Below are 72,089 nucleotides of genomic sequence, written 5' to 3' on the forward strand. Positions count from 1 at the left end.
GTCTCTGAATTCTAATGAGACTGCGCACCCAGGAGACAGACAGCCCATCTGAAATTAACTGAGAGAAACTGCCACTTCTGCGGCTTCTTTCAGAGGCACATTTGCATTCTGTCAGCTTCCATTACTAAGGGATGGTGGCCACCAGGAAGGAAAGGAGCCCTCTGCCAGGCGGGTCAGGGCACTGCAAAGCCTGCAGACGGGATGGACACTCAATCAGGCCTGCTCTCCCGGTGACTTCTCTCTTCTCTGCCCTCTCCTCTGTTCTCAGAGGTCAGTGCCTCTGTCTAGAGCCTGTTTGAAGGAGATGCAGACAGCCAGCCCTTCTCATCACCCAAATTTCTTTCCTCTCAGATGCTTCTGGCTCAGCCCTGAAGTGATGACAAATCCTTCCCAAGATCCCTCACAACCTCCATCTCCTGGGCTGCTCTTGTACTGATCTGGCCTTGTGGGACTGAAGTATGGGTCTCAGCCACAGACTGATCTTTCCCTTGTACATCACACACACACACACACACGAAAATATATGTTATTATATTTATTAGCATTATATATATACTATTTATTGGCATTATATATTATATATGATATAATATTTATTAATAAATATACAATAATATTTTCTAAAAGTGAGTCTTAGCTCGGTATGGTGACGAGCACCTATAACCACAGATCTCCCAGGAAGGCAGAAGTGGAAGAATTGCAAGTCTGAGGCCAGCATGGGCTCTATAGGGAGACTTTGTGTTTTATATATAGGCAACCTAAAGACACACCCACATATCTGGTGCAGGAGAATTATCTGTATTCTGTCAATCATGTATTTTAATAAAACGCTGATTGGCCAGGCAAGAAGTAGAGGTGGGGCGATGAGAACAGGAGTATTCCATTAAGAAGGAAGCCATTTCTCCATTCCTGCCCAGATCACTGAAGAAGCAACATGTGAGCTGACAGCTGGAAAAGGTACTGAGCCACATGGTGAACACAGACAAGAATTATGGGTTACCGTAAGATGTAAGAATTAGTTAATAAGAAGACTAAGCTAATGGGCCAATCAGTTTTATAATCTTATGGAGTCCTGTGTGTGGTTCTCTTTGGGGTATGCCAGCTGTGGGGTGTTGGGCAGGACAGAAACCCCAACAAGCTTGCCCCTTGTGTTACACGTATCTGCTTCCTGATGCTGGGACAGGGATTTTTTTCTGTGTTTGGAAGGTCCTTTTATGCCCCTAGTTTAGAGTTTAGATCTTCACCTGGGCCTAACAAAAAGTCTCATGAAAGACAGTCACAAAAAATTACCTGCAAACCCTGAAAGTCCTTGGGGCCTGGGGCTTCTCATGACCTGAGCGGCTTAAGGGTCTTTGTTTGTTTGTTTGTTTGTTTGTTTTAGATGGCTAGAATGGACTGTAGTTCCATAGCATCCACGAGTTGATCAGGGCATTTTTCTCCAGTGTGAAATGAAAAGCCTAGCGTGTGTCAATCTTGGGGACCTGGACAAAGTTCCTTCTCACGGCCTGAAAAGCGCTGCAGAGTCCTCATGGCCAGTGTCCCTCTTCTGTGTCTGGCTGTGGGCTTTGAGACCCTGGAAGGAGCTAGCTGCCACACGGGACAATGAAGGTGCAGAATTCAGCGAGCGAGTGGGGTCAGGTCAGGGCCTGTTGTGTCCAGTGGACAGAGTGTGAGCCATGCTGTGTGAGGTTCAGGACAAAGACATCTGGATCAGGCGCGGGAGCCAAGTGCATTTCAGATCATTTCACTGGACATCCGAATCACTGTTTGCCCCAGCGACCTCTCCTTTCAAGTCTCACGTCAGAAGTATAATACAGGCAGATCATTAAGTCAACCACCAGAGCTAACAGCTGACATTGGCACTAATTGTAATTAAAAATTAGCATAGAAATGTGCTTTTAGGAGATTAAAATTATTGGTGGGTCCTGACCCCCGTGCATCACCCTAAGTGATGGACGACAAATGAGCCCCACATTAAATAAAGTCCGTCTAATAGGCTTCTGAGAGAGAAAAGATGCAGATTCATTGATTTTCCTTTCTCCTTGATTTACAAACACATCTCCTGCATAGATAAACAGCACACACCGGGACTGTTGGTACAGCAGACGTCACACTGCCTTTGAGAGGCCGTATCTCCATCAATTTTCATACAGGGCCTCGACCTCTGGTAACAGCTTTGTACTGTAAGCACTTTCTCTACTCAGCAAATTGCATTACATATTAGAAATATTATCTCCGTGCAGCAAAGTATCAGTTAATGATTAGCAGAGTGGCTAAAATGCATGTCAGGAAGAGGATCTAGATTTCATGGAGCAATTACCACACGGCGCTGTGTTTGCATTCCCGTGCTGGATTTACATGGGGGGTACAGGAGGCTCCTGTCAGAGGCAAAGTGACATGAAGACAGAGGTGTCACGAGGGCATACAACACCTCCAGCTGCATCTTCTCCATTGTCTCCACTAGAGTCCCAAGCTCTGTTGATGGACAGCCTCCTGGGTCAGTCGGAGGCTTCTGGATCCTTTAGGTAGATGGAGGCTCTGGTGGCGTATTGGGTTGGGAGGTAGCATCATGAGACAAATGGCTGGTAGGTTGCATGGAATGGGGATAAAATAGGCATGGCCTTGTGCTCATGTAGTAAATAGAGATGAGAGAGATGCCGAGACCAACGGGGCCCAACAAATAAGGAGCAGGACTGGGCTAGGCATCATGAACAAATGCAAAGCCAAGGGTGCAACAGGCACCATGGGGAAGGATGGCTTGGCTGCTGCCACCAGGCCCTCTCGGAAAGGAGAGCCCATGCCAATGTCCCTAAGGAGATCCTGGAGCAGTGATACAAAAGGTGTGATTCCAGACAGACTCCTGGCCATGGAGCTTTGGGGAATGTCAGGATGGTCAGCTGGGCTGGGGGAGAGAGGATGAAGGGGGAGAGAGTGATGGCAGACTGGAGAAAGGTGCATAAAACCACACTGTAGGGATGCTGGGACCCAAGTGGAGCCACACTGCAGAATCCTATGTCAAAGAGGTCTGGCTAGACCCTGTTTTCCAAGGGCTTTCTGGCTTCTACATGGACCTTAACAGAAACTGGGGTGGAGAGTGGGGCAGTCTGGATGAGGGGGCTGAGGGAGGCACTAAAATCTACACATGTACTGAGGATCACTTAAACTTCAAGGCTTGGGTAGACTAATGGGGAGAGAAAGAATTCAGGGAAACTCCAAGCCCAGGGTGCCGAAGGGCAGCTGCTGAAAGGTGTGGAGGTAAGCAGGTCCTGTTGGGGGTGAGGTGGGGGCAGTCATGATGATAGCCCAGATACCTCTAGAACGTCCTATTTCCCAGTGGAGCCAAGGGAAGGCAATGACTTGTTATGTGCACCACTCTTGATACAAATTTAAGGTCAATTTTTTATGTATATTTCTGCTCTTTATTAAGGTATTGTGTTTGTGCAACTCATTTAAAAATGAAATATATAATTAGAAATACAGGCTAATATATTGTCATCTGTAATAGCCAAGCTTGTAATCATGTTAGTTAGGTTTTCTAGATGTACAGAGATATATTTCAGATGGTAGGTATTCTTCAAATCTTTCAAAGACTAACAGAATATGGCATTTAAAATATTTTAAGAACTTGAGACTTTTCATGATGATGAGACACATCTGCTCCTGGCAGCACCAATCTACTTCAAGAGGATGATGAGCATTGAAAAGGCTCATTATGGAGCTTACTAATCATTTGGGTAAGAAATTGTTTTTGCCTGAACTGCTTGATGATATGCCGTATAAACTGGACATGCAGGAACCACAGAAAAATGGCTGCTGATGTTGCCTAAAGAAGGTGAGACAGTCCTTCAGGGTTCCTGCTTTATGAAAGAGTATGCCAGACAATCTGCAGGACACAGAAGAAAGTGACTGACAAACTGCCAATATAGGCAGAACTGTCTTTGAAATTTCCTTCTTCATGGAAAAGTCTACTAGATACTATGGCCTGTAGGCTGAAGATGGATGCCCCAATGGTACAGAAGTACTTTGGGTGACTGTCCAGGCAGCAAGATGTCTCTGTCAATTTTAGAGTTTTTGGAAGTTACTTACAATGCGCTTCCTGTTAACTTAGGTAATATTATATTCTTCTGTGGTCTTTGATGGAGTCGAAGAATAGATAATTATAATTATAGTTTTCCTTAGTTGAGATAAAATATAAAGTAGATATAAATATTGTAACTGTAATTCTTGCTTGATACCTGTTTTGTAATATATAATTTTACTATGTTAAAGTTAAAACATTCCTTTTTTATTTAGACAGAAAAGGGGAAGTCCCCTCTGTATGCTGTGAATGTGTTTTGTTACCATTGGTTAATAAAGAATCTGCTTTAGGCCTATGGCAGAGCAGAATAGAGCAAGGCGGGAATTCCAAACAGATAGAGAAGAAAAGTAGATGGAATTGAGGAGATACCATGGAACTGCCAAAGGAGACAGACACCCTGGTAAACCACGAGCCTCATGGTACTACATAGAATAACAGAAATGGGTTAATTTAAGATGTAAGAGTTAATTAATAAGAAGCCTAAGATAATAGGCCAAGCAGTGTTGCAATTAATATAGCTTCTGTGTAATTATTTTGGGTCTGGAGGCCAGGAAGCAAGCAAGCAAGTCTCTGCCTACACACTAGTATGTCCTGAGAGTTTTCATTCATTATCAGAGATGTTTCCAGCAGACTAGGTCAGGCAGCAAAAGTCTGCTGATTCTAGAACCACAGGCCAACATCAGGCTCTGTGTCTAGGGTGTGTGTGTGTGTGTGTGTGTGTGTGTGTGTGTGTGTGAGAGAGAGAGAGAGAGAGAGAGAGAGAGAGAGAGAGAGAGAGAGAGAGAGAGTTTGGGAGGTGATCTGTTCCCTGCCATCCCTGGCCAGCCTCCAGAATCCCCAGAGACCATGTGGTTTGATGTCTGGCTTCTCCTCTGTAGTGTACATACTCCCGCAGAAGTGTATACCTTGTACAGCCACCACCTTCCAACTCCCCAGTAACCTGGTACCTACCTGTAAGGTCCTCAGCATTGCTGCATTCCCATTGGTGTACCCGCTCTCAGCCCCATTTCCTGTTCCAGGTACTTCCTCTAGGACAGGACCATCCACCCTGCTCGGAGGCCGCCTGACTCTTCCAGGACCACATCTTGTCTGTAACCTTTGTCCAGGGCCACTCTAGCAGGCAGCAACTGCCCATCTGCTCTCCACTGCTGCCAGGGCAGTGATTACTACTGCAATAGGTTGGGTCCAGGAGGCTGCCTGGGAATGGGGAGCAGGCTTCAGGATCACTAAGACTCATGGGGCGCCTAGGCTTGTCTTGGCTTGGGGATCAGTGGGCAAAACAGGGTGGAGGGGACTCTTTAGGATTATTTCTTGAAGTGAGGTGAGCCAGGATGCCTCTGTACCTGTGGCTGCTACCTCGTGAAAGCCAGGGTTTTTTTTTTTTTTTTTTTTGGCTCAAAGCCTAAATTCTTAGAGATTAATGAACAATGCAATCATATTCCTGAGAATTACCCAATTCCTGAAGTCACAGGAAGAGATGATGATGGGGTCACAGGAGGAAGGTGCCTGCAGGCAGTTTTATTAACCCTTGGTGACCTCTACAATCCCCCGCACCCCTGCCCAGGCCCCTCTGCCACGGGCAGCTGGAATTGGCTGGTTTGGGTGGGGCATCTCAGACAGGGGCTCTAGAAAGATGAGAGGTTCAGGCTCCTTGCTTCTCAGCCTGCTCTGTTAGGCTGTTTGAAGAATATCCGCTGCTGCTTTTTGGTGTCAGAGTGAATTATTTAATGGCGAGTGAAAACCTGCCCTCGGAGTGCCTTTCGGAACACGGAGGAATTAGGATCTTAGATTTGTTTTTCTTAATATCTCTTTGTTTTTCCCGGAGGTGCCCTGAGAGAGCCAGATCTTGGCTCGGTGCAGCTTAAGAAGAGGCAGTCTGGGCTCTGCCTTCATGTCCTCCTGCCCTTCCCACAAGCCACATAGCTCCCCAGAGTCAGTTTAACTCAGCACACATTGGCATTGTTGAGCCTGTGACAATTCATCTGGCGCCTGCCCTCAGGCTGACTTTGGGGACCCCTACAGTTCATCCCATTCCCCACACTTACTCTCCTGCTCCATCAGGCCTCTTCTCCTCCATAGAACTCAAGACTTGGAAGTGAACCCTGGGAGGGGTAGATACTTGTTCTCCATGCTTATCCTCTCACTGCCCCTGGTCTGGCAGCGTCTCAGACTTGGTGCTACCCCATTGCTCTGCAGGTGAGACACCAGCATCCTCCTCCCTACACTTCACACAGAGCTGTTCTGCTCCAGGAGATGCAGTGAGAGCCAGAACCTGGAACCCCGTTACCAACACATCCCAACTCTTCAGAGTACGGGCAGACAGTATTGGCAATCCTGAGATCTCCAGGGCACAGTTGATCTAAGGGGGAAAAATGGAAGTTAAAATAGAAACTGGGACTCCAGTGGGAGCGATGTGAATTCATGTGACCGTCACCTTATGAAAGTGGTTCCCGTTATGAGTGCAATCTTGGCCCAAGAGTTGGTCTTTCTGGGCTTTTAGGCACCCAGGCCTACTTTCTAGGATGGAGAGGGAGAAGGGCTGGTGTGGGGGAGTAGATCCACATCCCAGTCAGGCTTCTGGGCTCCAATAGCTGTCCACCTTCTACTCACTCAACTTTTGCTTTATTCTGAGCCCTTGGACTCCTCTGGGCACAACCCTGGATTTCTCGAGGTGCTGCTTGATGCTCTCAGGCTGAAGTGAGTGAAGGCATTTAACAAGGGAACACAAGTGTGCTGGATCCCAGGACTCCAGGTGTGATGCTGGGAGCTCCAGGGTGTGTGTGTGTGTGTGTGTGTGTGTGTGTGTGTGTGTGTGGTGGCTTGAATAATATGGACTCCATAGGCCCATAGGGATGGCACTATTAGGAGGCATGGTCTTGTTGGAGTAGGTGTGGCTTTGTTGGAGGAGGTATGTCATTGGAGACAGGCTTTGAGGTCTCAGAAGCTTAAACCAGGGTTACTGGTTCACAGTCTCTTTCTGCTGCCTGTGGATCCTGAAACAGAATTCTCAGCTACCTTTCCAGCACCAAGTCTGCCTGCATGCCACCATGTTTCCCACCATGACAATAACAGACTAAACCTCTGAATTGTAAACCAGCCCCAATTAAATGTTTTCCTTTATAAGAGTTGTTGTGGTCATGGTGTCTCTTCACAACAATAGAAACCGTAACTAAGACGGTGTCCATGTATGTCTGTGTGTTTATTTGTATGTATGTGTGGGTATGTGGTGTATGCATATACATATGTATGTTTATGTATATGTGGCATATGCCATGTATGTATTCATGCCTCAGGAGGCCAAAATGAGAGCATCGGACACCCAAGAACCAGAGTTACATGAAGTTATAAGCTGCCAAATGTGGGCGCTGGGAACTGAACCCAGTTCTTCTGTAAGAGTATCAAGTATGCCTAAGAGTTGTGTGTGCCTCACCCACCTGTAGTTAAGATTCAGGAGTAGAATGACTGAGGGATCACTGAGTTACGTTTTTCCCACAAATGCTCCATTTTTTGAGCTCGAATTCCCTGCAGCTCCAGAGAGCCATCCTTGCCACAGGTTATGGCTCCCGTGTCTAGCTCTGCTTTTTGGCTTGATTCCATCTCAGTTTATGTGCCACGACGCTTGTTTCCAAACCACAACTTCTAGTTCCTGTTCCTTTTTTCACAGACAAATCTTTGTACCTAACCGAGAGGTCCCATTGCCTAGTCCTTATTTGTTTGTCTTATCTAGTCCTTTAATTTTGCTACCAGTGCCTTGCATTAATTAACACACGACAGTGGGTTTCACTGTGACATCTTCATGTGTGTGCTTAACATGCTTTAATCCCATCTAAACACTTTTATCCTTTCTTGTCTCTCCTACCCCTGGACAATTTCCCCTCCCTAAGAGACCCCTTCTTCTGACTCATAGTCTGCATATAAGAGAACATGATATTCATTGATCCGGCCTGACGTATTTAACTTAATATAATTTCCAATTCTCCCCGTATTTCTCAAAATGACACCATTTTGTTCTTCCTTATAGCCTAACAAACTCCACTGTGTTGATATGCCACACACTTTGGTACATTTTTCTGGGGGGAGGTGTCTTCTTTTAAACTTTTTATAAGGCTACACCAATAGTAGTTTAGTCTGCCTTAGTGTTTTTCTGTGGTTTATTGCTTCCCATGCTCTCTACCCTTTGATTTTATCCACCCGTCTTGTGAACACTCCCTGTATTAGTTACTTCCTATCACCGTAATAGAACACAAGAGCCAAAGGCAGCTTGTGGAAGAAAGGATTTATTTGGGCTTACCAATCCCAAGGGATGGGAGTCCATTGTGGAAGGCAGCACGGAAGCAAAGTAAAGACGTGGCAACCTCAGCAGGAAGCTGAGAACTCACATCTTCTACCACGAGCACGAAGCAGAGAGAGCAAACCAAAAATGGATCAAGGCTATGATCAAAGACCGCCTGGGCCACATACTTCCTCCGACAAGGCCATACCTCCCAATCCTGCCTAAACAGCATCTTCAAATGGGTACCAAGTGTTGAGATGCCTGAGTGCATGGGGAGGGGGCATTCTTGGACAGACCACCCCACTCTCTGTATTGGAGTCATGTTCTCTTCGGCTGGAGAGCTTCTGGCTTTATGCAAGAAACGCCTGGCTCCATTTCACTTGATACAATTAAGTGTATGCTGAGAATTAATTATAACTTAGCGCAAATGACTTGCCCACTCAGCGTGGCTTTCTTAGTCACTCCTTGCTGCACTTTGGATGGTTATTTTCGTCATTTGTCCCCTTTCCCGTTATCTGGTTCACTATCTCCTGTTCAATGTTGAGTAACACTGCAGCCTTCACTTTGGACGAAGAGGCTCTAACAATGATGGATGCTCTAACACAAATCCCTAAAGAGGTAGGATCTTCAGGCCTTTGGTCTCTCCCCTATAATATACCTGTGTGGTCTTGCACTTAATTCTTATGTTAGATGCCTCAGACATTATCACAACTGTGATATAAAATTGTCACCACCGTCCTCTAAGAGGAAACCCCATTTCTATTTATGTTCTAAATTACTCCCTCCCCGCTCCTCTCCCGTCTCCATCCTCTCGACCACGGTTTTCCAAATCCAAACAGCAGTGACGTTTTAGTCTGAGCCTGTCAAGGCAGGTCCTTGTGCACTTCGGTTCCTCTTGCTCTGACTCCGTGTCGTGCCTGTTCTCGGGAGATAGCATAAGCAGGGAACTCTGTGATCTTCTGTCCCCTTCGGGTGCCACTCCCTGCTCCCTCAGCTCACTGTTTCTCATTCACAATTTTAGAGTAAATTCTTATTTTTTGTTTGTTTTTCCCCTATCTTCTTAATATTTCCCTAGCTCTCTGGCTGTTAGCAGCTCTTATTCTTATATACCTAGGGTTGAATTGTGCTTTCCACAGCTCCTTGTAGTTCAACATACTCCTTCGATCTGAGATTAATATCTTGCAATTAAAATTTTTCTTGTCATTTTCCTTTCATAAAAATGCAAAACATTATCTTTTAGAGATCTTTTAGGACTGAAGAATAAATAAATCTGGCCCCTCAGTCCCTTCTCCTCTCTGCTGGTATCTGACACCCCAGGAGCATTGCACAATTTGGTCACAGTCATTCTACATCTATACCAGCAGCATTCCAGTGATAGGCCTTCATCACCCTGTGTCTGTGTTCACACCAGGACTCACTCCTAGAATGGCGTGTTCTGTGGGTCGGGATGAATGACATAGCCTATGGTGAATTTATTGACCTATAATCCTCTGTGAGACACCTACTCATCTCCCTCTCCTTTTAAGTTCTGTAATAACCAATGTTTTGCCTTTTCTGAAGAATTATTTAATTGCAAATATATAGTTTTTTTTACATTGGCTTCTTTCATTTAGGATATACGGCTAAGGTTCCTCCATGTGTTTCCATGTCTTGGTAGTTTTCTTTGTCCTACTATGAGTAATGTTCCTTTAAATGGATATGCCAGAGTATTTATCTCACACCCAATGATTTAGGGTTGATTCTAAACTTCAGTGAGTATTTATGAAGCTGCTGTCAACATCTGGGTCCAGATGCTGTAGGGACATGAGTTTTCTGTTCATTCGGGGTGTCTGGCAATGGGGTACAGTGTTGGGTTACACAGTGAGAGTCTTTAGTAAAACGAAGAGCTGTCTTTCCATGTGACTGTCCTGTTTCCAGTTCCCACCAGCAGGGAATGAAAGATTGTGTTTCCCCACATCTGGCCCCGTATCCTGCCAGCGCTTTGGATTTGGACAGTTCTCATGGCTGTGCATCTTGTGTGGATCTGTACTTGAGCTGTTTTGTACATGACTGTTTACCACCTTTTCTTCACACTCTGCCTCCGACTCTCACCTCTCTCTCTGCCTCTCTGTCTCTGTCTCTCCCTCCCCCCCTTTCTGAAGACCCCACCTCTCTCTCTCCCGCCACCCTGCACAGACTGGGCTTACTCTGTTGCTCCACCCTTCCGAGCCCAAGTGCCGCTTTTGCCTCAGGTGTCAGGTGACAGGTGTCACTGTGTCTGGATTTTGTAGTGTGAAGTTTCTGCATCATCTTTGTGGTAATAATCTTATTACATGTTTTCTTACTACCGAGCTTGAGAGGCTTTTTTGTTCATTTTGGATCAGAGTCTTTTATCTAACATTTCTTCTTTAAGCCTTTCTCCTAATCTTCTTATTCTCTTTGCGATGTTTTTCACACAATGGGAGTATTATTTTTGGTGACAGCCTATCATGCATTGCTGTTATGGATTGTGCTTCGAACTCTGCACACAAATGGCAATGCGGTCCTTGAAGTTTTCTCCTTGTCATGCTGAGAGTTCTGTTGTTTAACTTGGGGCTATGTTATGCCTTGGTCTCATTTGCAAACCCTGTGACTGGAGTTTGCATATGTTCTATGTGGACATCCAGTTATTCCAACAACAAACAGAATTAACATTTTCTACATGAGCTGGTCTGGGAGACAGTGGTCCCCTCCAAGTCCCCTACCAGACACTGAGGAGCCACAAGGCTTGGACACACTTGTTCCCTATGCAAGTCTCGCAGACCGCTCAAGGAGAAGCAAGAAGCCTCATTCTTGGTCCCACATACTGAGATTTTCCCTTTTGCGTAGTGCATCTAACTCCTTCATGGTGACATGCCCGGGATCACAGTCATGTTCATTTCCCAGTGACATGGGAATCAGGTAGGTAAAACAGAGGTGTGACTGTTTAAAAGTTGGGGAGAAGAGGGCAGAACTGAAAATCATAGTCGTCTCTGAACTAGGTCCCTTTTCCCAACCTAAGTCAATGAGCAAGGAAGACATTAAACTGTGAGCAATGCCAGCCCCCAGAACACAGAATAACCATATTCAAGAAAATCAAAAAGATATATGTGGTATCCTGGAGTGTGGGCTATGTACTAGTATGTGTATGAACAGGGAATATAGCCTTCAGCACACTGTCTATGTGAGCTGTCAAGCTTGGGTCAGGAGCAGAGTGTGGTGGATGGCCCAGGGTGGGTAGTGTGTGTCCTGGGTTGTAGTGACTGCAAGCCCCATCAGAGGGTAGCTCCTCAGCGCAGGCTCTGTGCACCCGAGGGATAGGTTTTCCCTTTCCCCTTGCACTCACATCCTTCTTGCCCTGTGCACAGGTGATATTGGTATTTCTGATGCGGCCCTCGGTCTCAGCCCTTGGGAGTCCAGTCTGCCCAAAGCAACACCGTGGTTGTCTGTCCAAACTTGCAAAACCCACACCCCACAATGCTCCTAATTCCTTAATAAAAGACTGTGCTTATAAAACCCGACAACATCAAAGGAGGATTCTAAGCCATGTACATTAGTTCTTTCATGGGGAATAGCAGGGAATAGCTAATGACAGGCAGGCTCAGTGGAACAGATATTTCATCTAATATCAGTTTCAAGAAAGTCAATTGCTGGGTGATTTCCGCAGATTAAATTATCTTTATTTGGAGGTCACCTCCTACAGCTAGATTAAGAGAGACAGTCACAATACCAATGCCATCAGCGAGGTGGTAATTCACTCCACAAGCAAGGGTGTCCTGCCTCCCTAGCACTCTGAAAGAGAAAGGTTTTAGCAACCCTTCCCAATCTTTATACCTGCATTGAAGGACAGATGTGTACACCATACTGGGACTATGCACATTCATTTAAGCAACTCCTTGGCAGTGTTCAAAACAGTAGCAAGAGAATTGGTGGCTTTTCTCCAGTTGGTGTCCATACCAAGAGTTCAGGGGGCAGGGATGGCAGAGTATTGTGGGTAGTTGAGAAACTGGGGCTCAGGTAGAGGGCCAAGGGCTAGCACCAAAGTCAGCATTGCTGGGGAACTGCATCCTTCCAGACTGAGGCCACATATTTCCTGCTGACACTGCTCTGGCTTGACCAGAGACCCTTGTACAGTGTGGGATCAGCTCCTCCATGTGCTGTGGGGGAGTCAGGGCTTAGCCTTGCTCTTCTACGCTGACTTTGACTTGGCCCATTTTTACTTTCATTAATTTTCCCTGACCCAGAATCTAGTTGGTATAAAGAGTGAGTGGGTGTAGAGTCAGAGGCTGTATCAGGTTTCCCAGTAGCTAGAAACCATAAACTGATTGTTAAAGATGCAGAGTGAAGTCCCTTACCCAACACATAGTCCGATTCCAAAGTCTTGGTTCCTGTGAGGCCACCATCCCTAGCGTGAGACACACACGTTACCACTGTGGTATGTGTGAAGGAGACAAGAAGGCAGATTCTCATGCTTGGACATGGCATTCCTCAGATTCAAAGTGCAGGGAGTCTTTAGCTCCCACAGCTATATTTGGAAAAGTTGGATCAGACCTGATTTAACTCAGTTGTCCTGGTGCGGGGGAGGTTCTATCAAGCCAATAAGGCTATCTAGTTCTATCAAGCCACTGAGACTAACTGCTGTAGCTCCTCCACTTTCCTATGCCTAATTGATTTTTCCACCCCTGACTTCTGTTTCTATCACATTGCCTCCTCATCTCTCCCTATGCAAAGCCCCCATGATTCATGGCATCCCTGGTCAAAGCTCAGCCATCACACATCTCCCAGAAAAAGTGCAGGTGTGCATGGCCTGAGAACAGGTCTTTGGCTGGAGGGGTATCTTAGTTTCTCTCCCAGTGCTGTGGTCAGACACCTCAACAAAATCAACCTAATGAAGAAAGAGTTGATTCTGGACCATAATCCAACACGACAGGGGATTCAAGGTAGAGCCGACTCTTCCCTTCCTGCCCCATTTTTCCTTAGCTGCCCTCACCTGCACGCCTGGCAGAGAAGCAGCCCACCACCGTCTTTATTGTCTTAGGATAAAAATGACACATCCTCCTCCCATGGAGTCCCTGCCGGGCTCTGCTTTTTCCCCAAGTGCAAGTTTACATCTGCTCACATTGGCTTCTGGTTCGGCTCACGTGTGTCTCGTGGCTCCCACGCAGGTCTTGCACAATGCTTGTCCAATGTATTCATGGGCGTTTTGTCTCTTCTGTTGCTGTGTAAATGGGATCTGGCCTCCTATTGTATCTTCTGACGGCTTGAACACATTATCACACTGTCTGTGTGAACAGTGTTCAGCAGGAGCCTTATTCGTGTTTCAAGATTAGATTCCTTAGAAGGCAAAGACCTGGCTCTTTCCTCTTCAAATCCTCCCCATGTGTTGCTGGAAAGTCGTGTCCTTAATAGAGGAAAATGACTTAGGAAGTGGATTATGAATAGAGAGTATGGATCTTGGACAACAGGCTGGTACCTGCTGCTTCTTGGTGTTATAATCCTCGAGCTGAGGATGTAGCCTCCGCACACTGTACTGGAGATGTGAAGATGTGCTTGGCGCATGTTCAACTTTGTGGTGCTGCCTTTGGGGAGCTTGAGGGTAGTTGAACAAGCCAAGAAGGTCCTCAAGAGTTGAGGCATGGGATGGAAGCAGGTTCCTACTCAGTCCATAGTCAGTATCAGGGTTTCTTACCAGGCTGGCTTTGTCGGAATGCCCTTGGGTGATAGCCAATTCTTAGATTCCCCTGAAATGTCCCATGGAAGGATGGACTTGTCACATTCCTGTGTGCCGCTAGTTCAGTGGTTCTCAACCTGGGGGTCATGACCCCTTCAGGAGTAGAATGATCTTTCACAAGAATTGCCTAAGATCATCAGAAAGCACAGGTATTTACATTAAAATTCATAACAGCAATAATGGCAGTTATAAAGTGTCAGTCAAAGTTTTATGGTTGGGGGTTACCACAGCGTGAGGAACTGTATTAACGAGTCACAGCATTAGGGAGACTGGAAACCTCTGCTCTAGCTGATTGTGTGTTTGCTTTGGACTTTAGTGAAGGCCCCACATCTCTGAGGCGAAGGCCACACAGAGGATGAAGAGGAGCCATGGACCAGGAAACGTCTCCTGGAGCTCTCTGGCACAGTTCTGTTCTCAGACATCTGTGATCACCCACCACGAACCCAGGCCTTCTTGTCTCTAGCAGGGGCAGGTTGGCCTCCATCTCCACTATCACCTGGGAGCCACAAAGACAGCAGTAGCAGCAAGTCTGTCAACTGCAGAGTTCCTTTCCATGAATTCCTTCTCCTCTATCACTCTTATATTCCCTCAGGCTCCGGGCAGCTCCTGGACAGAAGTGTCACTCTGTTTGCAAAAGCGGAGGAATTGGGGCCCAATGCAATAACATGGGCCACCTTAGTCATGTGACCAATCACAGTCTCCCAAACAGTGACCCATGTAGCAGCTCATGTTTAAGTCTGGTTCCATGATAAGCTCTCTCCTGTTATTGCACTCAGCTATGTGTGTGTGTGTGTGTGTGTGTGTTGTATGTGTGTGTGTGGGGGTGGTGTGTATGGGTATGTCCACGTGTATATACACAGCAATGAGTTCTCATATACAGACATATATGCTCGTAGCACAGAAGTGTGTGTGTACCACAAGTGCGTGAACATATTGTCATGGACACGTGTGCTTTCGTATGTGTGCATATGTACATATTATCTAGATGTACATTCATGTATGCCAAGTTCTCCATTTCCCAGGCTGAGCTGTGCTGGTCTCCTCAGTCTCTAGATTTCTGGAGGGTCCCCCACTGTGCTCTGGAAGAGGTGGGTGTGGGCCAGACACAGGTATTCTTAATTCCCGAGGAATCTGCTGTCTCCGTAGAGAGTTGGTGTATACAGTCAGATGGTGCAGTTTGGCAAATCTTCCAAGAGCCTGGCTTCAGCAACGCAATCAGGCAATCGTATCTCATGTAGGATTGTCTGTTGGGGAAGGGAGTGTTATTGGCTTTGTTGGCTCTTGGATGGTCATGGCTCTTCTGGCTTCCTACTGGGGCTGCTCTGGTCATCCCAGGCCTCTTCATGCATCCAAGGATGTGCTAGGAAGGACTTGTGTTCTCCTGGGTATTTATCTGTAAGTACCCAGAATCAGCACACACAAACAGGCTCCACTGCTAGAGCCGAGCGGTGCCCTACTGGAAGATTAGGTTGGACACTTCAAGGTGGGAACACAGCTGAGGAATGGGCCACCTTCAGATCTCACGGCTCTTCATGCAGTCTGTACCAAATCCTCTTCTGCCTTTAGGCTGTTGGAAGCATGCTCCCAACAGGGCATCTACATCTGTTGGTCCTGTGCCATTGCCTGCGCAGCATGGCTGAGTGGGTGATTTGTTCCACTTAACCTACAATGTGCTCAATCCTTTGGCTTCCTATCCAATCCACTCCATCATATATTCTCCGCTTTGCTTCTTTGTTGCAAAGCAAGCCCAGCCAGAAGAGTCCATTCTAGCCCATTTCCTAGAAATTGCCCCAGCTTCCTGAGAAATGGCTGGTGCCTGGGAATTTCATTCATCATCATCCCACCGCTGATGCTGGGCAGCCATGTTTTTCCATTTTATTTTGGGGTTTTTAGGAGGCCCAAGCATTGCTTTCATCTTCTAGTGCCTGCCCTGTGGCCTTGTGTACCTAGGCTATTTATTTCCTCACTCTTGCCTTGACTGTCTTCTACTAAGAGGCCTATGCTCATGTGTCTATGTCTGAAGAAGATTTGTTCAAGAGACTAGTGACAGGGAGTCTCACAAACCTCCACTCCATCTCCAAAGGCAGGGTGGAGCTTCTTGATCATGGCATCCTTCCTATCACAGATTCTTACAGGGAGATGTGCGATGAATGGGTGAAGGATGGACAGATGCATGGATGTGTGGATAGACTGATGGAAGAATGGACCAATTGCTGGATGAGTGGGTGAGAGGATGGATGGATGGACAGATGGATGGATGGATGATATCGGGTGGGTAGAAAGATGAATGGATAGATAGGTAAGTGAGTGAATGGGTAGACAGCTGACTGGATGAATGGACAGACAGGTAGAGGGATGAATGGATGGATTAGGGGGATTAACCAATTGGTAGATGGGTGGGTAGGTGGATGCATGGAGGGATGAATGAATGGAGCCATAAATCATGGCAGAGGGGGAGGTATCTTTGGGACTGTTCTTTACATTCCTGTTCCAGGACTGTCCACCTGCTCATACCCTAAATTAGCACAGCCGGTCCTTGTTGAGGAAGCAGAATATCCAAGGTCAGCCTGCTCCCAAGGAGAGAGAGATGAAAGGGCTGTTTCTGACCCTCTTATCAGTTTGACTAAGCTTCAACAGACTTGCCTGTGCCCACAGACCTCTGAATGAAAGTACATCCCAAAATGAGAGAAAAGTACAAAATTCAGAGCCCCCTTTAGGATCAGTTGAGCATTGGGGGAACATTTGATACCTGACCCATTATGCTGTCTGCTCACTTCATCCCCAGCTGCCCTGTAGAAGCCCTGCCTGTTGTCACACGAACAGAGCATTTCTCTGCTCGGTCTTACTTACCACGCTGGCTGATGTCTGAGCTGGTGCATGGCTACCTCAGCAGCCACTTGAATATCCAGGTGTGAATTTTCTTGATAACCACTCCCCAGACAGTGAGACCCAGAGAGGGTGTTGGTGGGGTCCCCACAGACCTGGGAACATGTAACTTGAAGACAGTAGATACCTCCTGCCTCGAAAGGGTGCAGACAGTTAACAAGTTTGCCTTGAGGGCATTGTTGTGGGCAAGGCTGGATGGGGTGACCATCCTGACAGTCACTGAATGCTGGTGACAAATATGGAGTCAGTTTCTCACAGGCAGGCCCATCATTCTCTGAAGCAGCAGTTGTCGCTGTCTGGTAGAGTCTTGCTAGGCAATATTCAGCCTGTTGGATTCTTTGATCTATTTCCAAATTTCCCAATTTCGTCACTCGTCAGCTTTTCATAACGATCCTTCCTTTCCTAAGGTTGAGCTGAGAGAGAGGCCAATCCGTCTGGTGACTGGGGTCCTGAAAGACCAGGATAGGCACACCTGTCCCCTTCAGCAGGCAGAGAACAGGGAATGGTGCTCAGTCAGGGTGCTAACTCTAGGATGTGCAGACCCTTTGGACTCTTGGGCTACTCTGATTCCAGGTTCAGTTCTTCTAGCCTTTGTCCCCTTTGTGGACATAGGGTGATCTCTCCCTCCTGATCTTTATTCTTGCTATAAATGTGGAGACTTTATAACTCCCACAATTTGGAGATGACTCAGCCTCCTTGACCCTGCCACTCCAGGCTCCTTGATTTTTTAAAATATTTTAATTGTCTTGGGGCCTTCATGTTCTTAGACCAGCTGTACCGTAGTCTTTATTCCTGATATGTACTTGTCATGTTAATGTCTTTGTCATGTGTTCACAGTAGATTCTCCAAGAGACCCTTGCAGGTCCATGATGCCAGGGAAGCTACCTCCTCCCCTCAACACCGGGATGTTTTGAGGACAGCTTCCACAAATAACACACTCTCTTTTTTCTCTCTCCATTTTTTCTTCCTCATTCTACCCTCCTTTTTTCCTTCTGAGTTCCTCCCTCCTTCTTTCTGTCCATCAGGACTAGGGGACTCTACTTAGCATGTGTGACAATCTATTTGAAATATTGGACATGGCTGAAACTATCCATTTCTCAAATTTTAGGACCTAACCTTGCCTATGGAACTGGGGAAGGTAGGCTCCATGAGACACTGGATGTGAGAGAGGTGGCTGCTGTGGTTGGTTTGAAAATTTGGAGCGAGACAGACTGGAGGATGATCTGGTAAAAAAGCTCCCTGTGTAAAAACTCGCCATGTCCATGTATTGTTCTCCCATCCCCCTCTCTCAGGCAGCGCATGTGTTCATTTGTCAGATGCTGACTGGTCACCTGATGAGCCTGGGGCCTAAGACGAGACCAACAGCCTCCCTGCTGTTCCAGTGAAGATCATCAGGAGGGCCCAGCATGAGGACTGCTGTCTGAGTCTCCCAAGACTCCTCGGGCCAACATCCCTCCCTCCACTGCTGGCCTGGAGTGGGGGAGACAGCTGCTCAGTGTTGTCATTCATTTTTATTAAGAGCTTGAGATACACTGAGAGCCATTAGTGCCAGAGGAGAGAGAGCAGTAGGCGGCATTAGGGGAATCTTCCTCTCATGCACTTCCGAGTCCATTTGTCATTGAGAAATGGATGTGTGGATAGTGGGGAAGGAGACATAGCTCATGAGGAGGTGCTCGCTGAGTGCTTTAAAACACCCTCAGAGTGCTGTTGGGCCAGAATAATCCAGACAGCACCAATCTGAGAGCCTGGGGAGTCCAGGGAGGCTCTTCATGGAACTCTTACTGCTGGTGGGCGAAGTCAAGCACAGACAGCATGCTGTGAAGCCACCAGGACCAACTACTGCACTTGTGTTTGATTGAGACCACCTTTATGGGACATACACACACAGGGAGAGACAGAGACAGAGACAGAGAGAGAAACTTGCACATTCATACGCAGACAAAGAGGCATATCCACGCACACACACGTAGATGTAGTACCTGAATACAGCACATAGACACATGAACACACACACACACACACACAGAGAGAAACTGTGACTGCTTAGCTAATTACCTTGAATGTCTATTGATGTGTGGAAAATTTTTGCTGGGAGGGGCTTTGTAGTATCCTACGACAACAGGCAATGTGACTGCCTGCTGCGTACTCATTTTGAGGTCTGGTTGGGAGCCTCTGGCTCCACACACTGCCCTGGTTTTTGTTTAGATTCAAAACCTCATAGGCCATTGACAGGTGTGTCCCTTGGTGCCTTATAATGGAGCTCCTCTGTCACAAAAAAAAACCTGGCACAATGAATGGATGACGGAAGGGGGCTGGTCTATCCCTTTTCCTTCCCTTTTTAAATGTATGTGTAAATATTTTGTCTGCCTTCATGTCTGTGCACCACATTCATGTCTGGTACTCCCAGAGGCCATAAGAGGCATCAGATCCCCTGAAACTGGAGTTGCAGTTGGCTGTAACCTTCCATATGGGTGCTGGGAACAGAACCCAGGTTCTCCAGAAGAGCAGCCAGCGTTGTCTTTAATGGCCGAGCACCTCTCCAGTTCTTGGGTTATCCTTTTGAGACCCAGCCTCAGAGTGACCTCTTCTTTCTTGTTGGAAATAAGTCGACATCTCCTTGCTGCATTCTATGTATTAGAAGCAGGGCCTTGGATTTGTCCATTACTCACAGGCAGAGGACATATCAAGAGCGCAGATCCCAGTGGTAGAGGTCCGAGAAAGCCTTGCAGAAGTGGCTGCAGCCATCACTAAAGATGCTTCTGGCTAGGACAGAACCTGAGTGCCTGTGTCTGTGGTGGGATGCTGTAGCTCCTCACTTTACTACACTTGCAAATGGACTGAGGGTGAGCTGAGCTCAAGGGGTTTTGTTCTGGACTCACCATTGACCTGGAAGCACTGCATGGCACTACTTACAGAGACCCCTCATTCCTCAGGTATTCAGAAATGGAGAGATCTCTTCCCAGGAGTGAAAGAGAGCCAGCAGGAAGGCAATGCTCTGGCAAAGGTGGGAACAGTTCCTTTGTTTTGCATTGTGAGTGTCCAACTTCGAGTGTGAGGGTGTCTGGTGGGGACTCTTGCTTCTGCTGGGTCTAGACGCAGTGCCTGCTACACCAGAGGAGAGGAAGACCAGTTACCATCCTCAGAGATGATAATCCCCTGAGGCCTCAGCGAGGATGGATTTTCATTCCTTTTTATTAACACACAATCTCTTCATCAAAAGTGGATGTCTTGTTGAGTTTCTAGTCTTCAACTACTTATTAAAAATCAGCACTTTGTGAAGCTGAGCTGGAATGAGTGCTGGAAAGATGGCCTTTCACAGGAGCAGTTGGAAGGATGGGTTTCGGTACAACAAGCATCACACAGTCTTCCCGAGCAAAGGAAAGAAAGAGGGGAGCAAGGAGGAAGGAAGGAGGGGCAGAAGACAGATGTGGTAGGACTTACAGACTATAGCATAGCAGATCCGACGAAGTGCTTAGTGCGACAGCAGGAGCTTGGAGTTTGGGGTGGGATCTAGGTTGAGCATGAGAATACCCAAAAGTGCTGCCCCACTTTGACGGTGCTGGCCTCTGAGCCATAGCTATAATCTTGCTGTCTTTGGGGAATCACACTGAGTCCAGGCCTAGACTTAGCCCAACCTGGGTTCCCTAGGCAGGAAGGGTTTAGCCGATTAGAGAGGTAAGGGTTCAGGCTAGTGCCAACGTCATGCAGGTCTGTCATCTATGTATCATGTGTCTGTCATCTGCCATCTGTTTCTATTATCTATCTATCTATCTATCTATCTATCTATCTATCTATCTATCTATCCATCCATTCATTTCTATCACTATCAATCAATCATTGGTCCGTTTTCTATCCGTCCATTTCTTCTATCATCCATATATTTTATTTATCTCCCAATCATTCATCATCTGTTATGTTTATTTGTCCATCAGCTCTCTTCCACAGTCTCCCTAGGTATCTTTTCTGTCAGCCCCCTCTCCTCTACTTATCTTCATACATGGTACAATGCATTCTTGTTATGGCTGCTTGGAGTTATCTTTTAGATTAAGAGAAATAAGAAGGGAATCTTGTCCTTTCATCCTTGCTGCTTTCATCCCTGGCATTTCTTCCCCAGTGTGAGTCAGAGTTCTAACTTACACCATTTTCCTTCTCTACGATGAATTTCTTTTCTTTGTTATTTTATTAGCTCTTTGACAGTAGCAGACGATGGATTTTGGTCGTATTCATTGCTCACCCGTATCCTCATGACCCAACCCTTCCCTCTCAACACATCTCTCTCAGGGCAAGTGCCAGCAAACTCGCCCTTCATTTTTGGTCATCTGAGAATGATGAACAAAAATATTTTTCCACAAAAAAGCTTAGTTGTTGTGTTCACTGATCTTTGAATGCTCTTGCCATCATTTATTTACACTATTTTAAGATTGTGCTAAAATATTAATGGCTTTAAAATTGACCATGCCAACATTTTAAGTGTATCATTCTGTGGCATTGAACATTCACGTAGTGTGGCCATCATCAGGCACCTCCTGAACTTCCCTCTTGCCAAAGCAGAACTCCACACCAGCCAAGCAGTGCCTCACAGAGCCCTGCAATCGCCATTCTGTTTTGAGGCTCTGTGACTCTGACCACTCCACACTCTGTGTAAATCATTCAGCATTTGTCATTTTATAACTGGCTGATGTCGCTACTGTATCTTCCAGGTCCCCTCAGTGCTGTGGTGTAGGAATGTCCACCCTTCTTACAGCTGATTTTCCCTGGCATCTGTAAACCCTGTGCAGTTTTATGCATGTGTCTATTGATGGGTGCTCTGCTGGTGGCCGTGTTTGCACCGTTGTGAAAATAACATTGCCATGAACACGAGTGTGCAGCATTGCTTGGAGACTCGGCTTGTAATCAGTTTGTGTGTAATTCAGAAGTGAAATTTCTAGGTACATGGTAATTAATTCCATTTCTTTTTGAGAGACTGCCGCGCTGTTTGGCACCGTGGCTGCTGAATTTTACCCTCCTATTAGCAGTGAACAAATTCTTCAATGTCCCTGTGTCCTCAATAGCACTTACTGTATTCTGTGTAAGGTGCCATTCTGGTTGGTGTGAGCTGATTGAACATGTAAACTTTTACTGGAGAAACGTCTATTCAAGTCTTTGTCAGTTTCTAATTTTTTGTCTAATTTTATCAGTTCTTTGAGAGTTTTGTATAAGGTGGTTTGATTATGCCCAGCCTCTTCCCAGATTGAAGCTCCCCTTCCCTATCCCGGACTCTTCCCAGGTCCACACTCCCCTCCCCACCCATTTACCTTTCTGTACTTTTCTATTTGGATGGTGGTCGGTCTTTCACTGGAGTGTTATTGCTGAACCAGGGCTATGTTCTTAGAGGAAACTTACCCTTCCTTCCCCACCATCAAACAATAGATGACAGTTCCAGTGCTATGGGTGGGATCTCATGCCCAAATCCTAACCCCATGCTGGGATTTGGTCTGGCTTAAACTACCTCAACTTTTATGCATGCTGTTATAACCATCATAACTCATATGTGCGGCTTCACTGCTGTGGCCAGAAGACACTGTTTTCACCACCTCTGGCTCTTACACACTTTCCACCCTGTATTAGCTGAGGTTCTCTAGGGGACCAGTGGTGTGGGAGAATTATCTGTATTCTGTCAATCATGTATTTTAATAAAACGCTGATTGGCCAGGCAGGAAGTATAGGCGGGTCAACCAGACAGGAAGTAGAGGCGGAGTAATGAGAATAGGATAAGGCTAGGGAGGAGAAAGGTTCCTGAGCCATTCCTGTACAGACCACCGAAGAGGCAGCATGTAACTTGCCCAGCAGAGAAAGGTACAGAGCCATTATGGCTAACATAGATGAGAATAATGGGTTAATATAAGTTATAAGAGTTAACAAGAAGCCTGACCTAATGAGCCAATCAGTTTATAACCTTATGGAGTCTTGTGTGTGATTTTCTTTGTTGGTTGCTGGCTGTTGGGGTACCAGGAGGGACAGAAACCCCAACAAGCCAGCCCTCATGTTACAGACCAGAAAGTCCAAACTCCAATAGTTGTTCAGTCCGCTCAGCTGGATGTCTCATCTGGTCTTCAGTATATGCCAGGAACCCAAAAAAGTAGGCTCTAATGCCAATAAAGGAATGGACTTGCCAGTGAGAGTGAGGGCAGACAGGCAAAGACAGAAAGCTTTCTTATTCCATGTCCTGTAGATAGGCTGCCAGCAGAAGGTGTGGATCTTCCCACCTTAAATGATTTAATTAAGAAAACAATCCTTCAGAGGGATACCAAACCACTTGGGTTTTAGTTAAGTCCAGATGTAGCTAAGTTGAAAAACAAGAATAGCTAGCCCTCTCTCTCTCTCTCTCTCTCTCTCTCTCTCTCTCTCTCTCACACACACACACACACACACACACACACACGCACACCCTCTTCCACAATGACTCCTGAGCCTTGGGAGGAGAGAGTGCGGCATATGTGCTCCATTTAGGGCTGAGCATTCTTCGATCTCTTATTTTCTGGCCAGTTGTGAGTCTTGTGTTAATCGCCATCTACTGTAGATGGAGGCTTAGAAGTCATTAGGAGCCAGTGTAATACTACGGCCACCTAGCAAAACCACAGTGGAAGTCAAGTTGTTTGTTGTTGAGTTTCAGGAATCGTTTGTCTATCAATCCCTTATCAGCGATGTGATTTGCAACCTTCCCCCATCTGTTTTACTCTACTTATATTATGAAGCCTGTTTTTATACTTCATGTTTTCATGAAGTCCAGCTTGTCTCTCCCTTTGTTGCTGATGCCTTTGGTATCCTATTCAAGAGGTCACCACACTCACAAGCCTGAGAAACTTTGGCCCTATATTTTCTTCCAAGAATTGTATAGTTTTAGGTCTTACACTCAGATCCCAGACCCCGTTCTGAATTCATTTTGTATATGTGCAGGTAGAGGTCCCAGTTCATTCTTCTGCTTGTGAAACTCGGTTTTCCCAACATTATTTGCTGTGTTTACCACTTTTACCTTACTGTCTTCTACTTAGTTTTCTTGCCTAACATCTTCAGTTAGCACCCTCCAGTACTGTGCCAAACAGGAGGGTAAAAGCAAGCCTTTTGTTTTGGTGCTGACCTTTGAGACAAGCACTCAATTTTTCAGCGATGAACATATTGTTCTTGGAGGTTTCTCAGATGTAATTTTTATTATGTTGAGATTTCCTTCTAATCTATGTTTGCTGCGTGTCTTTACTGCAGAAGAGGGTCGAATTTCACCAAATCCTGTTTTCTGCAGCGTTTGAGTTGATCACATGACTTTGTTTTCCCTCCATCCTGTTAAGGTGGAACAATACCAGACTGCATTTCAGATTCAGGACCAGCACAGAGCCCAGATACAAATTCCTCTTGGTCAGAGTGCCTGATTATTTTCGCATGCTGCTTGAAGTTGTTGGCTAGTATTTTGTTGTGGATGTTTGCACCTGTAGTCATAAAAATACTTACCTGTCGCTGGATTTTATTCCAGGCCTTTATTTGTTTTATTTCCTAGACCATGCCGGTTCCATAGTATCCATCAGGAAATGTGTGAACAGCAGCATAGAATCCTGACACGTGTTCCCTTCTCACTTTTGAGAGATAGTTTTGAAATCTCCCGGAGACCAAGATTGTGCTGTTAAGCACCATGAACACATCGCTCTCAAACATGGTATGAGAAACACAAGTCAGTGTTGGCTCTTGTTTTCCCCTATTAGCTTCTAATATATAGGAGCAGTGTCTCATTTACCTCAGAATCTCAGGGCCTAATATATGGTATTTGGGACAAGGATTTCAATAAAGGTTTGCTGATTTTAACTGAAAAAAAAAAAAAAAAAGAAAAGAAAAAACAACTCCGAGTTCTTGTTTTCTTCTCTAACTCTTTAAATATTCACCCCAGCCTACTTTCACTTGTGTGGCTTCTGAGGGGAAGCCAGATGTGGTTTTCAACCTTTCCTATAGATAATGTGGTTTACATTCTGAATTCTTTCAAGATTAAAAAAAAAATCTTTGATTGTATGAAGTTAGAGTATGGTGTGCCCAGGTAGAAGGGTTTTCAATATGGGGAGCAGGGATAAGAGTCGGCCTGATGTATTTTAAGATTCTTGGATCTGTGGTTTGGTGCCTGCCACCAGCTCTGGTGAGATTAACACTTGTCACTTCAGACGCTTCGCCTGTCCTTTCTTCTCTCCGCTGCCATTCTCATTGCGTGCGTTTGTGCCTCAACTGTCCTTGAATGGCCTGTTCTGTTATTTAAACCCCAGACCTCTTTCTTCTCGACTTTGAAGGTTTCTACTGAGAGGTCCTCAGGCTTAGAGAGTTTGCCTCAGTGTTTTCACGCAGCTAGTGACCCAGCTAAAGTGGTCTCCATGGCTGTTGCTGCGGTTTTGATTTCTGCCATGTTTTCTACCGGGCTCATACTCCCCTCTCTGCTTACATTGCTTATCTGTTCTTGCGTGTCCCTTCTTCATACTTTGGAACTCACTTAACACATTAGTCACCGCTGCTCCAGGTTCTCAATTCCAACATTCTCCATTTGGCGCCTTCTGATACTTGCTTTGCCATTTCAGATTGGGGATTTACTGTGAGTTCTTTCTCCATAGCCGGCCATGATACACAGAGTAAAGCTAACTTCCATAGCTTGGTTTCTGGTAGTATGAAGGGAAGAAAAGAAAGGAAGAAATGTTTGGTGGGCCCTTGGATCCATTCTTGATCTGTTAGTGAAACCTAGACTCCAGTGTGTGAACACTGCACCTCCTGCAGGTTAATCTTGCTCATCATGAAAAACAGACCAGAGAGGCAATGAGAAGCCGCACATCAAATGGATCAGTCAAAATTAAGCATATCAGCAGTGCTGAATTCTGAGCACAAGAGGAGCAAGAAGAGGCCCATGCATTACTGGTGGGGTTGTAAAAATAGTGCAGCTGTATGGAAGACAGATTCCTTATAAAACCAAATATTCTATCTCCAGGATCTTTTGGTCACATGCCTTGGTATTAACTAAGAGGAGTAGAAAACTGCACATGCGTGTGTGTGTGTGTGTGTGTGTGTGTGTGTGTGTGTGTGTGCATATGCATGCATACACACACACACACACACACACACACAGAGAGAGAGAGAGAGAGAGAGGCGCACACCCAGGAGAGTAGACACTCCACAGCACAGCATATGATCAAACACTACACAGAAAGGAGCGGTGACACCTCCTCAGTCAGAAACACGCGGACGCCACCAAACACCACGTGAGACCATCTGGTGAGCCAGGCTCGCTGGTTGTATTGCAGTTCCGTATCTCAGCTTGGCACTGTTTCCTGCTTATATCTCTAGTTCATGTGTGTCTCCCCTATGAGAACACCAGGCATGATCCAGCATCACCTCGGCAGCCCTGCATCCCAGATTGAGGCGCTCAGAACAGCAAGGGCATCCTCCTCTGGACAGCTCCACACTGGCTGTGACAAGGACAAGGCAGCAGAAAGCACAGCTGCCTACTGGTTGTCAGGATCTGGGTCACCGAGGGCCTGGATGCTTCCCTCTGGGAAGACATTGAAGCACCTGTGAGATGACAGTACACGCTCCCACCAGCCAGGACAAGGCCAGCAGGCAGCAGGCACCACTCAGTTCTCAACAAGCAGCCTTTTTCCTAACCACCAGGAGCTGGAGAGGCTGAGGAGGTGCTGCCTGAGCCTGGCAAACCCACCTCCGAGTCCCAGTCCTGCTGGCAGCTTTAGAAGGAGACGGGCATATGAGGAAGCCACCCAGAAACACCTGTGTGGCATGGGGCCTTGTCTGTCACTGAGAGAGCTCAGGGAATGGGAGATGACAAAGGAGCTCTTCAGTTAGAGAAGAGACAGGCTTAGGCCTGGAACTGCAGCATGCTAGGTTTCCAGTTGAGGTGCTGTTGGCTGTGGCTCAGCCTGGATGGTCCTGGGGTATCCAGAAGGATCCTGGGTTGTCATGAGTATGATTCCTGGGCTGCCTTAAGGAGTCAAGGAGTGTCCTAGTAGGCTCTGAACTGTCTGTAGTGTTCTGGAATATCTTTGACAGTCCTGAGTTCTCAGGCCAGATGTGATTCACAGCAGCTCCAAGTAAATTTGAAGCTCTGAGCAGCCGTGTATCTCTTAATCATTCTGTCCTACCAATAGATGCTAGCCAGATTAACCTTGAGAGTGGATAGTGTGGGCCAGGCTGCTGAGTGATGCCCCCAGAGAACAAACATTGACTCCCCACCCCAGGAAAGAATCAATTATCCACAGGAGTCCATACTGATTTTGCTTCCATGGAAATGGATAGAAAATCCTCAGGTCACTAAATCTTAATATTCCTATCACCTGAAGTCTTTGGGGCCTTTCCCATTGTTACCTGTCTTAAGGTTCCAGGGGTATTTACCTTGTCCTCAATAGACTGCCTGAGGAAAGGTAGACCTTCTGTCAGTGAAGTCCCTGCCCAACAAGGGAACCTGACCCGGTACCAGAAGATCCAATATAGAGCATTTGAAGGGAGAGATGGGCAGACGCCAAGGCAAGAACTCCTCCAACAAACTAAAAACCAACATGAAATCACCAGATCCCAACGACCCTACAATAGAAGGACCTGAACCTCTTAATTCAGAAGAAGTGGAAAAAAGTGCTATTATGAAAGCAATAGAGTCCCTTAAACAGGATATGAATAACTCCCTTAAAGAACTGGATGAGAAATACAACAAAAAGATTGAAGAAATGAGTAAAGAAATGGATGAGAAGTATAACAAAATGTTCGAAGAAATGAGTACATCCGTGAATGATACACTGGGAAACCAAGAAAAATCAATCAAACAGGTAATGGAAACAGTTCAAGAATTGAAAACTGAAATGGAGGCAATGAAGAAAACAAAAAACGAGGGCAGGCTGGATATGGAAAATCTAGGTAAACGAACAGAGACTACAGAATCAAGCATAACCAATAGGATACAAGAGACAGAAGAACGAATCTCAGAGTCTGAAGATACCATAGAGAAAATAAATGCTCTGATCAAAGAAAACAGCAAATCCAACAAATTCTCATCACAAAACATTCAAGAAATTTGGGACACAATAAAAAACCAAATCTAAGAATAATAGGGATTGAAGAAGGAGAAGAACTGCAGATCAAAGGCCCAGAAAATATATTCAACAAAATTATAGAAGAAAACTTTCCCAACCTAAAGAATGATATTCCTATGAAGGTTCAAGAAGCATACAGAACACCGAATAGACTTGATCAAAAGAAAACATCCCCTCGCCATATAATAATCAAAACACAAAACATAAAGATTAAAGAAAGAATATTAAGAGCTGCAAAGGAAAAAGGTCAAGTAACTTATAAAGGTAATCCTGTCAGACTTACACCGGACTTCTCTATGGAAACCATGAAAGCCAGAAGGTCCTGGATAGAGGTACTGCAGAAACTAAGAAACCATGGATGCAAACCCAGACTACTATACCCAGCCAAGCTATCATTCACTATCAATGGAAAAAACAAAATATTCTAGGATAAGAACAAATTTAAACAATTCGTAGCCACAAACCCAGCCTTACAGAAAGTAATAGAAGGAAAATCACAACCCAAGGAATCCAACATTGCCAACACTGCCTACAATAATTCAGGCATCTAGCGACCCTTCACGAGCTTAACTCAAAGAAGGGACACATACAAACTCTATTAAACAAACAAGCAAAAAATAATAATAACCGGAGTCAACAACCACTGGTCATTAATATCAGTTAATATTAATGGACTCAATTCACCTATAAAAAGGCACAGACTAACAGATTGGATAAGAAAACAGGATCCAACATTCTGCTGTTTACAAGAAACACACCTCAACCACAAAGACAGACACCTACTCAGAGTAAAGGGTTGGGAAAAGGTTTTTCAAGCAAACGGACCTAAGAAACAAGCAGGTGTGGTCATTCTAATTTCCAACAAAATTGACTTCAAACTAAAATCAATCAGAAGAGATGGAGACGGACATTTTATACTCATAACAGGAACAATTCATCAGGAGGAAGTCTCAATCCTGAATATCTATGCCCCTAATATAAAGCCTCCTACTTATGTAAAAGAAACACTTCTAGAACTCAAGGCAGTCATCAAACTACAGACACTAATAGTAGGAGATTTCAACACTCCTCTCTCACCAATGGACAGGTCAATCAGACAGAAACCTAACAGAGAAATAAGAGAATTATTAGAGGTATTGAATCAAATGGACTTAACAGACATCTATAGAACATTCTACCCAAATAGGAAAGAATATACCTTCTTCTCTGCAGCTCATGGAACCTTCTCAAAAATTGACCACATACTGGTTAAAAAGTAAACCTCCACAGATACAAAAAAAATTAGTAACCACCTGTGTCTTGTCAGACCACCATGGATTAAAGTTAGAATTCAACAACAGTGCTACCCCCAGGAAACCAACAAACTCATGGAAGTTGAACAGTCAACTACTGAATCACCCCTGGGTCAAGGAAGAAATAGAGAAAGAAATTAAAGTCTTCCTTGAATTTAATGAAAATAAAGACACAACATACTCAAACCTATGGGACACTATGAAAGCAGTGCTAAGAGGAAAGTTCATAGCACTAAGTGCCCAATTAAAGAAAACAGAGAAAGCACACATTGGAGACTTAACAGCACACTTGAAAGCCCTAGAAAAAAAAAGAAGCTGATTCACCCAGGAGGTCAAGAAGACTGGAAATAGTCAAACTGAGGGCTGAAATCAACAAAATAGAAACACAGAAAACAATCCAAAGAATCAATGAATCAAAAAGTTGGTTCTTGGAGAAAATCAACAAGATTGACAAACCCCTATCCAAATTAATCAAACGGCAGAGAGAGAACATGCAAATTAATAAGATCAGAAATGAAAAGGGGGACATAACCACAGACACAGAGGAAATTCAGAGAATCATTAGATCTTACTCCGAAAGTTTATATGCCACAAAGTTGGAAAATGTTAAAGAAATGGACATTTTTTTAGATAAGTACCATATACCAAAGTTGAACCAAGACCAGGTGAACAATCTAAATAGACCTGTCAGTCGTGAAGAATTAGAAGCTGTTATCAAAAATCTCCCCACCAAAAAAAGCCCAGGACCAGATGGTTTCAATGCAGAATTCTACCAGAACTTCCAGGAAGAGCTAATACCTATACTCCTTAATGTATTCCATAATATAGAAACAGAACAATCATTGCCAAACTCTTTTTATGAAGCTACAGTTACCCTGATACCAAAACCACACAAAGACACAACCAAGAAAGAGAATTACAGACCAATCTCACTCATGAACATTGACGCAAAAATACTCAATAAAATACTGGCAAACCGAATCCAAGAATACATTAGAAAAATCATCCATTATGATCAAGTGGGCTTCATCCCAGAGATGCAGGGCTGGTTCAACATACGCAAATCTATCAATGTAATCCATCATATAAATAAACTGAAAGAAAAAACCATATGATCATTTCATTGGATGCTGAAAAAGCATTTGACAAAATTCAACACCCCTTTATGATAAAGGTGTTGGAGAGATTAGGTATACGAGGATCATACCTAAATATAATAAAAGCAATATATAGTAAGCCGACAGCTAACATCAAATTGAATGGAGAGAAACTCAAAGCCATTCCACTAAAATCAGGAACACGACAAGGCTGTCCACTCTCTCCATACCTCTTCAATATAGTGTTTGAAGTTCTAGCAATAACAATTAGACAACATAAGGGGATCAAGGGGATTCGAATTGGAAAGGATGAAGTTAAACTTTCGTTGTTTGCAGACGATATGATAGTGTACATAAGCGACCCCAAAAACTCTACCAAAGAACTCCTACAGTTGATAAACACCTTTAGTAATGTGGCAGGATACAAGATCAACTCCAAAAAATCGGTTGCCCTCTTATACACAAAGGATAAAGAAGCAGAGAGGGAAATCAGAGAAACATCACCTTTCATGATAGCCACAAATAGCATAAAATATCTTGGGGTAACTCTAACCAAGGAAGTGAAAGACCTATTTGACAAGAACTTTAAGTCCTTGAAGAAAGAAATTGAGGAGGATACCAGAAAGTGGAAAGACCTCCCGTGCTCTTGGATTGGGAGAATCAACATAGTAAAAATGGCAATTCTACCAAAAGCAATCTATAGATTCAATGCAATCCCCATCAAAATACCATCAAACTTCTTCAAAGACCTTGAGAGAACAATAATCAAGTTTATATGGAAAAACAAAAAACCCAGGATAGCCAAAACAATCTTATACAATAAAGGAACTTCAGGAGGCATTACCATCCCTGACTTCAAACTCTATTACAGAGCAACAGTATTGAAAACAGCTTGGTATTGGCATAACAACAGAGAAGTTGACCTATGGAAATGAATAGAAGACCCGGGTATTAACCCACAAACTTATGAACACCTGATTTTTGACAAGGGAGCTAAAGGTATACAATGGAAGAAGGAAAGCATCTTTAACAAATGGTGCTGGCATAACTGGATGTCAACCTGTAGAAGAATGAAAATAGATCCATATCTATCACCATGCACAAAACTCAGGTCCAAATGAATTAAAGACATCAACATTAATCCGACCACTTTGAACCTGATAGAAGAGAAAGTGGGAAGTAGTCTACAAGATATAGGCACAGGAGACCACTTCCTAAGCAGAATCCTAGGAGCGCAGACAATAAGAGAAACAATGAATAAATGGGACCTACTGAAACTGAGAAGCTTCTGCAAAGCAAAGGACACTGTCAGTAAGACAAAAAGGCTACCTTCCGACTGGGAGAAGATCTTCACAAACCCCTCATCAGACAAAGATCTGATCTCCAAAATATACAAAGAACTCAAGAAACTAGACACTAAAACTCTAATTAACCCAATTAAAAATGGGGTACAGAACTGAACAGAGAATTCACAACAGATGAACTTCGAATGGCCAAAAGGCACTTAAGGTCATGCTCAACCTCCTTAGTGATTAGGGAAATGAAAATCAAAACAACTTTGAGATATCATCTTACACCTGTCAGAATAGCCAAACTCAAAAAACACCAATAATAGCCTATGCTGGAGAGGATGTGGAATGAGGGGAACAGTCATCCTTTGTTGGTGGGAATGCAAACTTGTGCAGCCACTGTGGAAATCAGTGTGGCGGTTTCTCAGGAAACTGGGAGTCAACCTCCCTCAGGACAAAGCAATTCCACTCTTGGGAATATACCCAAGAGATGCCCTAACATACTACAAAAGCATTTGTTCAACTATGTTCATAGCAGCACTATTTGTAATAGCCAGAACCTGGAAACAACCTAGGTGCCCCTCAATAGAAGAATGGTTAAAAAAGGTGTGGAACATATACACATTAGAGTTTTACTCAGCAGTAAAAAACAATGACATCTTGAATTTTGCATGCAAATGGATGGAAATAGAAAACGCTTTACTGAGTGAGGTAAGCCAGACCCAAAAAGAGGAATATGGTATGTATTCACTCATATGTGGATTCTAACCATAATTAAAGGTCTTTGAGCCTATTATTCGTGATCCTAGAGAAGCTAAATACGAAGGTGAACCTGATGAAAATCATGTAGCTATCCGCCTGGAGATTGGAAATAGGCAAGAGTCCCAGGTAACCTCGGGTGCATGGGGGGCTGGGAGGGTTTTTGGAAGGGGAGAGGGTTAGAGAGAAGGGAGTAGGGGAGGAATGGGGAAAGCTTGGTGGACTGAGATGGGGGGAGGGAGGAAGGATGGATATGGGATCAGGGAAGAATATATTTCAACTAAGGGAGTCATTTTAGGGTTTACAGGAGAGTTGATTATAAATGGAATCCCAGGTCCAAGGAGAGATCCCCAAATTGTTCTCTGGACAGAAGAGAGGGTGCCTGAAACGGCCTAGGCCCATAACCATACTGATGAATATTTTGCTTATCACCATAGAATCTTTATCTGGCGATGGATGGAGATAGAGACAGAGACCCACATCGGAACACTGGACTTAACTCCCTAGGTCCAAACGAGAAGCAGAAGGAAAGAGAATGTGAGCAAAGAAGGCAAGACCTGAGGGAACCTTCATCTGACGATGGATGTCGATACAGACGGAGACCCACATTGGAGCACCGGACTGAGCCCCCCAAGGTCCAAATGAGGAGCAGAAGGATGAAGAAAATGAAAAAGGAAATAAGGACTGCGAGGGATGCGATCACCCACTGATACAAGGGGACAGATCTAATGAGAGTTTACCAAGGCCAGTTGGACTGGGACTGAACGAGGACACAATCCAACCAGATTCTCTGAATGTGGCCAGATTCTCTGAATGTGGCTGGCCCGGAGTCTTTCTGAAAAGCCATTGACAATGACACTGGGACTTGTTTCCTCTGCATATACTGGATTTTGCGGATCCAGTCTGTCTGGACACTCGCCTTCCTGGACCTGGAGGGAGGGGGGAGGAACTTGAACTTCCCACAGGGCAGGAAACCCTGACTTCTCTTAGGGATGGAGAGGGAGGAGGAGAGGGAGTGGGGGGAGTGGGAGGGTGGTGGGAGGAGGGGCGGAAATGGAAACTTTTATAATTTAATAAAATTACTTTCAAAAAAAAAAAAAGAAAGGTAAGCCTGCAAGAATAGAGCCCTGACCTTTTAAGGGTGTAGAAATGTGGCCCTCAGAGGCACCCGTGGCAGCTGACAGTGCTATCTCTTCTCCCTACTACTGTCCACATAGTCCAAGCCCTGCAGGTTATCAACTTCCTATGGACTTACTGAAAAACAAGTTCGCTCTTGGCCAAAAACCTCTAAAACATCACTATATCCTGAGCCTTACAACAGGAACACCTAATGCAGCCACACCTCTTCTAGGGGGTATATAACAAGTTAGGGTTCTATACCACACCCCCTCTTTTTCTATCCCAGTCATGTGAGTCTTTTCACTCAGTGTGAGTATGCCAAGACACACTGTCAGTGATGTTTCTGTGGGAGATGGGTCCCATATCTACCTCAGCCTCTATGGGGCGAATTGGCAAAGGCTGCCTAGAAGTACCCCATAGCTGGTCATATGCCAGTCAGACAAGTGTGATGACTCAGAAATCAACAGGTTCATGCAGACAGCTCCCTGCTCACAGAAACTGCCCAGTGGTTCTGTTTGATCCATCACCAACAGATTCATCCACCCCATCCATTTATTCACCAATCTATCCATCTACCCATCCACTTATCTATCCATCCACCCATCCATCCATCCATCCACCCAACAAACCACTTACTTATCCATCATCCAATCCTCCATTTAACCATCCACCCATTCATACACCCATCTACATCCCCATCTACTTATTCATTCCCTTTTCATGTTTGCTATGGGACTGTTATAGTTTGAATAGGAATGGCCTCCATAGGCTCATATACTTGAATGTTTGGTCATGAGGGAGTATCACTATTTGAAAGAGATTAGGAGGTGTGGCCTTGTGGAGTAGGTGTGACCTTGTTGGAGGAAGTGTATCACTGGGAGGTGGGATTTGGGGTTTCAAAAACTCAAGCCAGGCCCAGTGTATTTTTTTTTTTACTGCTGTCTTTGGATTCAGATATAGAACTCTCAACTACCATGTCTGCCTGCATACCGTCATGCTCCCTGCCATGAAGATAATGGACTAAATTTTTGAAACTGTAAGCAAGCCCCAATTAAATGCTTTTTAAAAATAAAAGTTGCCATGGTCATGGTGCTTCTTCACAGCAATAAAACACTAAGACAGGGACCTTGCTCCATGTTCTATCATTGTTTGGGAGGCTGAGAGACTGCTAGACACAGAAGCGGATGGGGTCTCACCCTCTATTCATTCAATTGCAGAGTCAATGTAATAAATATGTAAACCAGTTACAAAGCACTTCATGAAGATGAAAGCAGAGTTGTTTGAGAAGCCTGGTGGTTGGAGAAGGTTGGGCCTATAGTATATGGGAGCATATTTTGGAAAGATTAGAGGAGACTAAGCAGGGTCTTGCATCACGAAGGAGGCATGGTCCGCTACTCACTCCTCTCATAGTCTTAGGGGAATGTTTCTATGACCCTGGAGCCTGTCCCCTGTGTTTATGAGAGCAGTCAATGTGCCTGCCTTTCATGATTATATGATTTAAGTGGACAGAAGACTTGGATATTCCCATGGGGACCTGGTTTGAGGGCCATAGTTTGACTAGATAAGATGGGTACTACAGATGAGCCTTGAACTCTCTTCAAAAAAGCCATCACCCAGCATGGGCTTGAGGAGGTGCTGTTAGATCCAACTAATCACTTTAGTTGAAACCTTTGCACTTGTCACAGCCTGAATGAGACTTCATGTCCTGGCCTGATCTTCCATTGGTACTTCAAAGTTGTGATAGAGAAAATAAAGTTCAGGCTTCATAGAGGGTCTCTGGCATGTGTATTGGGGACAGTGAACGTGGGTGCCTTCTCTCAGCATCTCTGAGGGATTGATTTCAGGACTTCCTGTAGATAAAATCCAAGGTTGATTAAGATCCTTATTCAAAATTATGTAGTGTTTGCATGAAATTGACACACAGTCCTCCTCAAAGTATAAACCATCTCTAGGTATCTGAACAACTAAAAATTGTAAATGCTGTACAGAGTTATATTGCTTAATGAATGAGGACAAATGAAATATGATTATACTTGTCCCCTATTCAACCCTTTCAAGTGCCCACCATCCCCCCTCAAACTTCATGTCTTTTCCCTTTCTTTCTTTCTTTCTTTCTTTCTTTCTTTCTTTCTTTCTTTCTTTCTTTCTTTCTTTCCTTCCTTCCTTCCTTCCTTCCTTCCCTTCTTCTTCTTCTTCTTCTTCTTCTTCTTCTTCTTCTTCTTCTTCTTCTTCTTCTTCTTCTTCTTCTTCTTCTTCTTCTCCTTCTTTTGATAACCCACTAGGTCCATGGGTATAGGGTCATTCATGGGAAACCAGCTGTGGCCACATCCTCAGTTAAGAATGATTTCCCCTCACCCAGAAAGCTTCAAATATCTGATCTTGGTTAGAATATATCTTGGTTTTAAAGTGATTACCCTACAAGTTTGGGGGCTGTGGTGGTTTGAAAGAAAATGGCCCCCGAAGGAAGTGGCACTATTAACAGGTATGACTTTTATGTAGTAGGTGTGACCTTGTTGGTGGAAGTGTGTCGCTGGGAGCGGGGGCTTCTTCTATGCTCAAGCTACACTCAGTGTGACACAGAGTTGCTTCCTGTTGCCTGTGGCTCTGGATGTAGAACTGTCAGCTCTTTCTCTAGTACCATGTCTACTTGTACACTGCCATGTTTACCTGTTTGATGATAATGGACTAAATTACTTAACTGTAAGCCACTCCCAATTAAATACTTTCTTCTATAAGAGTTGTCATGGCCATGGTGTCCCTTCTCAGCAATAGAAACCCAAACTAAGATAGAGGCTTAAATTTGACACCAGCAACCAATGTTTAAAGAAAAGCTAGGTCCGGTGGTGGAAGATCACAGTCTCAGCACTGAGAATGCCTATACAAGAAGATCCCCAGGACTCATTGGCCAGCCTATTCTACTCCAAGTTCCATGCCACGGAGAGACACTGTTTCAAAGAAACATGGTGGACAGCACCTAAGAAAAGCACTTTAGATTGTTTTTGGTCTCACACATGTCCTTAGTCTCATACATGTACATGTGTGCACCTTCACATACATGAACATACATGCACCCACACACCACAAAACGACACGCACTATGTCCCCATCGTCCCACATACATTCTTGAGGTCAGTGAAATCACCTACCTTCTCTTCAGTGCAGTCTTGTTGGGAGTGGTCTGCTTCAGGTCAGACCCTCCTGAAGAAATGGCTCTTCTGGCTGAGCAGGGCAGGAAGTCCCTTCCCTGTCACCCTAGCAGCCCAGATGGCCAGCGGTACCTTGAAGAGCATGTGGGAGCACTCACTGCTCTGCCTGGTCCTTGACACACTTCCAGAAACAGTGAGAGATTTGGATGTGCAGAGAGACACAGTGTGGCAGTGTGGGAGGTAGGAGATCAGGCTTTGATGTTGTGAAATTCTATCCTCTGGGCATGACTTGGCCTTCTGTCTCCCCGAAATTAGAGCAACTGTATCAACTGAATAGGACCCTCAGGAGAGCCGGACTATTAATATTTCTTCACAGGGATTGGAAGGTCCTGAGCCCCTCATCTGAGATTCCAGCCACTGCTCCCTCCAGTCATCTTTCAGCTACACAAGATCTTGAAGGGTTAGGGTATATGGGAGATGGAAAGCCGACCAGGAGATGAACTCCAGTGATATAATTTTCCTGAGTCATCACCGACTCTGGGGTGGGCCTTTTAGGTGACACAATTTACTTCACCCCCATGTTCCTATATGAAACCCTTGACTCATGCTCCTCCACATAACTCCAATAAACTCTCTGGTTCATCTGCTGGACCAGGATGGAATCATTTATTTAGTCTGTTATTGTCCTCTCTGGGGTGACACAGACTCCCCCAAGGGATGTTATGCAATAGACGTGGTCAGGCCTCTTGTGACCAGGGCACTTGAGTAAGACCAATGCTTCAGGCTCTGGAGGGATGGCTTGTCACCAGAACATGCGGGGGAGGGTTTACAGAGGATTGGATCTGTGACACTAATGAAGGCCAAGTGATTAGGACACCATCCATCTCAATGTAACAGTCATTAGAGCCACGATTACCATAACTGCTATAAGCTCATGATTTATGGAGATTGTAATGATTATTTTTGTAATACTAAGTTAGAGGATTTTTTGGCAGTAGATCAATTTGGAGGGAATTAAAATACAGTTTTTGAGTGAGAAATGTCACTGAATCACAAAACAGGGTTAGTGTGTGTGTGTGTGTGTGTGTGTGTTCATGTGTGTGATCTGTTCTAAGCCCTGATCATGATAGGTAGACTCAGAGACAGCTGTTTGTTGACCCCCTAGACCCTGGAGATGACTATTGTGATCTGGAGGCTCAAGTATGGGATCCCAAAAATGTCCCCAAGGACCACAGGGTACAAAGGCTATCAAACAAGAAAGTATGAAAAATAAGACAAACCTCTGCTCTAAAACTCAGCTGCCTCTGGACCATGAGCTCCTCAAGCTGGAGACACAGAAGACTTCACCACACTTGGTGTGAAATACTAGTCTAAAGACAGCAGTGGGTAGGAATGCAGTACCTCATCTAATAACACCCCCTGCCTCTTCCCAGCAACCTCCTCTCTCAGTGACCCCTTATTCTCCCCAACAACTTCCACTCCCAATGCCGTCTGTGCCCTGCCTGCAGCCTCCAACCCCTCCGGTCCTGCCTCTTTCAGAGGCATCCCAAGTCCCGCTCTCCTTCCTCAGCCTTTGCTTTATCTTCAGGTGACAGTGTGGGTACTCTCTCCTCTCTGACTGCACCATCTTTCCTATGTGACTCAGACTTGGTCCCTGAACAGGGTGACAAAACACCTCAAAGGGAATGTAGGGATCTCTTTGTTCTTGCACACACCACATCCAAGTGATCTCATTCTCATCTGCAGCTTCAAATGTGGAACACAGATGCCCCGTCGTTACACTTCCTGCTTCTACCTACTCTAGTGCCCTAGCTCTCACTGCGTCCATCCTAGCCCAGTGCTCCAGCTCTCACTTGCATCTCTCCATCACTGACACATACTACCAGTGCCTCACTGTGTCTAGTTCAGCATTTCTAAACCTAACTCAGGAGCCCTCTTCTAGCCGGGAACTCATGTCACCATTGTCCTGAGAAGAAACCAGAAACCTCAGAGCCTTTCCTGACACCTCCCAAACCCTGACCCTCTCCAAAGCCATCAACATTGTTTATCCAATTACAGGCATTACAGATATTTCAAAGATTTTAAAGTATCTTCAGATAACATCCTATTCTTTCCAACCTCCTACTAGGAAACTGGGGCCACTGCTCTGAGTTAGAAATGCATACACCTCTTCTTTTCCTGGCCCCCACTCCCTTGAGACTTTGAAGATATATTGCCATGTGTCTGATGTGGCATTCGGATCCCTCTTCATTATGTAGTGTGTGGCTGTGTGCATCTATCTGTGCCTGTCTATCTGTCTGTCTGTCTGTCTGTCTGTCTGTCTATCTATCTATCTATCTTTCTATCTATCTACCTATCCATCCATCCATTTGTCCATCTATCCAGCTATATATAAGGCTTCCCGTATATATAGGGATCTGATGCCCTCTTCTGACCTGCAGACACCAGACACACATAGAGTGCACAAACATACATACATACAATACACTTATATGCCTAATAATGAAATATGTGTGTGTAGTAGTAGTGGTAGTAGCAAAATTTATAGTAGAAAAAATAGAGTGCACAAAGTAATTGCATGAACTTTGATGGAAAAAAACACATGGATTCCTCTTCACCCTAGGAGAAATGGACCCAAGAGAAAAGTGAGATTCAGTGAAATTCCATGATGTACCCAAATTCATATAGATATGAGCAGACAGTCCGAAGTAGAGGAAGACAGAGATATGGATCTAGAAGCTCATGTGCCCTGGTCCATAATCCTGCTAGGTGTGAGGAGCACAGAGGTTTGCTTTCCAAGGCTCCAAACTGATCTAAATGAACATGGATTTAAAGAACAAATAAGTACTATTCAGATGGAGGATACCAGACTGGTCCATTAGAAATAACCTAGGGGGAAGCTAGCTAGAGTCCATATCCCTCCCTAACAATATGGTGACCACTGAGGGTCCACTCCACTCACCAAAGAGTGATTCTAGACAAAGCTACAGGAGGCCACGTGGGCTCAAAGGACAAAACAATGGCCTTTAGAGGAGTCGGGCTGAGAAAGAGTCACGGCACATTGTATCTGATCAGATGGTCCAGAAAGCCAGCCTTTGTGGGAGAGTGGGATCAAAGGGGAAGTAGTCTGTCAATGAGGCGAACTTTGACCTAGAAGGAGAAGGAGAAACAAATGGACTAACATCCCATAAAACATTGGTGAAAGAAATTAAGGAAAATACAGCAAGATGAAATATATTTTGTGATGATGGATTAGGGCAATAAATATCATTGGTGTATCTGTACTTCTAAAAAGTGTGTCCAGATTCAGCACAATCCTTATTAAAATATCAACATCCTTTCCAGAATTATGAAAAATATCCTAAAATTTGCATGGAGCCACACAACACTCTGAATAGAGAAAGCCACCACAAAGAGAAAAAATCAGGGGGCATTGCACTACCCTGGCTATAGTACCCAGTTCTATGGCGATCAAGATGCCATGATATTGGTGTAAGAACAGGCACAGAGCAGAGAGTTGTGGAGTAACTATGCATACCTAAGTCAGCGGATGTTGGTAAAGTATGCATGCATTGGAGGAAGAATCTTTTCCAATGCACAATGCTAGAAAGTTTGGGTGTCTACACACAGAAGAATAAATCTCTCTCTCTCTCTCTCTCTCTCTCTCTCTCTCTCTGTGTGTGTGTGTGTGTGTGTGCATGTGTGTCCATATGCACAAAACAGAGGGTTAGAACAAGGTTCAGGTGCCTTTTCCATTGCGCTCCACTTTATTAATTTTAGATTTATTTATTTGTATGCAAGTTTTGTCTGCATGTGTATCTGTGTATTAGTTGCATGCCTGGTGCCCACAGAGGTCAGAAGAGGGTGTCAGATACTCTGGACTGGAGTTACAGATATCTGTAAGCCCTTCCCATGGGTGCTGGAAATCTAACTGAGGTTCTCTCTCTTTTTTTTTTCTTTTTTTAAAATTTATTTTTTTAAAGCTATCTTCTTTCATTTTACATGATAAATCCATTTCCCACTCCCTCCCCTCCTCCTGTTCCCTTCATCTTCCCCCCTCCACCTTATCCCCCTTCCACTCCCCAGAGAGGATAAGACTTTCCATGGGGAGTCAACAAAGTCTAGCACATTGCTCTGAGGCAGGATCAAGGCCCTTTCCCCACCCCATATTTAGACTGAGCAAGATATCCCTCCAGAGAGAGTGGATTCCAAAAAGCCAGAACAAGCAATAGTGATAAATCCTGGTCTCACTGCCAGTGGCCCCTCAGTCTGCCCCAGCCATATAACTGTCACCCACATTCAGAGGACCTAGTTTGGTCATATGCTGGTTCCCTCTCTATCAGGTCAGAGTTGGAAGGCTTCCATTAGCTCAGGTAAGAGGTTACAGTGGGTAACCCCATCATGTTCCTGACCTCGTCACTTGTATTCTTGTATTCTCACTCCTCCCTCTCTTCAACTGGACTCAGCCCAGTGCTCCGTTGTGGTTCCCTGCATCTGCTTCCATCAGTTGCTGGATGTAGGTTCCATGGTGACATTTAAGACAGTCATCAATCTGATTACAAGACAAGGCCAGTTCAGGCACCCTCTTCACTATAGCTTAGGGTCTTAGCTGGGGGTCATCCTTGTGAATTCCTGGGAATTTCTCTAGAGCCATGTTTCTTGCTAGCCCCATAATGGCTCTCTCAACAAGATATCTCTTTCCTTGTTCTCAGTCATCTCTTTTCTTGTTCTTGGTCTCTGTCCTTGCCCCATCTCTACCATCCCGTTCCCTTGAGGTCCTCTTTAAGAACAAGTGCTCTTAACTGCTGATCCATCTCTCCAGCCCCCTGGATTGTGGTTTGTATTCGCTACAATGTGTTCTATTGCTTGTAGTAAAGATGATGCTGGTTTCATGGAGCAGATTTTCTGGAAGAATTAATCCACATTGACAGTTGTGTCCTTCTTAAATGTTTGGGAAGAGGTGGTAATTTTCCAGTGAATTTGGGCCAGGGTTTTTCTTTGCAGCAATGTCTCTTCTTTTCCTAGCTGGGGGTATTTGCTTCATCTGTCTCCTCATGAGTAACTCTGATGTGCTATTCACTGAGGAGTGTGCCAGTCCTGTGTAAGGTGTCGGATCTACTGGCACAAGTCATTTATACTGTGGCACTACCATCCACTCCGTATTTTTGGTGTCCCTAATGCTTCATCTTTTGTTTCCAGTACGCTAGAGGCAGAAACATCAGAGGAGTAACCAACCATTTCTGATTGGATATAAGTCTCACTGTACAAGATAAAACCCATTCCCGGCACCCTCTAAAAATGCCTGTTTTAAAAACATCTAGCTGCACTTCCCGTGACCTGTGACCCTCCCGGGTATTCTAACGTTGAGGCTGCCATGGCAATGATAGCACCAGCATACTGTCTGTACTACAGTGGGCACCTCCACATGACCCAAGTGGTGTGGCAGGTGTTTGTATTATCAGCTCACACACAGTCAGAGGTACCCTGACTAATAAGTCTTGATAAGTCAAGACACACAGACGGTGAGCTGGCAGTCCCGAAGTTAGCTATCTCTTAGAGATTCTCACCAGTGACCGTTGGCTGGATGTAATGTCACCCCGCAGCTCTTTGAAGAAGCTCCCCAAAACTCTTGTGCTTTTCCTGCCTGAAAAGTAAGCAAGTCTATGTGGCTGTGTTAGAAGTTCTCCAAAAGATCAAATCAGAGCAGCTGGCAACTTCTCCTTGGTCCCCCAGCCCCCAGGCTAGCCCAAGACAAGATGGTCATTCACTGCTGGGTATCCAAGCCACTTCCCTAAAGTAATAGTTCCGTGTGCAGGTGGCTGTGCTTTACATCTGTGTATCTTACACCTGGGTGTGATACTGTGTGCATGTGGACCTGTAGAACTCACCCCTCTTTATGTGCATACTCCTTCCTCCCTCAGCTGTACTCCAGCGCTCTACCGGCCCATCGGGGGGCCAATCCATGCTGGGTTCAAGCAGCTCTCAAAACTGGCAGCGGGGACTGCTGTGTTTGGCTCTTAAAGTGATCCATCCGTCGGTTGTGCCATGCTTTTTAGAGCTTTCCTAATTCTGTCTGAATCCCTGTCCTCTCTCACAGGGCAGAGCCTGGTCTACACCCTCTGCTCTTGGAGTCTGACTTGTACCCTTTGCTGCCCCAGAGTGGTGACACCAGACTTCTCTGTCCACCAACACAGAGCACTGTCCTACCTGGGCCTGACCCAGGTTGGAGTAAAGGGGTGAATGAGCTGCTGAGACAGGTATTGGTAAGAAGTTTAACCCCTGCACAAGAGCCATGGCATCCGCTTTTCCCACAGGTCCAACAATATTAAGATTGGAATCTCAAGAAAGGAAAGTAAGGCCATAAATCACTAAATAAGATAACAAAGTAAATCTAGTCCTGAAAGGATGGCCGTGAACAGTGCTTCCCATGCGGTCTATGCTTTAAGATATGGGGAAGACACCTTCCTAAAAATCGAATAAATCACTTTCGGTTTAATCAGAAACACATAAATGGAATTTATTGCATCCTTGAGAGGCATCTTGTCCAACGCATTGGCTCCCCATGCTGACACTTCAGAAGGGAGGTGGCATTATTCTGGGCTTGTTTATTTGCCTTTAAGTTGGTAGTTTATTAGGTTTCATCTTTAAATATTTGCTGAATGAATGATGTCCTTTCTCTGCTGCTTGTCTCCAGCTACAGGGGTGATTTTGTGCCTTTACGTGTTTGTTTGTTTTGTGCTTAGCATCTTGAACTTTTCTATAAAGGTCCTCTTGTGTCCCCACTCACCACCACTTCTGTGACATCAGAAGGAAAGACCTAGACACAGAAGTCCCCAGAATTCCCACATCAGTCTCCTGTCCCACCCCCTTATTGTGTGCAGTTTTCCAAGAGGAAGGGCTAGACCAGGCACCTCGTTCACTTACCCTTATATAGTGCCTTATATTCTAGAAGTGTTTGCCTTCGTGATACCCAGATACTCAGAACTCGAATGGATAGCTTCTGGACAGTCTCTAGAACTGAATCTGATGCCCTTCAAGGGCTCCGTGTATGCCCCTCCCCGTGGCTGTGTTCTGCCTGCTTTGTGAGCAAGACTTGTGGGACCCATTTTTACCCACAGGAAAGTGGGGCCCCCAGATAACATATAAACCTGTCCCAACAAGGGGCTGGTCTCCAATCCCAAATCCAGGGGTCAGCTTCTGTGTCAACAGTCACAGTGGGCAGTGGGCAGTGGTGTCGCATGGCTACTGAAGGATGCATGAAGCCACTATCATGGCTACTATGGACACAGAACAGCAGAGCAAGGTGGCCATCATCTTTGTGTTTAACTAAGCCAACTGCCAGCCATGCATCGTCCAGCCTCTGCTGCCTCTGCAGTCCAGAGGGCTTCCATGCATTTAGTAAGATGGGTTCTACTCCAACCTCTGAGCTCTACCCATAGTTCCGCTCCTGCTATAGCCCAGGGCTGAGGCTGACTAAAGTCCTCCAGAAACACAGCAACTACGGCCCTGACTCATCTGCTGGAGTCTTGCGTGGACTTCAGGTCTTTTGTTACACCTGCTGGGGGTTGTATGTGAGTGAGGGTCAGTGTGTGTGTAAATGCATATGTGTGTGTGCGTGTGTATGTGTATGTGTGTGTGAATCAATGTGTGTATGTGTGAGCAAAGGTGTGTAAGAAAGTTTATGTGTGTGTGAGAGAGTGTGCGTGCATAAATGTGTATGTATGTGTGAGCATGTGTGTGTGAGCACGCATGTGTGTGTGTGTGTGTGTGTGTGTATGTGTGTGTGTATATGTGTGTGCAAGCACTACTAATGAACCAGAATATACAGGGCCAAGATTCAGTGACCTACAGTGTCACTGTTGAGAGAAAAACAGCCATGTCAACCGTACAAGCCTTGGCATGACTGAAATGCTGGCCTTTGTGGAGACTGAGGGCTAGCTGCTCCGCTCTTTCCTTACAACGCAGAGTCTGAAGCTGCTGAGGGTTACTTTGAGCTCCCAAATGGTACCAGCAGCAGCCACTGGGAGACTCTGCTTCGGGGTGTGAATGTGAACGCCAACACATGAGTGAAGTTGTTGAAAGGACAGGCCTTCAGTGGATGTGGAGGTAGGACCTCACTATCTTGAGCCTGGGCCCAGGGCAGGGGATGGGCTGAGTCATCTGGACCAGCATTTAGCTTCCAGCTTCTCCCTCTATAGAAATCAAGGACCTAAGTTTGGATATGAGTGTCAGTAGGCGAAGTCACAAAGCTTCCTGGTCACTCTGCTGTCCTTCAGTGTTACCCAGCCCTGCATTCTGACCTCTGGATAGATATAACTTGTGGTATCTCACCTACTATGTTGGCATGGACTTACAGCTTGCTACTGACCCACAGAACATGGCCAATAATGCAGTCAAGAGTGGATTGGTCTTGTCCCTATTTCCAATATGAAAAGTCTCAGGCCATGGATTATTCAGTATTAAAGGGGAGTCTTTCTTATTTCAGAGTTTTAGGCCCAGCAGAGGTTCTGCTGACCCTGTCGGGCTGTTTGAATGAGGGACGACGAGTCTCAGGCTCGTGGGACTGTGGTTTGAGCCTGTGCTAAGGTCTCCATGGAGGGGAGAGTTTGGAGATGAGAGAATTCACTCTGTTGAGTTCTGAGGTACCAACAGGAGATCTGGTACCCTGGGCCCAGGCACGTTGTGCATTCTGGCATATGCTGAAAGGTAAGGCAGACCTCATGACCCCAGTATCCACTTTCCACCCAGAGCTGGCTTCTTCCTTTTCTTCTGGCTCATATTACCTTTATCCTTTAGGACAAATTTATATAAAATGGCAGTCTTTGTTTCTTGAGCTTGGTGGGTCATTCTAGAGATTGATGGGCCTCACAGAGTAATGGGGATTTATTGTGCTTGTGCCCAGTGTAAGGGATGTGTGGCTAGGGGTACCAGAGTGCTGTCTTGGCACTCACCCTATACCCTTACACTGTGGCCTGGGATTCTGTGAACTGGTGTGCTCTCTTCCGCTGGCCTTGCAGTCACAATGAATTGTTGTAACCTGCCTGTAGAGGTGGCGGTATGTGGTCTGCCGGAGGTGTGGAGAGGGGTCTGGATGCAGATAGGCAGCCTGTTTGCCCTGTCATTTAATCATTAGATTGCATTTTACTGACACACACACAAGAGCTGTCATAGTACAGCATGCGTACGACACCAGCAGTTCAGATAACTCTTGTTGTACCATTTGCTTCGAGCACATCCTTTGCTTTTGGGTTGATTTCTTCTCACGCTGGCATGCCCCTCCCTGCTGCTAATTGGCCAAGAGTCCTGGCTAATGTTGCCATTAAGAGCCACCATGGAGGGACTAACTTGGAGGAAAATTAAAAGTCATTAAGGACTGTAAAGGTGGCATATCAGTCTCTTGGTGTTTTGAATCTCAAGTGTTATTTGTCAGGTACATTCCACATCAACTGGGTCTTGACAGACAGGGCCAGGGCTGGAAGCAGTAAGATGAGCTGCTCCACAGGGTCTGGCAAGCATAGGAACACCAGAGAGGGGCGGGGGACTTCCAAAGCCTCGATGGCTGTGTATAGGAGTGTGTCACTCTGGGAACTCTGACCATGGCCATAGCAGGAATTTGTTTGCAGTGGTCACAGAAAATACTGGCTCCACCAACCTTGACACTGACTTTGCTGCTAACTCAGGTATATCCAATCACTGAAGAATGTGATTCTAAGCCAGATACAGGGACTCAGGCTTGCCATTTTGGCACTCAAGAGGTTGAGGCAGAAGGACTGGCGTAAGTCTGTGAGTCAGATGCCAGTGTGGGCTACATGGTGAGAAATGAAGGGAGAGGGGAAAGAAAGGAGGGATAAAAGAAGGAAGGAAAGGAGGACAAAAAGAAAGGGAATAGGAAAGGAAACAAAGAGTCATTACTGGATTACTCCCACAGTGGAAGTGAGCAGTGAGCCAGACATGTTGGGAAGTTTGCAAGCTCCACCTAGGCTCATGGTGGAAGAGTCAGGTGCCGGGCAAATCTTTGGTGTGGATAATGCTGCCCTCTCTGGAGACAGGTGCTGTCCCCTAAGTCCATGGCATGTAGTATGCAATACTCCATGATGTTATCCTGATGACAAAGTCACTCAGCATGCATTTCTTTGGATGGACACCTGGCACTGACCCACATGTGTCTTGGTTCTAACCAGATGTTCTACCAGGATAGCAGATGCAAATGGTTGGAGTAGAAGCAGCAACACTGGATTCTAAACAAACATGGTAGAGGTCAAAGAGCAGTTATATGGAAAGGGCCTAGCTCACTGTGGATCCCTCTGTTCAGACTGGTCCTGGCCCTGCCAATCATCTCAGAACAGATGATGGATCTTGCATGCAGTGTAGTACCACTTCTGCATCTCTTTCCTTGGTGCCCATTTGAAGAAAGTTTATAAAGCCTTTCTCCTCTTTGTATATCTCCTCTATGTCTTTGTCCATTTCATTCTCGGCCCCCCACAGCTGTGTGTCCATATTCTCTCCATCGATGAGAATTGAGTTTTGTTTAAAAGAAAAAAAAAATCTTTTCTGCATTTACTACCTTCTTCTTTATTCTGTAATACAGAATAGTAACAGAATCAATTTTTAAATCAAGTTTACATTCCTGAGATTTCCCGAGGAGAGCAAAATCTATGAATGCATGATTCTCTTAAATGAAATGTTTAAGATTTGCATGTCACCTGTGTATACCCTCCTGTGCACTTTAAATCATCCCAGGTTGCTTATCATACCTAATGCAAGGTAAGTGCTGTGGAAATGACGGCTACACTGCTTTGTACATGGTCAGCAGAGAGGCAATTTAGAAAATATATTCAATCCAGGGTTGGTCACTTGGATCTGCAAATATACAGCCAACCAAGGAGAAGGGCTCTGACTATGCCATTCCATGCCTGTGTCGGCATCTGTGCATGGCTGTCTGCCTATAGATTCAATTTTCTCATGATTTGGAAATACTTTCCACTCTGTGCTCATGATGTTTTAAGGCTAACACTGCCTTCATCTCCTCTTATGATGGCTGCAAGGAAGTAAAGCACATGCAGCACACTGTAAAGTCCTTTCCTGTGTCTCCTGAAGGGACTACTCAGGGGGGTGGTGTTTCTTCCTTAAATATTTGGTACGGTTCATCAGTGAGTCCAACTACAGATGGAATTTTATTTGAGGAAACACTTCAAATGATAGGTCCAATGTGTAATCTGATTCTGTTTTGATTCTTTGCTCTAAAGATTTGTTTACTTTTATTTTACATGCATGAGTGTTTTGCTTGCATGTATATCTGTATACCGTGTGCAATTCTGATGCCTGCAGAGGCCAGAAGAGGGCTCAGAATCTCCTAGAATTGGAATTAAAAGATAGTTAGCTGTAAACGTCTGTATGAGTATCGTAACTTAATTCAGGTCCCTCTGCAAGACCATCAAGGGTTCTAACCAATGAGAAAACTCCCCAGACCTTGTGTGTTTATTATTTTAAAAGTTTGACAGTGTGGCCAGGTGGTGGTGGAGCACGCCTTTAATCCCAGCACTTTGGAGGCAGCGACAGGTGGATCAATGTGAGTTCGAAGCCAGGTTGGCTACAAGAACTAGTTCCAAGACAGCCATGGCTGTTAAACAGAGAAACTCTGCCTCAAACAGCAACAACAAAACAACAACAAATTGACAATGTTTCTTTCTTGGACTTTTTCCATTGTTATCATTTATGGACCTGATCTCACTCATCCTTCTTTCAGCCTTTTAATTCCTGTTGTGTCTGTAGTGATGTCATTGTGCTCCTATACTCCCCCCACTGCTTTATGTACCTTTTTCTTCACTTTGTATGTCTGTCTGGAAGTTTACTAATTTGACTGACTACTTTAAAGAATGTCTGCAGCTTTTTGTTTCCAGTGTGACACAAGGATCCAGGAGCTGAACCCCTGAACATCAAAAATATGCCTGAACCTTTTGACAAACATGAGGAAGTTGACTCACAAAGCCCTCTTTTTAGTTAGACAAAAATCTCAGCACACAGAGAACAGTTCTTCCTGGATCTTTCATTCATGTCATAGGTGAGACACTTCTCCCAGTGGGTGTTAAGTTTGGCAGAATTGGAGATCACACTCACATGTAGAGGCTCAGGACAGAAGCGGGAAAATGAGTGGGTAATAGGAGGTGCATTTGAGATGCCAGTGTGAAAGTTGAAAGTGAAGAACTTACTCAGAAGGCAGAGGCAGGCAGATCTCTGTGAGTTCGAGGCCAGCCTGGTATATAAGAGCTAGTTTTAGAGCAGACTCCAAAGCTAAAGAGAAACCCTGTCCTGAAAAAAACAACAAAAGGGAAGAAAGAAATAGAGAAAAAAAGAAAAAAGAAAGAAAGAAAGGAAGAAAGAAAGAAAGAAAGAAAGAAAGAAAGAAAGAAAGAAAGAGGTGGGTTAAATGCATAGGGTTAGAAGGACAGAAGGAAAGGCTGAGGCCATATGTAGCTAATATTGCAGTGAAATTATGGGGCCATGACCTATTGCAACAGTAGAATACCCAGATTAACACTCCTGCAGTCTCAAAAACTCACATTTCTGGGAGGGATATTATCAGATATTATAAACAAAGGTCACCAGCCATTCAGGCTGTACAAAAACACAAAGCAACTAGCAAACCTTCAGAAGTACTAACAGCCTTGCCTTTAAAATGGCTAACTGAGAAACTCATATGGGTTAAACAATGGCCTTTGACAGAAGAAAAACCGCAGGCTTTAGAACAACTGGTTTAGGAGCAAAGAGATGCTCACCATATTGAAGAATCAACCAGCCCTTGGAATTCTCCTGTATGTGTTGTTAAAAAGAAATCTGGAAAAATGGAGAATGGTGACAGATCTAAGAGCTGTCAACAAGGTTATCCAACCTATGGGCCCTCTACAGTCTAGAATTCCTCTGCCTTCTCTATTACCAAGACGATGGCCTCTTACAGTTATTGATTTAAAGGATTGTTTCTTCACTATACCTTTACAAGAAAATGATTGAGAAAGATTTGCTTTTACAGTGCCTATTTATAATAATTCTCTGTCTACTAGGAGATACTAGTGGACCGCCCTCCCACAGGAAATGCTTGATAATCTCACCCTGTGCCAATACTTTGTAAATCAGCCCTTGGAAATAATATAAAAGCAGCTTCCTAAGTCTATAATTTACCATTACATGAATGACATTTTGTTATCTGACTCAAATGCAGATACTTTAGAAAGAATGTTTGAAGGAGTAAAAAAGTTTTGCCTAAATGGGGATTACAAATTGCTCCTGAAAAAATACAAAGAAGATGTTCTGTCAATTACCTACGTTACAAACTTGTTTTACAGAAAATAAGAACACAAAAGGCACAAAATTAGGGGAGACCAGTTGTGGACTCTTAATGACTTTCAAAGATTGTTAGAAGATATTTCCAGTCTATGATCAATTGTTTGGATAACACCTGACCTAGTAGCTCATTTAAATAAAACCTGAGATGGTGACAGACTTACATAGTCCCAAAGAATTAACAGCGGAAGCAGAAAAAGAATTAATGATCACTGAAGAGAAATTACAAGAGGCACATGTAGATAAAGTAAATCCAAATTTTAATTGTATTCTAGTCATATTGCCTTCCAGAATTTCCTCTATAGGAATTTCAATGCAAAGGGAAGATATTATCTAAGAGTGGATTGTTTTTACCACATAAACAAAGTAAAAGATTAAAAACTTATGCAGAAAAAGTTCTTGAATTAAACATAAAAGGAAAATTGAGACTTTATAAACTAGCAGGTATAGGCCAAGCACAGATTATAGCTCCTTTTACTGTTGATTAAATTAAAAAATTATGGAAAACAATGAACCTTGACAAAGAGCTTGTGCTAATTTTTTAAGAGAAATTAATAGCAATTATCCCAAAAGTGATAGAATTACCCTTATAAAGAGAACTACTTGGATTCCTCCCTGAATTTTACATGATGTACCATAACAGAAGTCCATACATTTGATACAGATACAAATAAATCAGGAAAGGCAGGTTACAAATCAAAAGAATTAAGGTGTAATAAAGCCCTTATAATTCTGCCCAAAGGCAGAATTATATGTTATTCTCATGGTAATAAGTGATTTTAAAGAACCTCTCAATATAGTTACTGATTCGCAATATACAGAAAAAGTTGTCTTGCATATTTAAACTGATGAATTTATACAAGATGATACAGAATTGACTTCATTATTCATACAGATTCAAGACATAATCAGGAATAGGCTTTGTCTTATATGCATAACACACATCTGATCCCACATGAGTCTGCCAGGTCCTCTAGCACAAGGTAATGCAGAAATTGATTAATTATTGATTTGAAGTGTGCTGAAGGCCTCAGAATTTCATAAGAAACATCATGTCAATAGCAAAGGTTTAAATAAAGAGTTTTCTATGACATGACAAAAAGGTAAGGAGTGTATAAAGAGATGTCCTATTTGCTCTTTTTATAACCAAACACCATTACCAGCAGGGAGTAACCCAAAGGGTACTCAAAGGAATAGTCTGACAGATGGATGTGTTCCATTTTACAGAATTTGAAAAATTAGAATATATACACCACACCATGTATACTTATTCAAGTTTTGAGTGGGCAACTGCCTTGAGCTCAGAAAAGGCTGATTCAGTAATTACACATTTATTAGAAGTTATGGCTATCAGGGGTATACCTGCACAGATAAAGACAGATAATGGTCCAGCATATGTGTCTAATAAAATAAAACAGGTTTTTTGCTTATTATAATATAAAATATATTATAGATATACCAAACAATCATACAGGTAAGGCAGTTATAGAAAGATCAAATAGAACTATAAAGGATATGTTAACAAACAGAAATAGATCGAAAATACCCCCAAAAAAGATTGCATAGTGCTTTATTAACCTTGAATATTTTTGTTTTGTCCTTATTTGGTTTTTTGTTTATTAGCTAGAATTTATTATTTTTTATTTTTATTGAGCTCTACATTATTCTCTGCTTCCCTCCCAGCCTCTCCCCTCCCCCCTTTAACCCTCCCCCATGGTTCCCATGCTCACAATTTACTCAGGAGATCTTGTCTTTTTCTATTTCCCATGTAGATTATATCTACGTAAGTCTCTCTTAGTGTCCTCATTGTTGTCTAAGTTCTCTGGGATTGTGGTTTGTAGGCAGATTATTTTTGCTTTATGTTTAAATCCACCTATGAGTGAGTACATGTGATAATTGTATGGGTTACCTCACTCAAATTAATGTTTTCTATCTCCATCCATTTTCCTGCAAAATTCAAGATGTCATCATTTTTTTTGCTGTGTAGTACTCCATTGTGTGATTGTATCACATTTTCCTTGAATTTTCTTAATGCTAATGACAAAGGAACAACATCAGCAGAGAGAGATAATAGAAAAGAAAAACTTCTGAATTAAATCAGCCAGTATATTTCAAAGATGTGCTGACCTCAATAGAAACCAGGAGATGTGCTATGTTGGGGAAGAAGGTTCGCTCTTGTTTCCACAGGAAAAGAAAAGCCATGGATACCATCAAAATTGATAAAGATTCAGTTTGGAAAAAAAAGCCTCTTGAGAAAGAGAAATGATGGCTTATCCACAGAGGTGACAACCATACAGGTGGTAAGGAAACTGTATAGGGTTGGGGCAGGGTTCTGTTCTTGTCATTGCAGGAAAATATTCATATTCAAAGAGTGGAGATAACTTGGACATCTAGATGCCTAAATATAAAAAAATATAGTTATGCAGAAAAAATAAATAAGCAAAGAGAAATCTGCCTTGTGATGCTGTATTATCTGCCTGGTAAAATTTGACTATTTGGACACATATACATCTCTACTTAAAAATAAGAACTGGCTTTGAAGTTGGACAATGGCTATTCTTCTCTCAATCCAAACATGTTGCTAAAAGAAAAATTCATAATTTCTGTCTCATGCCAGAAGCTATCTGGTATAGAAAAGAAAGAAGATAGATTTTTAAGGAAATAATTTACTTTTCTTCATGCCCATTTTGTTTATATCATATCTTTTATTGAATATATCTCTATATGGATAATGCTTAAGTTTTCCACAATGAACAGTAGATTTTCCTGCAGTAATCTTTGAAGCCTCCAGGTAGAAGATGATGGCCCACAACAATGACTTCACGTGGTTGATATGATATCATAATGCTAATAGCGCTACTATGAGATTGGTTTTTGGGTACCAGCTGCAGAAATGGTGTACCTTCTTACAAAGTTCAAGCAAGAACTCCAAATAAGAACTTCAAAACAAACAAGCAAAAAGACCCTATAAACTACTCAGAGATCATTTGTAATTATAAAAACAGCAATCTTGAAAATTAACCATCATTTTACTTTTACAGGATCCCATAGAAAAAGCATTGCCCTCATGACAGCAGGAAGCAGTTCTAGAAAGAAACATCCCCTCTCCCAAAAAAGTTTGTTCTCATGGGTAGAAATGCAATTTAGGGTTTCATTATTACTTGCATAGGGTTGGGGTTGGGGTGAAAATTATGAAGGCTTAGAGGCCTTCAGAAAAAGGGGAAGATTAAATGGGATAATAGGTAATTTAGTATGAACTTATTCACACTAATGATAGCAATAATAGTGAGTATTAGAATGAATACTTGTGAGCTATTATTTATGGACAATTTACACTGGTATAGTTTCTTGTATATTGATACAAGTTCAAATTATATTTGTTCTGATTACAATATTTGTACACCTATGTAAAGTTATTTTGTCATATTGCATGCCTGCATGTTTCTACCTCTGTTTAAGATATTTTGTATATTGATACAATTTTAGGATATATTTATCATACTGCATTATATATTTCTACCTCTGATTAAGACATTTATACATTGTTTACATTTTGATGCCATTGTCCTCTTTTCCTGCATAGTTGTTTAAAGATTGTTTAATATTCTGATATGAAGTCTTAATCTTTAAGATATATAGGTATTAAGTATTATAAATCAATAGTCATTCATGTTTGTTATACTTTTAGTCAGGTTAGTTAGGTTCTTTAGATACATAGAAATTGCATTCTGCATAGACAGGTAACCTTCAACTACTTCAAAGATCTGTAGAACATGACATTTAAATAACTTAGAATTCTGTTGACATGAGACATGATTGCTCCTGGCATCACTAATCTATTCCCAAGAGAATGTTGAGCACCAAAGACACTCCACTTGGAGTTTGTCTTCTTCTTGGCATAACTGACCTTTGGGCAAGACACTGCCCATGCCTCAATCATTGACAAAGTGCATGATAGCCGGACTGGACTATCACACACACATATATTTGTATATATATAATGTCTGGACTGGATATATATAAAAAAAGACTGTCAAATCTTCCCAAAACAGGGTAAGATGGTTTTAAAAACCTTCCTGCCTCTAGAAATGGTCTGTCAGATACTCTAGGCCTGAAAAAATTGGTGGCTTCAACATTGCAAATGAGACTTTGGGTGATTGCTCAGGCAGCCAGTTGTCTCTGTCACTTACTGCACACTTTGGAAGCTGCTTTATAGCGCTTCCTGCCTACTCAAGTAATATTATCTCCCTTCTCAAGCCTCCAATGGGGTTGAAGAAAAGACAGTTGTAGTTATTATCCTCTTATGATCTAGCCAAGACATTTCTAATACAAGACTTAGACTACTTGGGATAGAATATTTATTAAAACATTTAGCATACATTCCTCGCTTAATATTGTTTATGCTGGCTGGAATTCTAATATTACACTTGATATCTGTTCTTAATGTTTATAGTTTTGTATTGGGTTTAAAACTCTCTTATTCTTCTGCTCCTTCAGCCAATAGCCTTTAAGATACCAGCCCGCTTGGGCGTGCTCTCTTATACTATAAATGCAGCTGTAAAGCCTGTGCTCACTCTCTTGCTTCTGGCTCTTGCTGCTAGACTCTGTTCCTGTTCCCCATTCGTGTAGAGGACTGTGATCTAAGACAGTGATCTGTAAGTCTCTCTTAAATAAATAGCCCTTTATTATGCATAATTCTGATCAACTAGTATGGGATTACTTTGTGACTTCAACCATCGTGTGTGTGTATGTGTGTGTGTGTGTGTGTATGTGTGTGTGTGTGTGCATGTATCCATCCATCTATCCAACTATGGAAAGATATACAGGCATATCCCTATTCTCTCTCATATTTTGGTTCTGACACCAGTACTTTATATTTGTGTGTTTAACTTGGAGTCAAATCCAGTCATCTAAAAATAGGCCACTGGCAAAGGGAGAAAGATGTTAAAAGGGTTAATAGAACACAGGTATCACCATTAGATTTGAAAGTATATATATATATTAGAGACTTCACTGGCAGTGTTGATTGCCAATGTTATTTTTGGCATTGTGTAGCATTTTCTTAACAGGTTCTCTCTTGATAGAAAAGATTACATTTTGACAAATTTGATCTATCACATTTTAACAGAGTTTGCTTCTGGTTTCATGTATCAGTATTTCCAAACTCCAGGCTCATAAATAAATCTTCTAGCTTTAGATGCAGATTTAAGATTCATTTTAAATTAGGTATTTTCCTTGTCATTATTCTTTGCCATGGGGTTTAACTAGAGTACACAGGCTGGCTTCAAAATCCTCAATGCAAGTGATCATTCTCCTGCCTCAGAAATATGGCACCACCTCTGACTAAAACTAAGGATTTTACAATAAGGTGTGAGGTTGAGATAGGTTTGTTTTGGCATGTAGATTCAATTTCCTTGCCTCTGCTGAGCTGCCCTTGTAATACATCTTCCTCATGTGTGAGGTCCCTTGCCCCCTGTACCCATTCTACTGGCCTGTGTCTGTCCCTTACTCACACCACCCTATCTTTACCCTGCAGCTTCATAGAACTGCACTGCTCATCCTGACTGCCTTCAGCTTTCCACATATAGTTTGGAATCAGCTTGTCAGATCTGCAAAGTGTCCTACCAGGATTTTGACAGAAATTATCTACATCCACTGGGAGTGCAGCTTTATCTCAAGCACACAGTCTCCCAGTTCACGGACTTTTTACGTTAGCATCGCTGTCGCTTTGCTCTGCTTTCCAGCGTCGGAGCTTCGTGTCTTTCAGAGGGTAGATCTGCCTGTCTGCTGACTTTACAGCCAGTAGCTCCTCTCCTCTCCCTCACTTCTTGTCCTTCCTTCCGAAGTTCTTCCTCTTTTTTCCTACTTTCTAAACATCTCTCTCTCTCTCTCTCTCTCTCTCTCTCTCTCTCTCTCTGTGTGTGTGTGTGTGTGCGCGCGCATGTGTGTGTGTGTGTGTCTGCCTGCCTGTCTGTCTGTCTGTCCGTGGTGTTTAGTTTTTGGTTTTGCTTTGGCTCTGGAGTCTATGGAGTGTCCCACACACATACTCACACTATCTGTGAAATTTCTCTCTTCTTTTTTCTGACCTACTCACCTGTTTCCTTTCCTTTCCTTATGGAGAACTGCATCTCTTGGACATGGTGTGGGGTACACCTGAGCATCGGGCACAGCACCATCCCACTATGCAGTAAGACGCTGTCCAATGGACTTTTGTGCCTGTCTCTAAGCAGTGGTTCTCAATCTCCCCAGTGCTGAGAGCCTTAAATACAGTTACTCGCATAATGCACAATTGTGGTGACCCCAACCATAAAATTATTTTTGTTGCTATTTCGTAACTGTATTTTTACTACTGTTATGAATCATAATGCAAATACCTGATGTGCAGAATTTCTAATATGCAACCCTGTAAAAGGTTGTGACCCACAGGTTCAGAACCACCACACTACATTTTGTTGGGGAAGATCAGTTGTGTTCCTAGTGTGCCATGTTATTGTTGTTATGAATGGATATTGGACTGTGTCAAATAATTTTTCTGCATCTATTGAGATGGCATTCCTGTTTGTTTTTCTGTTTTAGCCTCTTGGGATGATGGATGGCATTGATTTATTCTCAGATATTTAAACAGATTTGCACTCGTAGCACAAAACCCACTTGGTCACAATGTATTACTCATGCAAATTGCTTGATTTGCTGAAATTTTGTTTATTGTCTGAGAATTTCTTGCCGCTGGATTCACCGGGAATATTGGTCAGTGTGGATTTTGTTTCTCTTGCGTTGTCTCTGTGCATGTTTTTGGTGCCTTGGTAAAGTTGGTTTTGGGGCATAAGCTTGAGTTGCAGTTTCTAGGAAAGCCTTAGAGAATTGTCATCCTTTTCCTTTGCGAATTTGGTAGAACACCCTAATGAAACTCTCCTGGAGATGTCATTTCCTAAAGATTTTTAATAACAAATATTTAAAAGTTTGGTGCCAGTATTTAATAGAACATCACAGGCCAAGTAATTAAAAAAAATTACTCTCATGGTCTCAGAAACTGCAAATCCAAGCTAGATGCTGATTTCCAATTCTTTTATCTTATCTTTTGTTCATTGATTTGGGGGATTTGTGGGCAGGTTTTCTAATCTTGAAGCCCGCTGGCAGTCCAGAAAAGACTCACAGTTAATCGCCCTGAGTAATTTCTCAGCATGCTCTTGAGTTCAATGTATTCCTTTGAGAACATCTTCATCTGCACTGGGACTGAGTCGGGCTTAAGGTTTGTCCCCCACAGTGCAATGGCGTGTCCTGGAAGCCAGCACTTCTTCAGTCACCTGCAGGCTGTCCAGACGGGGAATAAAGGGACTTTCCCTAAAGGTGACACTGACTTCCACACATGGACTTTGTTCCTTCTCAGGCTAGCCCAGGAAGCATTACTTCTCTCTAATGCTCCAACCTTGGTATTCTTGCTGGTCCCTAAAGACTCAGGGAATTGGGTTTTTGCTTATTTGTTTGTTTGGGGGGTTGATTTTGGTTTTGTGTTTTCCTCAGGTTTTCCCACCTGGTGACTGAGCTGTTTGCAGGGAGATTATTTCATTGTGGCATCTTTTTTTTCACCACCATTTTACTCCAAAACTTTCTTTTGTTTTCTCTTTTTATTACCTTGGTCTGGTGAAGTTCACACTCTTACAAGAGCCCAGCCCCAGCCTCAGTGCACCTGTTGGCTCCAAATTCAACTCCAACCCAGTGTGCCTGCCAGCCCCAGCCCAATCCTAACCTGGGTGCACCTGCCAGCCCCAGTGCAACCCTAACCTCAGTGCACCTGCCAGATCCCAGCCCAAACCTTGGTGCACCTGCCAGATCCCAGCCCAAACCTTGGTACACCTGCCAGATCCCAGCCCAAACCTTGGTGCACCTGCCAGATCCCAGCCCAGCCCTAACCTCAGTGCACCTGCCAGATACCAGCCCAAACCTTGGTGCACCTGCCAGATCCCAGTCCTAACCTCAGTGCATCCTCTGGATTACAGCTCACTACAGGGTGTCTACCCTACACTTTTTCCCTTATCCTACCCAGAGGATGTAACGCTAGCAACGAGGCCAAAGAAGAAGACCTAGGTTGCTGTGTACAGCTGCTTCATACTTCCTGAGGAAGATGACACTGGGACCCTCACCTGAAGTCAGCCTTGGACACTAACAATCACATTTCTTGTTTTAAATATTTATCGTGGAGACTGCTAAATCCTGTCATGTCAGATTAAAGATTCAGAGCCACAGATTATAGAGTTATGCATGTATCTAAATTCATGTTAGGCATCCAATCCACCCCAGTACTCTCCACATGGAGAACTCTGGACCAGCAAATCTGGACGTACCTGAATAGCCCCACGTGCAGGTTAATGATGGGAAGCGGGAGTCAGGAGTCTAGAGCTGAACTGGCTCCCTCCACAGGAGCTCTCAAGCTTTGTCTCGCTCCTCCTTGCTTCAGAACTCTCAATGTCCTGTGGCTGGATGACGATACCAGCGTGGGAGCATTGTGACCTATTGGTGAGGCTACTCTTGAGCCTCTCACCATGGCCGTGGAATCTGCATCAAGGTTTATGCTTGCAGCAGAGGCAGATGACCTGGCAAAGAGAAGTAAGCCTTCCTATTCGACCTCATCCAGGTTTTGAAGTGGCATCCCACTCTGTGAGTGCTGTGGGCAGCCCCCAGTAGCTACTCTAAACCTACTCATCCCCAGGCAGTGGGTATATTGCTGACCCCACTGCCATGCAGCTTCCTTCTCTGTACATTGAGATTTTCCTTGCTCTCTGGGGAGACTTCTGTGCAGGTTGGACGAGGTCATCTTTGACACTGAGAAAGGGCTGTCCCCTCAGTTCCTCCCAGCCTCCAGAGCCAGGATTCCCTCCCCCAAAATGTCTAAGATGAGGAGGTGCTAGAGAGGAGCCACTCCTCCCAGTCAGGTAAGTCGGATGGATTCCTGCAGGGTCCAGAGACTGAAGGCCAGCGAGGAGCCCATGCTTGTCCTCCAGACCCCTCAGGGTGTGTCTTTTCTTGTGAGAGCTTGTCTTTACTGCTCCTACCAATCCTGAGTCCCTCCTTCAGACCATGCTCAGTGGCACAATCGACACATGTTCACGGAGTTGGGAGAAAGCAGATGTGGTGCATAAAAGCAGATGTGGAAGATAACAGAGGGTCTGTGTCTGATATGTGGAAGGGCCACGTGAGGATACACGCCTGGCAGAAGAGCGCAGGCTCTGTACATGGCATGCTGGCCCTCTGTGCCAGCCAGAAAGGTTGTTCCGTGTGTCTGTCTGCCCACATACTCTCACGAGAGAGTGGGTATCCAGCTCTCCAGAGCCACCCTGTTCCTTCCCTGCTAAGATGGGACTGTCACCATGCTGCCAGCATTGACATTTGAGAATTCAGGCTTTCTAGTCCATATTGGTGTTGGACGCAGCCAACATTAGATTGTTGGTTAATTAATTCTACCATATCGCTAAGGAAGGTGAGGGGGTGGTCAACCCACTGAATTAGAGAGGACATGGTGCCTGACTCCAGGACAAAGGCAATGAAACCAGGCAATCCTGCCTGGTCCATCCTGGAGTCCAGAGGTAGCTGTGATTAGGAAGCCTAATGGGCTGGTGTGTCTCTCGGGGGCTGGCTGCTGGCTCCTGCCCTGCCCAGGCTGAAGGTCTCTGTGTGTTTAGGGGAGGTGAGTCAATATGCACAGGGTGAATGAATAGACAAGATGAACATATTTTCTCCTGCTGGTCAACCTCCCAGGCTCCAGGGACGGGCTGTCAATGATGCGATTAATGATGGTGCCAATTCTGTGTAAATGAGCTGGTGTCTGGCCCTTGGAGCACAGCGTCCTGCTGCCTAGCTGTCAAGAGACCCACAGCTCCCAGGCCAGAACGGTAGCTGCCCAGGAAGGTGACCGGTGACTGCAGCCAAACTGCCAGCCCGAGGCCTCATTTCCGTGCTGTAATCCCATAAGCAAATAGTTTGATTGTATTAGTTGAGGGTAATTTTTCACACTTCACAGTAGCTGCTCAGTTTGCTTCTGGATTCTGCTGACTCTTCGAAGAATTTGCACAATAAAATAATGGAAAAGTGCAGTAACCAGTGGAGCTAGACTCCAGATCTCATTCAATCAAACCCTTGGAGCAGCAAGTGCTAATGGGTCTGCTCAACCCTCTTGTCTCCTATGCTCCGGTCTGCAGTTTTTCCCCCTGGTATGTATTGTGGGGCCAACTTCTTAACTCACGTGTGCAGCTGTCAAGACATCAACGCTCCTTCCATCCAGCTTTATTAGTTGGACCTTCTTCACACTGTGCATGCCCCTGAACCTCTAAGTCGTCCACCCTGAGGGGACCTTTAAAAGGTAGGAAGAGAACCTTGCATCCAGGGATTCTGTGTCCTTGAGCTGAAAAAGAGTCTTATGCACTGGCGTGGGGAGGGTTGAGAAGGACAGAGGCTGTGGAAGCCTATGTGGACTCCTGGAGCTTCTTTGTGGGCTGCAGATAGAAGGAAAGAGGGAAGAAAAGGAGGAAAGGAGGAAGGGGAAGGAAGAAAAGAAGGGAGGGAGGGAGAAAGGGAGGGAGGAAGGAAGGAAGGAAGTAAGGAAGGAAGGAAGGAAAGAAAGAAAAATGAGAGGGAGGAGGGAGGCAGGGAAGAAGGCAACCCTCACTGTTGGAGGTTGAGGATTGGATCGGCCACTTGTCAGCGCTGACATCCCCTAACTCAAGTGTACCCTATGATGCCCCAGAAAGCACATCCATTCTGACTCCATACCTGTGGCAGCAACCTCCCTTTGAAAAATCTTTGTAGCTGAAATTTAGCTGATTTGAGGTGATATCATCCTAGGTTAGCCAATAGTAACTATCCTCATGAAGTCAAGGAGAGGATGCTCTTGTTCGAAAGCCAGTCTCCTCGGAAGTGGAGAAGGACCCTGACGCCCCAAGAAGCTGTAGGTAGGGATGATGTGCCCTTTGGATACCTCTGCCATGGGCCCTGATTCTTATAGTTCCTCAGAAAGAGGAGCTTGTGGAGCAGGAAGGCAAGCCTCAGAGGACACAGCCATTCTCAGGTGACACCTTGGTTTCCTGGGCAGGGAAACCAACATTTCCATCTCAGCCTCCCGCAGCCACTCTGTCCTATGCTGCGCTGACCACCAGCTACAGAGGCCCCTTCTGTTTATGTCCCTATAGTGCCTCCTTTGTCTTTGTCCTCACTCCTAGACACTCACAGGGCCAGTTCTGTGATGGCCTCCCTGGCTCTTATTTTCATGACTCCTGACACATCCCTGTGGCAACTGAAAGCCTCTTTAATCTGGGTGACAGGGCGTGGGTACGGGAACACAGCGGAAGGTAGACCTGTGAGTCCCCATGCCAGCATTGCAGTGGGTGCAGGGTGCACGGAACCTGCTATGCCTGTGCAGGGAACAGACTGTCAAGGTTGTGCCTCCTCTAGTCGGTCCAGCTCAGTTCCGGTTCCAGGAGCCCCTTTCTCAGCTCCACATTGCAAACTGCTGACACAGAAGGACCGTCTTCTTATTCTGAAGACTTGTGACCCACAGTCTCTGCGACAAGCACAGCGTGCTAACTAATGTCATTTGCATTGTGTTTGCTAACAAAGGGACTAAGGTTGCAAGGACAGCTCTGACATAAATCAATGTCTTGGTCCTTGGAGATACCATGGCAAGCCCAAAGCTGATTTGCTTTCCAGGAACGGGGCAGCTCTTTCTTAGTCCTAGTAGATGTCCTCTAGGATGTAGCCCTCTCTGCGTCGAGTGGCCCCAGCCTGGACATCACGGAGTGGACGGTATGGAGATGCAGAGCGGGACTTGAAGATCTGGGATACCCGGGAGCTTTTCTCTGGACTGCAGCCAGGTCACACGTCTGAGAGCAGGACAACGGTATTATGTAGAGGAGGATGGCCCCCCATGCAGGCCAGGAGCCTGCACTGCAGACCGAGTCTATGTACACTGTCAGTCTCTGTTGCCAGTCTCATGCTGTGAAAGCCGAGTACTGTGGGCACCATTGGGTGTAAAAGGAGAGCCATGCCATCCTGTAGATGTTTGTCACCTCCCTCTGAGGTGTCTCTGGGGCTTTACTGAGACAGTGCACCTACTGGCTCTGAGATCCTTCCTTGCTGTTCTTCTCAACCTATCCTGAGCTCCGTCTCCTGAACTTCTGAGAAGGCCCCTATGTCTTTTGGATGAAGCAGAATCTCAGAGGTGACCAGGGACTTCAACTAGCTCTTGTTGTGTTTATTTCACAACTCAGTGTAGGGGTTAGAATAGGAGGTGCGACCCCACAGACTTGTGTACTAAATGCTTGGTCCCCAGCTGGTGGTACAGATGTGAGAGGCAAATGTAGGGAGGTGGGGTCCTACCTAGAGGAAGTAGATCATGAGTGTATAAAGTGGGGACTTCGGCACCAGAGGTATGTAGTGGCAGCATGGCCACATTTATACATAATACACACATACACACAACACTACAGTGTACTGTACACCATGCTACACTGGCACTCCATGTCTACAGATGCTGCCACAAATAGTAGGAGGCCCAGCAACCCAGCCAATTTTGCTGTGTCCCTGGCTCAGTAGGGTCCTCTGTCCTATCCTGAGAAGGTCAGCAAATATCTCAGTTCTGCCCAGCCTCCCCCAGTGCCCCTTGGCAGGTAGGAGGATGGCAGAACTGGGGATTCCAACCGCTCTTCTCCCTGCCAAACTGGGATTAACCCTGTGCCTCCTTATGTCTCATGCTCTACACAAGGAGCATACAGTACATCCTCCCTCAACACATCATACATCATATGTCTCTCTCTCTCTCTCTCTCTCTCTCTCTCTCTCTCTCTCTCACACACACACACACACACACACACACACACACACACACACACACACACTCACACATGAGTGCATACAAGCAGCAAGCCAAAAGAGAGAGAGAGAGAGCCAAGAGAGCTCATGGCCCAAATGGCAGAGTTATACAACAATAAGAAGATAGGGGAACTAGCGGAAGGGAAGCCCGTGAGATAGAGAAGTTTAGAGTCCAGGATGGGGCGAGAAGAGCTAGGGAGAGCCTGGGTACAAGCATGGACTCTAACAGGTACTCCAGACCATGAGGGAGGCTGGAGGCCAGCATGCTCTTTGGTATGCTAATAGGCACCACAGTCAGTCATTTGTCCCAAGTTTCTTTTGGACCTGACAATGAGGGCATTGCCTTTGAAGTGAGTACCGGGTCTTTTGCCCCTTTTCTTCTGCTCTGAGCCGTTTTCCACTCTCAACTCAAATGAAGTACGAGATAGCTTATTCAGAAGCCAAATTGGAGAGATCACGGCCCATTTAGTTTACCCCAAATTCCACACTCCAATATGGAAGCAGTTTTGCAGAGTTTTTATAGTACTAGAACAAAGAAAGTCTCAGATCAAGGCACTTGTGAAATACATAGAGAGGTGGGTTACAGTCAAGCAGTTAGGCCTCAGATGTTAGCCGAGAGTTTCTTAGCCCTCTGATTGGTGGAGAATGTGGGTTTGATAAGTTAATACGCTTCAAAGTTTTTAAAAATTGGTTTATAAGGATGCTAGGTCTGACATTGAGGTGGCCAAGAGATGGTTCTTTGTAGGACTAAATATAGCCTGAGAAGTTATAATTAAGTTCTGGACCTGCGACCCTTCAGCTTCTCTGTAGTTGCTGGAGCTTTAACCAGTCAGCCTTTGTGCATACAGTGTCATTGTGGAAATTTCATTCACACTTGCTTGCTGCTTCTTGTCCTACATGAGATGAGCAGCTTGCTCCTTCAAACATTCCCACCCCCATAACACTGTCTCCGCACCCCTAGGATCAAGAAATCACAGACTGCACGCTGAAACCTTCGAATGGTGCTTCCCTAAGTCGTTTCTGTTGGGTTATTAGACACACTAATGTAACTAACACATCTGGGGTTTTGTCCTATCTGCAGCCATTTTTCAAACAGTGTACTGCAGCCCTAACTCATTGGCTATACACCACACAGGCTCTGAACAGTCAGAGAAGGGAGGGCACAGGCTTTCAGACATTTGTAGAACCTGCGGGTTGGAGGGTTAGCAGGTGATGTGGGTCAGGAGTGGGTCCAGGTTACATACGTGTGTGCACACTCTGGTACCTCACTATGCTTAGCTGGTGGCCCTTGGGGTCTGCAAAGGCCTTGGAGACCTCATGAGAGCAGATCTGTGGGCAGGCTTCTGACCTATGGGAGGTGCCTGGCACTAATCAAGGCATCACCAATAGAGCCATTTGTCTGGGAAATAGCTTTGGCTTCAGTTTTCTTAAGCAGCATCTCTGCTACATGAATGGAGCTCAGGTCCACAGACACAGGCTGCATAACCAGGCTTTAAGCCCGACACAAGAGAGTATGTAGGTTCATAGGTCAAAAGTAAGAATCAAAGCCTTTGATTTGTCTGCTCCTAGGCTCTGTTCCTGGCCAGGGGCTGGAGTCCACTGTGATTCCAGGTCCTACCCTACATGACAGTGAGTAGATAAAAAGGACAGTCTAGTAGGTCCAGGTCCTGGAGAGTTCTATGAGGGGTGTGGTGGTATGAGTAAGAATGGCCTTTGTAGGCTCATATATTTGAATGCTAGGAAGCAGTGCTATTTGAAATGATTAGGAGGTGTTGTTGGAGAAGTCACTGGGTGATGGACTTTGAGGTTTCAGAAACCTAAGCCAGGTCCAGTGGCTCTCTCACTCTCCCTGCTGCCAGCGGATCCTAATGGAGAACTCTTGGTCTGCCTGTGTGCCACCATGCTCCCAACTGTGCTGAGAATGGTCTAAACCTCTGAACTGGAAGCCAGCACCAATTGAATGTTTTTCTTTGTAAGAGCTACAGTGGTCATGGTGTCTCCTCACAGTGATAGGACATTGACTAAGACAGGAAGTAAGTTTCAGGAAGAGCCCAATCCAATGGGAACATGAGACCGATGAGGGCAGAAGGCAGAGAGCAGGGGGCAGTGTGAACTCCAGCAATGGTGAGGTCAGGAAGTAGGAAAGGTGATGAGTGGGAGGAGGAGGGTGATGAGTGGGAGGAGGAGGATGAGTAGGAGAAGGAGGGTGATGAGTGGGAGGAGGAGGGTGATGAGTGGGAGGAGGAGGGAGATGAGTGGGAGGAGGAGGGAGATGAGTGGGAGGAGGAGGGAGATGAGTGGGAGGAGGAGGGAGATGAGTGGGAGGTAGAGGGTGATGAGTGGGAGGAGGAGGGAGATGAATGGGAGGAGGAGGGAGATGAGTGGGAGGTGGAGGGTGATGAGTGGGAGGAGGAGGGTGATATTGGGAAGAGGTGGAAACTAGATCTGATATCTGGAGAAAAGAGATTAATGTGTGAAAAACAGGGCACAGACAACAAAGTGAGCCATTATGACAAAAATCAGGTAGAATACAGAGCCAGGAAGAAAACATTCAAGGGACAACACAGCAGGGACTAAGAGTTTCTAAAGAAATAAGTGTCTCTCTCTCTCTCTCTCTCTCTCTCTGTCTCTCTCTCTCTCTCTCCCTCTCTCTCTCTGTCTATCTTTCTCTCTGCAAAGCAGGCTATGAAAGCAGGAGTAGGAGGGCCCTCTGTCTATATGTTACTTTCATTGGTCAAATAAAGAAACTGCCTTGGCCTTTTGATCGGACAGCAGCTTAGATAGGTGGAATAGACAGAACAGAATGCTGGAAGAAAGAAAGCAGAGTCAGGCAGATATCATGGCTCTCCCCTCTGAGATGGACGTAGGTTAGACTCATCCTGGTAAACCACAGTCACGTGGTGATATACAAATTATTAGAAATGAGTTAATTAAGATGTGAGAGTTATCCAATAAGAGGGTAGAACTAATGGGCCAGGCAGTGTTTAAATGAATACAGTTTCCATGTAATTATTTCGGGTGTAAGCTAGCTGGGCCAGGAATGCAGCCTACCATTCTTTTTCACTACATGAAGCTTCATTCCCAAGAACTCCTGTGTGTGCCTCAGCCATGCAGCACAGGCTGACTCCCCTCTGGACAGGACTCTGGGGGCTGTGGATGAAGGGGCTTCCTGAGAAAATGAGGCAGATGCCCCTCCTCTCCCCTTGACAGTCCACACATGAGTGGGGGAGTGCCTCTCTCCACTTTCTGAGATGAGTGTCCCTCATCTAAGAAACTGGGTTGTAACTAGGCACAACTGACCCCAACTAGGCAATGATCCTGCCTTTCAAGGTCCTCAGAAGGGAAGTTCAAGCCATCACCTCCCAAGGCAGATAGCTCCCAGCATCCTTCCAAAGTGTCCTCCCCAGAGCATCTTCCCCATGGCCTCTCAGATAGTGTGGCCACTTATGGCCACTAATCACTATTCCTTGGGGAAGAGGGGCCACAGCTGAGTCACAGAGAGAAGAGCGGTCCTTCAGTCCAGGTGGGGAGTACAAATCCCAAGGTATCCTGCATCCCCAAGTTTGGTCTCAGTGGCGCTCAAAAGATACAATGTGTGTGAATCCAATGTCCATCTCTGGATGCTTTGGTTTAGACTATAAATGGCTCCTGGAAACATTACTCCCAGGGGTCAAGCCCTCTCCTTGAAATGCCCATTACTTCACACCAAGCGTTTCCAATTTCCATTGAGTTATTGCATTCACAGACCTGCTGGTGCATGTCAGCTGGAACAAATGAGCATTGTCTTCCTAGCATGAGGGGCATGTGAAGTCCCCTGCAGCTCCTGCAATACTGGGGAGCCTTCCCCACCGAACAAAATTGATGTCTCCATCCAGCTGGAGACAAGTACCATAGCTGCTGGACCAGGTCAGTCGGAGTGACAGCATCTCCATCCCCTGGAACTGGGTTATCATAGTGGGCAGCCGCACAGAGTGTAGAAGGAGCTGTGGCTTCTTCACTTGCTTGGAGACCGCATGAGGCCCCCTATAATGCCATTGACATAGCAGAGCCAGGTGAAGTTCCTAGAGGGAGCTGAGAAGAAGTTGCCTGGTCCTCAAACACTTCCTTCACCGGCAGGGAGATGAGGCCCAGCCCTGGAGAGGTGGGCTTGTGCCCTGTGGGTCCTGACTCCACATCAGCTTGTGGTTATCCAGATATCTCCAGATCCTAAATCTGGTCCTGCATTGGGACGGTGGTTATTGATGGTGTTTACTGTGAACCTGTATCTTCTCCCTCCAATCTTTGCAACTAAGAGGGCTCCTTTCTCAGGGATGCACAAAATACCAGTCTGGGATGGGAAGAAAGCAGCCCTCATCCCCAATGCCAAGTACGGTCCAGATGTAAGGGGAGCTCAGTCAACCCACTTTAATGAGGACCCAACCCTTTTGGGCTCCTCTCCTTGTGTAGCTTGTCTTCCAGGCCCTCCACACAGAGGTTCTCTGATAGTTCAGCCTGTCTTAACATGACTCATGTAAGGCTGACCTACCTAGACTTGACAGATTCTTCTGGCCTCTATTGGTACCTCCCATGCTTGTATCCTCTACACATAAATACACATAAACAAAAATAATCTTTTTAAGTTAAAATTTTAAGATGGAGTATGAAAGGTTAATTTACCTCAACTAGCATTTTCTTCTAGATACTTCTGTCTCCTGGTCTTTCTTTTCCCTTGGCTATTAACTCCCCCTTGTCCTGCTATGCTTGGACTGGTCCCTTCCTGTCCTCAGCAGAGACCCCTTCAGCAACCAGATGGTTCTGAGAAATGTCCACCTTGAATAGTATATATTGCTGAATCTCTTCTCTGACAAGGCTTCTAGGTCATAGCCAGCCTTGATCAAGTCTCTTGCTGTACTCAACCCTGGCAGTTTCTACACCCTTCCTCCTACTGGCTTCTGTCTCCAAGGCTTGTGCTTTTCACCCTGAGATAGGATGACTCCAGCTTCCAGAGCTTGAGGACCCTATAAATTGACACCCATTGCCAAGATGGAGGGTCCCTTTTGGCTTTGTCTGCCCTCTGATGTGTCTCTGTTTCTCCAGCTCTAGAAGGGAAAAGTCATTGTGCTCTGGGTTCCCAAGGTCAGGTGTCCAAGATGGAGCGATATTTTTTTTTTTGACTTCTCAGCATGATTGAACTGTCAAATGACATCACCCCTTAGTCTTGAGAGTCCCCGAATGCCTCATGTCACAAAGAGAAACCGAGGCACACACCCACTTGTCCATAGTCACAGCCCCCAGCAGAATGTGCTTGTTTGGATAGGACTTGCTGTCTGGGGTTTGAAATGGAAAAGCATTATGAGGAGCATCTGTCTGGGACACTTCCCTGGCCAAGTTTCCCTCCAGGCCTGGCCACTGCATCCCACTTGTTCAGATGCCATCTCCCAGTCACCCGAGTCATCATTATTCTGCACACAGCAATGCTGCAGCTTTGCAGAAATGGACCATATTAATACATGTGCACCAACGCCCCCAGGGTGGAATCGCATGGTGCTCTTAATGACGCCATTAATATTGTGTCCGGCTGCCGCACAGCCTAAGTGGATGGCCTGTTCCTCCATGGTCATTTTTCACACTGCAATCCTAGGTTATTCCTTGAGGAGCCCAGTGCCGGACATTGACTATTGCTCCTGCAGGCATAAGTATCACCGATCACCATCTCAGTCAATGAACTCTCTCTGGTTCCCCAGACTTCCTTCTGGAGGTTCTCACCAAGCTAGCACTGGGTTAATTAAAATCCTGGTAAGGCAGTAAAGCCCCTCAGTCAGATCTCCACGGGTCCATTGTGTGGGACAGCAGGCTGCTGCTCACGAAAGGAAGAGGTAGAAGCATCAACACACTCCCTGGGGAGCAGCTTCCTTCTTGTCACCTAGCTCAGCATCTGGCCACATAAACCAAATACCCTTGCTGAAGCATAAGGCCAGAGGTTTTGTTTATCACGGATCATAATGTCGCAGGTGCGATCCTAAGACAACACCTGCTGATGGAATCGTCTTCCTTGTCGTTGAGGTATACGGCGCCATCTCTGCAGGTGCGGAGTACCCAAGTCCAGACAGACTTTGCTGGGTCCTATGTATTCATGACCCACATGAAGTGTAACTTAGAAATGAGACACAGGAATGGGTGAGCATCAATAACTAATAAAACGGAAAGTCTATAGCAAAATACTACAGCAGAAATGCCAGCAATGCTGCTTCTGTATTCTGTGGAGGTAAAACGTGAGCACAAAAGTTGGAGGACCACAGGAGTGGAGAGGATGGTGCAGTGATTAATGGGGGCGTGGCACACATCCAGCTTGGATATGCTGGGTGAGGAGCTGCCTCGCCTTCTGGACTAGATGGAGCAGAATGGTGCACAGTTTAAAATTTGCACACAGTTCAGTTTTTAAAGTTGCCCTTCAGTGTTTTTGACAGTGGCTGCCATGAATTACTGAAGTCTTGAAAGGTGAATGCTGGAATGTGGGGGTGCTACTGCAATGTGCCCCAGGTGCAGCCGCACCTGAATTCAAGAATGCATCTGTCACCTGTCAGCTGCAAAGCTGCTCCTCGGTAGCACCCATGTATCAATGGGGATACTGATTCTCACGCCACAACACAATGTAAACAGGGCAAGGTGAGTGCCAGTGTATGCCTGTCTCCTTTACAGGCTAGATTTGAAAAGTCAAATCAAAGCAAAATTCATGGCCTTGCGGAATTGTTAAGCAATGATCAGCGTTGTCTTTCCCCACCCACAAACACACCTACCTCCAGCTGTCATTCTCAGAAGTGTCTGATGCGGCAGGGGCAGTATCACTGAGTGGATGGAATTCCACTTGAAATGCCCGGTGCTGAGGCTTGTACAGACTGTCCCTTGGTACAGCCTCCTCTTCCAGCAGGGTTAGGGAACTGTCATGAGACCTACCCCCACCTTCCACCTTCCACAAATCTGGGGTCCCTTCTCCAGTTGAAAACTCTGGATTTGTGCAGGTCATCTTTCCCTCCATGAGAAAGGAAGCCCCAGGGCACATTCTGTCTGGGAGCCCCACAATGGATGGGGTGGTGACCAAGGTTCTGTTGATGCCTCATTGCTGTGGGTTTAATTCTCATGTGAGTGAACCTGCTCTCAGTCACTTCTCCGTTCTGAGTACAGTGGTCCCAGGAAGTGCTGACTGTTGGCAAGGACACAGGGTAGGGTGTGGGGAGGGCAATGCTCTCAAGGATGAACACAGCCCTGGCTACACTTAAACCTGGGACTACCTTTGGTGTATATTCAGCTCTGTCCCAAGATATGGTCTTGCTTCTCTGCTCTGGTGCCTCAGACATCAAGGTGTATGCTGTCTCGGCTGGAGCCCTTGCCGGGAGGAGAGCAGATCTGGCCTATGTGAAAGACACAGTGAGCATCAGGAGTGACAGATTCTGCTTCTGGGTACCAAAGCTCAGGGGATGTCACCAGGACTCTGTCAGGCCCAACACTACAGCATTGTGGAGCATCAAAGATCGGTGCAGAAGACTCTCCATTCTTCAATAGCCCCATTGGTGTCCTGTCTCAGATACTCTGCCTGTCTTGAGATGCTGCTTTCCAATCTGAGGGCAAGTTTGTGGTCAGCAAAGGCTCAGAGAGGGAGCTGCTGTGCCCTGAGTCTGCACAGCAGAGAAGACTAAAGAACTGAGTTTAAACAAAGAAGAACTTGGGGGGTTTGTTTTGCTTCTCAGGCAGGGAGGATGCACACTGGCAGGGTTTGGGCACACCTCTTGGCCCTGTCTTGCCTTTCTTCACACCTGGCCTGTAACTTAGCTCTCTGCTCAAGGTGACTTGGTTTCCCTGGTTTGCTAGGTCCCTGAGAGGACACCCTTTCCCCCATTCCTACCGCAGTCCTTTCCAGAGATCTATGCAGAGTTCTCTCACACAAAAGAATTCTCTTCTAGTGATCTAGGCTTCGGCCAGGGATGGATGCCAGGGTCGTTGCCTCACAAGGCTCACAGGTGGGAACCGCCAAAACCCTCTTGACTCTGGGACTGTGAATGGGCAATAAGGTAACAGAGGTGAAGCCCATCACTGGGAATGTAGGGTACCAGGTCCCCCAATGCTTCTCTCTGTGAACTTATGGGTGAATTCGCATGGCAGGAAGATGGCCAGGTCAGAAGCCCAGAATCCTTATCCCACCAAACCCTGTATCATTAATTCACAAAGGGATTCAGCAAGCATGGCCATCCTTGTAACAGCAGGAGATGGAGTATTGGAACATGTTTCAGAAATGTTGGCTTACTCTTGACAAGGACCTCTTTTCTCCCTCCCTTTTGGTGGCCATGTAGACTATTTCCACAGCCTGGCATTTAATTGCACTGTCTAGTGGCTTTGTGGCTAAATCCTCCCTCCTGTGGGGCAGAGAAATACTGAGAGGTCATTTCCTCACTTGGTTCTGACCACAGAAGCTACACACATCCAATCCAATACCTTCCTAGGGTTGCCCTTTCAATTTCTGAGAAGGAAAGGGAGAAATTGAAAACAGAAGAAGAGCAGGAGGAAAAAGCATCCTCACATATCCCAGAGTCTGCTCTTTCCATGGCCAGCCTCTCGGAGCCCTTGTAGCCCTTCTAGTCAAAAGGATGGATCCTGGTCTCTTAGTTCTAAGCTGCTGCTTCCCTTCTCTTTGTTAAGAGCCCCTGAAAATAGGCACTCACTTGAGGACCATCTGCTCTCTTCAACAGTCCATGCAGGACTCAGCTGTGCACCTGCCTGGTGTGGAATAATCCTCCTGTACTCTGTAAAGATTTCTCATTCAAATTGGTTCAATAAAATGCAAATTGGCCAGTAGCCAGGCCGGACTACAGGTGGGGTGACCAAATTAAGGATGATGGGAAGGAGAAGAGTGGAGTCAGGGGTCACCAACCAGGCACAGAAGGAGCAAGATATGAATGTGCCATGATAACGAAGGTACCTCCACATGGCAGAGAATAAATAAATTTTATGGTTTAGCTTAAAATGTAAGAGCTAGTTATTAATAAGTCTGAGCTATTGTTCAAGCATTTACAGGAGTGGCTGTTTGGGACTTGGTGGTAGGGACAGGAAACTTCTGATTCACCAGCCTTTTCAGCTTCCTCAATAGAACACCTCAAAAGAGGGC

Source organism: Myodes glareolus, chromosome 19 (genome assembly GCF_982192425.1).
Source record: "Myodes glareolus chromosome 19, mMyoGla1.1, whole genome shotgun sequence".
NCBI classification, from domain to species: domain Eukaryota; kingdom Metazoa; phylum Chordata; class Mammalia; order Rodentia; family Cricetidae; genus Myodes; species Myodes glareolus.